Genomic DNA, 72,089 nt, shown 5'->3' with positions numbered 1-72,089 from the left:
AAAACCCTTCTTTTCTGGTGTGGGACAGGGAGAAGACAGGTCAAAAATACTTGCAAGGCCGGAGGGATTGATTGTCTTCTTTTTTGCAGCATGGTTCTTGGGTTTGTTCGTTTGGGGTGGTTTTTTTGCAGTTTTGTTTGTTGCAGAGGTTTTCTGTATACTTTTTTGAGCTAGTGGGTGATGCTGTGTGTTTTTTAACAGGTATTTGATTTGATTGTGTGTGTGTCTGTGTGTTTCCATGGTTTTTTTTTTCTGGGTTTCAGGGGTTTGCAGGAACTCTTTCAGCTTTTTGCATTGATTCTTCTTTTCCCCTCCCTCTTCATCTCCTATTGCTTACTTGTCTGTTGTTTTAAGGGGTGGTGGTGGGCCAGGCCCTTGTTCCTGTTTTTTCTTAATTTATTTAGAGGTTCCTCTGAACCACAGGGCAGCATTCTGAGGTAATTATGGAATACAGCAGGAAAGCTGAGGTGGGAAAGTTCTGTCTCACAAGCAGCACTCCACTGACTGACCTGTATCCCATGCTGATAACATTACCAGAATTTAAGATTAAATTTATATTCTGTGCATTTACTCCGTATAGTTTTGTTCTCTCTTAGGCCGTTTCCGCACGAATGCGGAAGCGGCCGGGTCGACGTTTCCGACGCCGACCCGACGACGCTGGGACCGTCCGCACGGACGGTCCTGGAAAGAGCCAGGCAGCCGGTGCCGCGGAGCGCCGGTGCCCGGCCGACCCGGCATGTCCCCGGGTCTCCGGCGCATTGCCGAGGCCTGGGGACATGCCCCCTGGCCCTGCGTGCCTGCTCCAGCGGCGCAGGGCAGGGGGGCGTGTCCCCAGGCCTCGGCGACGCGCCAGAGGCCCGGAACAAGGTGAGTGCCGGGTGGGGGAGGCGTCTCGAAGCTGCTGCCGTTCGCTCGGCAGCGGCTTCGAGGCGGCGTTTCCACAACAAGAGCGCTTCCGAGCGCTCTGGGGAAACGCCGGCTTCGTGGTGGTCGGGCGGTGCAAGGGTGGCACGGCTGCGATGCAGCTGCACCCCCTGTGCGAATGGCGGCCTGGAGACGGCGTTTTTGCCGTCTCCAGGCCGCCATTAAATGCCCGTGTGGAAACGGCCTTAGATAATTGCAAACAAAAAAAATGAAGGCATCCCTGTCTTCACTATCAGGGGTCACATTTTTCATAAGTTTATCAACTGCTTCCATAGTTGAACTGCAATTCTGTTGGGCCAGAGGTAACAGATTGCTGCATCTTCATTCATCAGGTGTATTATTTACCACCCAAGCCATTATCTAGATTACAACATTATAATGCTCAGTTAAGCAGCTAAGAGCCCAACAGGTATCAATGTGGAATTAATAGCTTTGCCAATTAAATATTTGGCCGTTTCCGTACGAGCAATGAATGGCAACCTGGAGACGGTAAAAACACCGTCTCCAGGCCACCATTCACACGGGGGGCGCAGCTGCAACACAGCCGCGCCGCCCTCGCGCCGCCCTCCCGGCCTGAAGCCGGCGTTTCCCCAGAGCGCTTTCCAGTGCTCTTTTTGGGGAAACGCCGCAGTGAAGCCACTGCCGAGCGAACGGCAGCGGCTTCACGCCGCCTCCCCCACCCGGCACTCACCTTGTCCCCGGGCCTCCGGCGCGTCGCCGAGGCCTGGGGACATGCCCCCCTGCCCTGCACCGCTGGAGCAGAATTTGAGCGGGGCTACTTAGAGTAGAACTAGTGGTCTTGTACAGCAACACTCCCACCTTCACGAAGTAAACTCCACACAGCTTTGTCATTCATAAGAAGGCATTTATCATTCAGTTGCTCTATGTACAAGTAACTATATACAACGAAGAATATTCAGCAGACAATCAAAGTGCTTCGCCTAACACCTGTTTCCCAAAGGAACACTGAACCAGTATCATACAAGTGCTTTTATACAAGACTCAACCAATCATGTTAAAGGTCACTTGGAACAGGTAAGAACCGGTTTGACAGCTCAGTCTCATGCTGACTCATGCTGGATAGGATATGGACACTTTAACTATCATGACAGGCGTGTCCCCAGGCCTCGGCGACGCGCCAGAGGCCCGGGGACATGCCGGGTCGGCCCGGCGCCGGTGCTCCGTGGCGCCAGCTGCCCGGCTTTTCCCAGGACCGTCCATGCGGACGGTCCCAGCGTCATCGGGTCGGCGTCATAACGCCGACCCGGCCGTTTCCGCCTTTGTGCGGAAACGGCCTTTGATAGTTAAACAATTTGGAATCTCTTCGATGCATCTTTTAAGTGACTTCTAAGTATTGTCGAAGGCTTTCACGGCCGGAATCACTTGGGTGCTGTGTGGTCTCCGGGCTGTATGGCCGTGTTCTAGCAGCATGGACCATTCTGAAAGCCACTACGTCAGACTACACAGAGAAGCAATTGAAATCCATAAGCACATGGATAATTTTAACAGGAAGGAAGAAACTATGAAAATGAACAGAACTTGGCTGCCAGTGTTGAAAAATACTAGAGTCAAGACAGTGTCTAACCAGCTCCACACAAACACAGGATGACCATAGACAAAAGAAACAAAGGCCAGGATACTTCTATTCAGATGCTCCCACCAGTGACCTTGCTATCTCCATTGACACTCCCATGCTATAGTCTTCATTGTTACTCATACTTCTATTCAGATGCCCTCAACTATTGACCTGGTTGCCTTCCTTGTTACTCACAGACAATGTTTCTCCACCCACCCTGGACACTCCAACAGATATATATACTCCACTTGCTTTCCCAACATCAGATCCTCTGAAGATGCCAGCCACAGATGCAGGCAAAACGTCAGGAGAGAATGCTGCTAGAACACGGCCATACAGCCCGGAAACCACACAGCACCCAAGACTTCTAAATAACTTTGTATAACCCATAAAAATGGCTTTTCAGGATCTTTGTTTGCAGAGTTGTACATGAAGTATCCTCTTAATGGTGGAATTTGTTTGCTTCATACTGCATTTGTCTCAGACCATACATGCCAAAGAAACTGACCATGGCATTTATGAAAAGACATGTAATTTCATTTTGAAGCAAGTTAATAGCTAACTCCTGTGTAATATATTTCCTGTACAGAACACACAGAACAAAATTCATTTGGGAAGAATAGTCACCATGATATTTCTATGATAAGATATTATATAGAGTTGGAGCGTCGTCCCCAGAGGCCCCATGGAACCACTCCTGGCTGTTGGGCATCAGCATCATCATGCCTCATGCATTGTTGATGGACGGAAGGAAAAGTTACAGCACCCCCTTCCTATTTCACCAGCCCCAGATTATAATCGACAATCTGTAACAAATGTCTCCCACTCCTGCATTCCATATCCACCTTAGCTACACCCCATCCTTGCTGTCTCTTTGCCCTTGCAATAAACTTCACCTGGGGAAAATCCCCATGCCAGACAACCTCACCCCAACCTGCTGGTACATAGCTATGCATGTGCCATAGGCTTCCCTGTGGGGTTGCCTCTCTGAACTAGTTCTTCCAGGCAAGGTAATACCCTGGGATACAGGCCTGGCAGAATTACCCTTTGGGATACTTTCCTGTCCATGGTTGTGGAGCTTTGCCACATAGGATCATATTGCATGCTATATCCATTTTACAGGAAATAGCCATAAGCTGGCATAAGAAGTGACAGGAAACACCATTTTGCATGAAGGAACCATGCGTTGTTGTTAAGGTTACCAGCTCATGGCTGGCAACTCCTGGAAGATTTCAGGGCATGGCCAGGTATCATGCATCACAACAACTTTTCAGCAATATCTCTCAAATGGTGTGGTTTTAACATAGAATTTCTGGGAACTGTAGAGTGTTTCTGAGGCACGTTATGTCACTTCTGGGTTTGAGATGCAAAGTGGCTTCACAGATGCTTTTTCCATAAAATCTCCTACTGCACTAGGTAGCGTCAGGGTACCATAGGCAGTAGACAAGAGGTGTGCTACCTGGTAGAGGTCTCCCTAGTTATGCTAGTTGTGGTACAGCATATCTTTGCATGCATCTTTAATTAAAAAGTGGTGAAGCTGACTTCAGTTTTATATCACTTTAACGTTCAGAGCTTTTGGTCCCCAGGCTTATAAGCTGTAGTTTCATGAATTTCTGAGAATTTACAGATCCCTCCACATGTTATCACAGAACTACAGTTCCCAGAATTCCCTTTTAAAAAAGAGATCACTCTCATACCAAGTTAAACATGGTCAGAATATGCTAAAGCTACCTAGAATCCTTCCACTGGGAATACATAGGAATTTTTAAAAAATCAGTGACTTCAAAGATTGGATTCTTGTATAGGTAGGCGATATTTCAAAAATAAATGACAGACTAGCCCTAAATTGCATTTTGTGTATAGAAAATATTTTGTAAGCAGTATTGAAATATTATACTTTAGCTTTCACCCAAGCCTTTCTTTTCTGAATATTAACCACCTATGTTTCTGAGTGCATAAATGAAGTTTGAGGAGAATGAATCTTTAAATAGGTACTTGGATCCCCCCCTTACTGTTTTTATCCGGAATATAATTGATTAGTGGCATAATACTCCTTAGTCTCTTGTTTATGCTTTTGTTTTCTTCCCTTTTATATAAAAAAAGCAATTCAGGAAGTAATTCTTTTACATCTCATTTCACCTTCAAGTGAATGAGAAGCAAAGTAAGATTGGATATTAGCCTGCTGTGGACACAATGGAAGATTTTTTTCCTCCTTAATGAATAAGTTTTGCATTCAAGCTGAAAGAAGGAAACAGGCTCGGTTACCTTTTCAGATCTTTTATTTATGATGTTGCTTTGGAAGGTGAAAGATTCACCACTCTGGTTACGTGATCTCTAAATATCACATATCTAAATATGTTTAACTTCTTAATCAGGTGTAAGAAAATGCTAGAGATACCTAATGGATTTGACAGTACGTGGAAACTCTACACTTTACTCAGCTAAAGATTTTTATATTTGAATATCTTTCCTTTTTGTCATCTCAGTTTTTACCCCCACCCCTAGCAAAGTACATCACACAATGTGTATCCAGATTCACAGAGGAGTAATCAAAGCAAAGAGAAGCTGACACAATACATACAAAAGTCACAGAGACATTCAATGGGCCCTTTCTAATGTTACCTCAGCAGTGACTCACCTTTCCACTCTGTTGTGGTATGCTGCAGGTCACATGGCAGGACTCTACAACATGACTTTGAGTTATCTTGGCTCTGCAAAGAGGCCAAGCCAGTGTGGGAAACAGATGAGTTGCTGGATCCTCGCATGCTACCTGAAAGCATCAGAAACACATCCTGAAAATGATCCAAATCAGTAAACAGTCTATTGAGGAGCATTTCCCTCTTTTGAGATAATCCCTGAAAATTATATATATATCTCAAATTTTCCATCCCAGTTGTTTTCATCTAAAAACTCTTGTAACAGCTTTCTTTTGTGAATAGAACTCATTAATAATTTTATCCTGTTTCCCTGCTTTAGGAGGAAAGTTAGCCACCCTAAATTGTGTCCAAAGTTCCAACCAGTTTAGTGTAATTATACTGGATTTTGGAATGGGGAGTCTTGACTTCCAATCCCTTTTCAGTTATAACTAGAAATTTATCACTCAGCACCCATGGCCAAATTGCTATTTCTCAGCCTAGGTTGTCTCACAGGATAATTGGAATACTAACCTTTAACCTTTGAAAAAAGATATGCTAAATATGTGATGTTGTTACTTGTGGAATCTTAGAACAATCTTTCTTGGTTCAGCAGGGAAATAAAATTGAGAATATCATTGCACCAACTGTATAGAATCTGGGTTGAATTTGACTCTTTGTGTAGGTACTTAGCCTAGTTTGGGCCAAAAAATGGCTTTAGGCATGGGTTTTTTTACCCTAATCTCTTAGTCCGGGGCTCACAGCCTATGATCTCAGTCATTTTCCCATGAATTATTTGCCTAGGTTCAATGCTGTTAGGAAACAGATTTCCCCTCCTTCTTCTCTAGATCATAGCAATACATTTACGCACCTTCTGGAGTTTCCTTGACTTTTCTCTCATCTTTCTCACCCCTACTTTGTTGCAAACTTTTGTGAAAGATCTCAGTAAAACCTGGATGGCTGCCATGTAGGTGGCAAGGTACAGATCTTCTCACTTACTTAGGAGCTACCTCCTTGGTACCAGGAAGTTTTTTTTAAAAATTAACCAGTAGTTAAATTATTTGAATCCCACCACCGGAACTGATTGTTAAATATTTGAATCCCACCACTGGATGGTTCTCCCCATCTCCATGCCCCCCCCCCATTAGCAAAGCTGGAATCCTGGCTTTGCTTCAGGAAGAGGGGCCAACAAGGTAAGTGTGGAGATGGGGAGGGTTCCCCCCATCTCCACAGACACCTCCCATGCTGTCTCCCCCACCCCTACCTCACTTGCCAAAGCCCCCAGGTTTTGGGAAAGCAGGTGGGTAGGGCAATCTTGCATATGTGATGGAGCTAGCTCTGTGTTGCATGCAGGATTGTGCTGTCTTCCCCCATTCACACTTCCCAAAGCCTGGGAGACTTGGAAAGTAGAGTGGGGAGGAAAGACAACTGATTCACTGTCTTGTGGCTGCTTCTCCTCCCACCACACTTCCCAAGACCTGCAGGACTCAGTAAGGGAGGTGAGGCTCTTGATCCTCTCCCCTCCTCACTTTCCAAGGCATACCAATGGAAGTGGGGGCCAGTTGGAATGTGAAAGACACACTTCCAACCAGTGGGTGCGCAGGACTCACTTAATGAGTCCTGTGCACCCATTGACTGAAGGTTCATTATCGGACACTTCAAACCCTTTGCAAATTATGTATAAGGATACATCACATTGAGACAGAATACTCAAAGGAGTATGTAGGATCAACAGGACCTGAAGCAACCCTGTAAACAGTTTGTGTGGTGATCGTTCACATGAATTGTGTCTAGCATTCACTTCCCTCATTGGCACATGTGGTGACACAGTGGAGGCATGCTTTTGAGCAGAAAAATAAGCCTTTCCTCACTGATCTATTGCCCTTGTCTCTCTGCTATTTCTCTGCTCACAAGGATTAAGAATTTTAAAAGCTGACATTTAGTGTCATGCATTTTTGTGCAACTCACTGTTCTCCCAAGTTAGATTTTAAAAGCAAAGATGAAAAATCAGACAAGCCTATAAATGCACATGCTGCAAAGGCCTACCAGACTCTGGATCTCTTGTCCTTTTGACCACAGGTTCAAAGCTCTGTAATTTGATTCCAGCTCTGCAAAGCAAGATTCTAGCAGCACCGTAGAAACGAACAGAACTTATGCCAGCAAAAGCTTTCATGAGTCAGAGCTAACTTTAGTGGAGGCATGAAGTAGGCTGATGCATTCATATTAACAGAAAGGAGGCTGCAGACATGTTATGATTACTGCCTTCTCTTTGTAACATCTCTTCCCATCTGTGACCCTTTCCATACAAATCTCCTAAAACATTACCACAACGTTTTCAATCCCCCCTTTTGTTCGCACTCACCCACTTGAAACTAGACCTGGCTGCCATTTTCTGTTTTTCCCTGTTTTTGTCCCATTGTGTGGACAAGTCAGTGTTTTGTTCTTCACAGTCTCATGCTGCAATTCCTTGAGTCTTCTGCAAATTAACATTTTGGAGGGGAAACAATGCAGAACTCCTTGGAGGAAAGGTTTTATTTCCTACTGCAAAATATTTTCAAGTGTCTGCATAGAAAGAACCACTATCTTTCTCAGGGGTGACCTGTTTACTGTACAGCCCTAGGCAATCACCTAGAGCACCTTTGGTGAAGGGGAGCTTGCCAGCCAGCCTGCTGCCCTCACACCTAGCTGCTCACTGCATCAGGGTTGGCCACAGGGAGCGTCCCTATGGTGGTAGGCAAGAAGTCGGCTCCCTCATTCCCAATGTCAGAGATGCAGGGTGGGGTAGTCCCTCTTCCTCATTACCTCACCTGAAGGAGGGGTGAGGAGGGCTGGCACCAACAGTGCATCTTACTGCACTGGGGGAGGGCAGGATGGCAGGTGTTGTCTTCCTACCTGTCTCTGGCCAAGAGGGAGGACAAGGAGAATATGGTGATATGTGCCTTTAAGGAGTTTGAATTGATGGGCAGAGTTAAGAGGCCATGGAAAAGCAGTTGTAGCTGAGGCTTGAAGGAATCGACTTAGAGCTTCTGAGTAGCTGTTTATAGTTCTAACTAGTTGTATTGTGAGCTGTAAATAAATCTGCCCATTCTGTCCTCATTCACAACAGAGAGCAGGTGCAATTTTCCTGTCTTCCAGAGGAGCGCGGGGAGGGGGGGGGCGGTGAGCTCCATCTTCCTGATTCCTGATAGTGCAGAGGGATGGGACACATCTTGATTGTCAAAGCTTAGAATGCCCCAAATCCTTAGGAAAGCCCTGATGTTGGTTAATAGAAATCTATCTGCCTAATATATGTACATTTCCTATAACTCATGAAGTGTACTTTGATCTATAAAAGCTTCAACAGGAACAGCTAACTTTGAGTCCAGTAGTAGGACCTTAGAGACTGGCAAGATTTTCAGGGATTGAGCTTTTGAGAGTCAAAGCTCCCTTCACCAGAAAATCCCCCACAAACTTTGCCTTCTGAGGGGGGGAACCACCTGGGTGGATCCTCTCCCAATAACCACACAAGACTCCTTGCTGGGATAAACACTTGGCCATAGCCATTTTATTAACCAAACAAAAAACGGAAGTGTGAGGCATGGCATGGGTCTTGATCTGGCCTGTCTGCTTCCTAGCAAAGCTCCCATGGGCGGATCCCTGTATTGGGCTTCACTCTGCTGAGGGGGCTCTGCCGGGTGGACACTCCTGGCAAGAGGTGTTCCCCATTTGCCGGTTTGACAGGGCGGTTGCCTCTTGCTGCCGTCGGTACTTCCAGATCAATACCTGTGCGCCACTGCCGATGGCTTTGACAGAAAAACATGCAGTATCATAATAAAACCTAGGGAGAGGTGGGTGGGCAAATTGTAGGCCTGCCAGAGCACATGGGCGGCACAAAGAAGGGCTGACCCATTTAAAGGTTCAGTTAGCCCCAGGTGACGTCAGCCCTGGCCCAACATGGCCCGGGCTTTGCTTCCGCCCTTAGCTGGGCAGAAGCAATCACATTGGCTCCACCTACCCCGCCCCCAGAGGCAACCGTAGCCAGTGGGTGATTCACAGCTGTCTTTGTTGGTCTCTAAGGTGCTATCAGATTCACATCTAGCTGCTCTATGGCAGACTAACGCAGCTACACTCTAAAACTAAACGGAAGCACATTTTGCTAATCTGGACTCCTCTGATGCCTCTGTACTGATTCTGCTGCTACGGACTAACTCAGCTCCCTTGCTGAAAACAACCTGCAGTAAAAATAATACTGTGGTTCAAAAGTTAAAAAAAATTTCCACCACGAGTTCTGGATTGGGTACACTTTCCACCCCTTTGGGACCATCAGCTATCTGCCTTCCATATTCCCTGGCTACTGCAGTTCCTAAGCATGCCTGGAAAAGCAGTGTGGAAACTCAGTAAGAGAGATCAGTGAGATAGAAGAGGAAACAAATATGGCTCCTTGTCTATGAAAGGGGCCAGCACTAGGAGGTACACACACTCAGGGTTGCCAATCTCCAAGTGGGTCTTGGCAATCGCCTGGAATTACAACTGATCTCCAGACTACAGAGCTCGGAAAGTAGACTGTACAGCACTACACACCTCTCTGAGGTCTCTCCCCTCCCCAAATGGTGGCATTTCAGTTCTACTCTCAAAACTCCAGGAATTTTCCAAGCCAGAATTAGCTACCCTTCCCTACCACTCTAGACCACAATCTTTGCACCAGCCTTAGTAATATGTTCTTTCCCTTTTCCTGGTAGATGTTTCTCAAGCTGGTATGTCCCCACACAGCACACAGAATCTGGCCATGAGTCAAATAATGTCAGAAATTGTTTAACTATATCTTTTTTATAAACCACAGATATGCATGGATGATCCCGTCCCATGAGCCCACTGTTGGATCTCTGGCAGCCATCGAGAGACATGTTGATAGAAAGAGTTACGTGTTAAGAAAGATGTCTTCTCAGAATATCCAAAATAAAATTACATATAGAGGAGAAATTATTTTCCCTTTTTAAAAAAATGCCCATTTTATCAAAAATCACTGCAGACTTCCCCTTATAGGTTTATATCAAAAGACTTCTCTGTAAACAGAATTGCAGTTTATACTGTATTTTTCTGGATGCTTGGCTGTCTCCTTGGCTATTCAGATCTATGATGGTGTACTAGTTTTACAATGGAGGAGTACTGCCAGCTGGGGCAAGTTTTACTTCCGTTGGTTGAACAAAAATGATAACGCTGGTTATCATTTAATAGCAACATTTTAAAACTTGCTGAGATTTTCTGGAGCCATTAAAAAGTTTTTTTATAAATTTCAAAGTGCTGCCCACCTAGATAGCTTCATAAATGCCCATTTTTCCAGTATTATTCACTACCAGAAATTATTGGAAAGAAACATGTGCTGATAGCAATGCAGAATACAAAATGAAATGATAGAATACTAAATGATAGAACAGCCTTCGAAGTGTCCTGAAGGAGTTCTGTAGGTGTTCCTACACATACCCAACATAACATGCTCAGATGTTATTTTAATAATGCAGCAGAACAACAAGCACACTGTAGGAAACAAACTCTTATTTTGGAGATTTATCCCAAATGGCAAAACATCATAAAACGGAAGTGGAGAGGATCCGGGGCCACTGGAACTAGACTAAATCAATTGGAGCATGTCTTACAGCTTGGCAGGTAAAAATGGGGGTTTTAAATTTTTATGCCTTCCATTACCACAACCATGTTTCTTTCATTTACAAGAAAAAGTGGTAAAAATATCTCTAACAAAACAAAACAGAAAGCTTGAACACTTCCCATGTATTCAGAGGAGAATACATTAAATATAGGTCAGGCAGCCTGATGCAGACTGCTTAAATGGAATCAGTATCTACGCTGGTTTGTAGCAAAATACTTACCTCGTATAAACTCGTGTATAAGTCGACCCGCATATAAATCGAGGCACCTAATTTTACCACAAAAAGCTGCGAAAACTTATTGACTCGCGTATAAGTCGAGGTTGGGAAATGCAGCAGCTGCTGGTAAATTTCAAAAATAAAAATAGATACCAATAAAATTACATCAATTGAGGCATCAGTAGGTTAAATGTTTTTGAATATTTATTTCAAAGAAAAACAGTAAACTGGCTCTGTAAGTGGAAAAGAGGGTCAACAAGAACAATATGGTATCAACAATCACTTTAAAAGTACAAAAACCTTAGCTCAATCAGCAACCAAGCTAAAACACAAGAGTTGAAATCCTTCAAAACTGGATTCCTCATCATCATCTATATGTCCAAATGTAACTCAACTTAGATTTTAAGAGGGATATTATCAGAAATGGAAAATCTACTATTCGCTTCCATTGTAAACAATGGGGGATGGGGCACCCCTTTGGGGATCAATAACTTTGGATCCCCTGACCCAAACTTCACCAAACCTGGCTGGTATCATAAAGAGACTCTCCTGATGAGACCAGCCAGGTTTGGTGAAGTTTGGTTTAGAGGGTCCAAAGTTACGGACCCTCAAAAGGGTAGCTTCATCTACTAATAGCTCCCATTGAAAACAATGGGGAATGGGGCACCTCCTTTGGGGGTCCATAACTTTGGACCCTCTGAACCAAACTTTACCCAACTTGGCTGGTATCATCAGGAGTGTCTTCTGAGGGTACCCTAAAAATTTGGTGTTGCTAGCATAAAAACTGCACCCCCTGCTGGCCGGTAAAGTAAAAACACAAAACAATTTTTTAATGACCCGCATATAAGTCGTGGGGAGCTTTTTCAGCATTAAAAATGTACTGAAAAATTCGACTTATACATGAGTATATACGGTAATACATATTCTACCATACTGATAGTCCTAGATTTCTCATTGTTACTACTTCAGACTAACCTAATGGTTGATTAGGGCTGTAGCTCAATGGTAAATTTTCTATTTTGTACACAGAAGAATTTTGTTCCATCTCTAACCTCTTCCCAACTTATTTTTCCTATCTCCATTTTGTCCTCATGACAATCCTGTGAGGGAAACTAGGTGTAGGTTGTTTGACTGGTGCAAGGTCACCCATCAAGTTTCTATGGAAGACTGGGGATAAGAACCTGGAACTTACAGATCCTCGTCCACCATTTTAAATGTTTTAAAACACAGAAAATTTCTATAACTTTTCTTAATAAGGGCAGATCTTTTTATATGCATCCAGCTGTAGCTGTGGAGTTCCCTTTTATTCTTCTTTCAGGTGCTTTTGCTACTTCCTTGGGCCATGTTTGCAAAGCTACAGTAACACAAATATGTACATCTTGCAGCTTCTCTAGTCATGTCGCTGTAATTTCACAGACAGCCCCCTCAAAACAAAAAAGGAAAAATGACATATGTGAGATTGCTAGGCTAAACAAACTTTACCCATCTCCTTTTTAGAGTTAAATAGCAAATGGATAAGTTGCAAGCAGAGGAAACTTCCATGGGGAATCTCCACAGAGAATCTCCCGCAGCATAGAAAATGTAGGCAAAAGTGCCAAAAAGGAGAGGTTTGGGAGGGAGAAATAAAGTGTTACCTGCCTGCTTGCATTTGTTCAGGACTTAACATTAACCCAGGTTGGGTGGAAAAGATTGCTAGTTCAGCGATTTTTGAGAAACTTGGGTTCAAAGGAATGTAACGGGCTGAACTTGTTTTGGGGAAGAGAGTTTTCCAAATTTCTCCCCCAAAATGATTTTTATAACATCTGAAGACATATTTGTGCTGTGTGGAATCCACCAACGATGACAACGAGAGAGACACTCTGGTATTTGGTGAAGCTGATAGAAGCTGTTTTTACCCCAGGTTAAAAAAAATGGCCTGGGTTTCATTTTAAGTTTGGTAAGACCTTGGCAGGCTGGGTGGCACTGGGGGAGGGGGCAGAGGCATACGGGGCCCAAATTGCGCCCAGAGGCAAAACCTCCTCCGAGCCTGCCCCACCACATGTTGCATGGTGCCCCGCCCCCACCCATTCACCTCCCATGCCCCACTTACCTGAACAGGGGTGGGAGATTCTCTCATGCCGGGGCTGCTGCTTGGCCAGGGAAGAGAAGCCGGCTGTGCGGCAGCCAGCCCTCTTCCCTGCCCAGCAGCACCACGGCGTGAGGGACAGGAAGGGAAGCCAGCCGCTTCTTTTCCCCTCGCCTGTGACTTCTCTGATGTTGCAGGTGCAGGGACGAGAAGAGAAGCCTGTCCCTTCACCTGCGGTGCCAGAGAAGCTGCAGGTGAGGGGAAGAAAAGCCTGCTGGCTTCCCTCTCCATCTCTGCATGCTGGTGCACCTGCGAGAAGCCTGTCCCTGCACCCACAGAGAAGCCACAGGTGAGGGGAATAGAAGCTGGCTGCTGGTGCTGCCAGGCAGGGAAGAGGGGCTGGTCTCCCTCCACCTGTCAGAGGTTACGCTGCTGCCACCAGGCGCCAGTGGAAGAGAGGCCTCCCAAGGTGCATGAGGCCTCTTCCTCACCGGCATGCCTGTCAGGGAGGTAGGGGCTCCTAGTCCTGCCCTCCACAGCTGGGTAAGGCAGGACTGGGAGCATTGGTGGCCAGCTCAGCTTTGTGCCTCTGGCTGTAGGCGAGTAGCTGAGCTGGCCACCAGGGCTGCAGGGGCTCCCAGTCTTTCCCTCCATAGCTGGGGAAGGCAGGACTGGGAGCTCTAGCAGCTGGCTCAGCTTTGCACATCCGGCTGGAGGCGAGGAGCTAAGCAGGGTGCCAGGCATTGCAGTCTCCAACCAGCTCCTAAGATCTGGGAGCCGGCTCAGCTCCTTGCCTCCGGCCAAAGGTGTAAACCGTTCGGTCACATGGGGGGGCATTCAGTGCCCCCATGTGATCAGAAAGTGTGCGCCCATACGCCACTGGGAGGGGCCCAAAACAGGGGCCTGACAACCATAGTTGTGAGTGGTTGCAATGGATGTTATATGATACTTCCCAGGGTGATTGGAACACCTGAAGCTGCAAGCAGCTTACCCAGAAGGACTACAGCTTTTCTATAAAACTATACATTAATAATATAGGGCTGCAAGTCCATTTATTTTCAAGGGACTGGCTAGATAGAAGCCAGAAAAGAACAAGACCCTGGTCTGATTGAGCACAAGCCTGAACTGTTATATGTCAATTATTATTTGCTATTCCATATACTCCATCGAAAGAAAGAAAGAAAGAAAGAAAGAAAGAAAGAAAGAAAGAAAGAAAGAAAGAAAGAAAGAAAGAAAAAAAATTGAAGATTGTTTATTGTTATTTTTATAAATGTAAGTGTCACAAAGTGTGATCACACTGTCAAAGATGGGAACTCCATCAATTTTTTTTAAAAAAATCTTTTATATCTTTCTTTGAATTAAGTAGAAGTTATAAGTACACATGAATAAAATACCACCAATTACACTATACTGTACTGTTTGTATGTACAGCAAGGAGTCTGCTGAACAGGTTCAAGGTGCTTATGAACTGCTCAATGAAAAATCAGTTTGTGAATAAAACTTCAGTCAAACCACAGTGTACCTAGTATCCCTGACTATAGCTGGGAAAACCCAGGTTAAAATCTGCAAAGTTCCCTGAAGCCCTCCATGTGATGCCATGCCAATGAGTCTAACATGCCTCAAGAAGCTGTTTTGAAGGTAGAATGTCAGGTGAATAAAAATGTGACACATACATAGATATCCCCACATTGATGGAGGAAAGGCAAGTCCTTTTCAAAGTCAATCCTTGGCAATAAAAGAGTGTATTAATCCAAAGTCAAACTCCAGTAGAAAGAAATAGCTGGCTAGACTCAAAAGCACTAAACAGCATATCAATGGCTCATTCCGCACATGCAGAATAATGCACTTTCAAACTGCTTTCAGTGCTTTTTGAAGCTGTGTGGAATGGCAAAATCCATTTGCAAACAGTTGTGAAAGTGGTTTGAAAATGCATTATTTTGCGTGTGCGGAAGGGGCCAATTTTACAGCGCTAGTTTATGTAAATAAATGAAAGAACTCTTTCTAAATTATGGTAGACTTGTGAATATTTTAAATAAATACACACATTTAATGCTACTAAGGAGAAAGAAAGGTTATGTGCCAAGAAAATAAAGAACATGGACTACTCACTGTACAAAAGCTATGTGGGATTTGATTCCTGCTCTTTGGCATTCAGACATATGCTGCCTCATAGTAATTTACACCAACTTGTCAAAGGTATCTTCTTTCTGATTCTCCAAGAGAAAGAGCTTTGTTGTTTTACCTCATTAAGGTGTGTTGTAGATGGGCAAAGGAAATTCAAAACATTTTGTTTTAGCTTACAGCACAGAGGGTGTTTGGTTTAGTTAATAGCTGAGTGAGGAGAATTACATATTTTTGAAAAAGAAAATGAATGATACAGCTATGCTTGGACTGGGTCAGATTAGACTGACTGAGGTATTTGGATGCCCCCTCATCAACCTTTCCAGAATATAGAAAATGAGCATGTCAAGAGAAGCCAAGGGACAACCTAGGTGAGCCACAGTTAGATTAATGTACTGTAAAATGGTTTTATCATTTTCCTTATATTTAAAGAGCAGCTGAGGGGAGGGGAAACTAACAGTGTTAACTCACTGGCTGAATCCCCACTGAAAATTAATATACCAGGTTTATAAACCAGATACAACCAGGTTTCAAAAGAAACATCACCCTTTCATCGAGGTTTCACCCTCCCCACAGCAGCCTGTGTGTGATGAGGAGCAGCAATGGCGTAGGAGGTTAAGAGCTCGTGTATCTAATCTGGAGGAACCGGGTTTGATTCCCTGCTCTGCCGCCTGAGCTATGGAGGCTTATCTGGGGAATTCAGATTAGCCTGTACACTCCCACACATGCCAGCTGGGTGACCTTGGGCTAGTCATAGCTTCTTGGAACTCTCTCAGCCCCACCTCTCAGCCCCACCTACCTCACAAGGTGTTTGTTGTGAGGGGGGAAGGGCAAGGAGATTGTAAGCCCCTTTGAGTCTCCTGCAGGAGAGAAAGGGGGGATATAAATTTTAAAAAATCATCTCAATCACGCTTTCAAACAGTGCAGCAATCCCCACTACCATGCGATCGAATTCACAATCTGCTCAGTGGCTCTTCCTTCCTCACCCTGATTGGCTGTCTGTGTTGGGGCAGAAACTTGTTCTTTCTGCGCCAAAAACCATGCTAACATTGAAGCGAGTACGATTTTTTCGTGCACATGTTTAAGCAAGTAATGTTCTCTCGTGCACACATTTAAATGAGTAATGTTCTCTCGTGCACATGTTATGATGATAGACTCAACCAGCGCAAAACAAAAAAAAGGCTGCACGCGCATCGCTCACAGCCTGATGCGCTCTGATTGGCTGGAAGGCATTTGTGGGAAATTTGAAACCACATTATCTCTATGGAGGGGGGGATCTGAAACCACATTAGACCCAAAAACCTCCCCACCGATCTGGATTGGAGACATGTTTTCTTTAAAGGTTCACATTCAATCAAGTTCGGGAAAAACACGGGATGGGGGGAGCACCTGAACCACGATGAATCTGTGTTCGGCAGTTCAACTGTGGGGGGTTCTTTGTGAAACCTGGATATTTCAGGTGAGTATCCTGGGATTAATAGGCAGTGGGGATTCGGCCACTGTTTCCCCTGCACCTTTTTCCTATACTAATTTAACGTAATACAGAAAAACCTATATCTTCAAAAGCCTACAGGAGCTGCTATTTGCTCTGTCAGAGAAAGAGTATGAACAATATACAAATTATCTGTGTGTTTCCTCAAACAGAAAAAAAATATGATTGCCAACCTCCAGGTGGGGGCTGGAGATCTACAATTAAAACTGATCTCCAGACTACATAGATAACTTGTTTATTTATTATTTTTCGACAACATTTATTCTACTCCTCCTGGAGAAAAAAAAGTCTGCTTTGAAAGGAGGACTGTATGCCATTATACCCTACAGAGCTCTTTTCCTTTCCTAAACCCCACCCTCAAATCTGCAGGTATTTTCAAATCCATTCGCTAGGGGGCCTTATTTATATTATATATATTATTTATATTATTCTGTCAGCCTCTCTGAAAGATGAGGGTATTTAATACTGACTTATATTATAAAGTTGTTAGAGGTGAGATCATGTGATGGTGTAGCATCTTTCAGCGTCAGGGGAAAGTCATACATAGGGTCTTGAAAGCACCAGGCCTGTCACAGTTTTCTTACAAGGTTGCTTTGTTTACCAGTCCACACACCTAAAGACACGGTTAACTTTACCCTCCTCAGGGTTATACCACATTACATGGGAGAAGAGCCACAATGCTGTAACTTGCCTTCTTATTTCCCCCCTCTTCTGTTTTTCCTATTCAGCATTCCTTTTTCTGTCTACTTCTGCTCCTGTGTCCTCCCATATCTCCTTCCTTCCTTTTTATAGCTGCAGCTTCACATCTGGTTCTTAAGCAAAGCTCTTCTTTCCCCTTTTCTGTTTCTGGTCCTTAGCCATCTGTTTCTGGTCCTTAGCCATCTGCCTTTGCTATCTTCTATCCCCTGCTATCTTCAGCTATGCCCTGCTTTGAACCACCTTGGCCCACAAATGTGCTTTGGGGGAAAGCAGTAAAAATACTAAGAATTAAATTATTTCCCTGTACTTTTCTCCTTTTAAACAAACAGTTCTTCAAGTACATCAAAAGCAGGAAGCCAGCAAGGGAAGCGGTAGGCCCGTTAGATGACAAAGGAACAAAGGGTGTGCTAAAAGATGGCAGGGAGATTGCAGAGAAGCTGAATGAATTCTTTGCATCTGTCTTCACCCAAGAGGAGGTGAGGAACATTCCTGCACCTGAACCAAGCTTCTTAGGAGGCGAATCCGAGGAACTAGCGAAGATAGTGGTAGACAAGGAAGAAGTTCTGGCAGCCATTGATAAACTAAATGTTACCAAATCCCCTGGCCCAGATTGCATTCACCCAAGAGTTCTTAAAGAGCTCAAGCATGAAATTGCTGATCTTCTCACTTTAATATGCAACTTATCCCTGGAATCAGGCTCCATCCCTGAAGACTGGAAGATGGCCAATGTCACACCAATCTTTAAGAAAGGATCTAGGGGGGACCCGGGAAATTACAGGCCAGTCAGTTTGACATCTGTTCCTGGTAAATTAGTAGAATCTATCATTAAAGATAACATTATAAAACATGTAGAAAAGCAAGACCTGCTGAGAAAGAGTCAGCATGGCTTTTGCAGAGGCAAATCCTGTCTTACAAACTTACTAGAGTTCTTTGAGGGTATAAACAGGCATGTGGACAGGGGTGAACCGGTGGACATTGTCTACTTGGATTTCCAAAAGGCTTTTGACAAAGTTCCTCACCAGAGACTGTTGAGAAAACTGGGCAATGAAGGAATAAGAGGGGAAGTCCTCCTATGGATTAAAAACTGGTTGAGAAACAGGAAACAAAGAGTGGGTGTAAATGGGAAGTTCTCACAATGGAGAGATGTCGGGAGTGGTGTCCCCCAAGGATCCGTTTTGGGACCAGTGCTCTTTAACCTATTCATAAATGACCTGGAAGTAGGTGTGGGTAGCGTGGTGGCTAAGTTTGCAGATGATACCAAATTATGTAGGGTGGTGAGAACCACAAAGGATTGCGAAGAGCTCCAAGCGGACCTTGATAAATTAGGTGAGTGGGCTCAGAAATGGCAAATGCAGTTCAATGTAGCAAAATGTAAAGTGATGCACATAGGGGCAAAAAATCCAAACTTCACATACACGCTACAGGGGTCAGTGCTATCAGTCACAGACCAGGAAAGGGATTTAGGCTGTTGATAGTTCCATGGGAATGTCAACTCAATGCATGGCAGCTGTGAAAAAGGCAAACTCTATGCTGGGGATCATTAGGAAAGGAATTGATAATAAAACTGCAAAGATTGTCATGCCCTTATATAAAGCAGTGGTGCGACCGCACTTGGAATACTGTGTCCAGTTCTGGTCGCCGCATCTCAAAAAGGATATTGAGGAGATAGAAAAAGTGCAGAGAAGGGCAACAAGGATGATTGAGGGACTGGAGCACCTTCCCTATGAGGAGAGGCTGCAGCGTTTGGGACTCTTTAGTTTGGAGAGGAGGCGGCTAAGGGGGGATATGATTGAAATCTATAAAATTATGCATGGGGTAGAAAATGTTGACAGAGAGAAATTTTTCTCTCTTTCTGACAATACTAGAACCAGGGGGCATTCATTGAAAATGCTGGGGGGAAGAATTAGGACTAATAAAAGGAAACACTTCTTCACGCAACGTGTGATTGGTGTTTGGAATATGCTGCCACAGGAGGTGGTGATGGCCACTAACCTGGATAGCTTTAAAAGGGGCTTGGACAGATTTATGGAGGAGAAGTCGATTTATGGCTACCAATCTTGATCCTCTTTGATCTGAGATTGCAAATGCCTTAACAGACCAGGTGATCGGGAGCAACAGCCGCAGAAGGCCATAGCGTTCACATCCTACATGTGAGCTCCCAAAGGCACCTGGTGGGCCACTGCGAGTAGCAGAGAGCTGGACTAGATGGACTTTGGTCTGATCCAGCTGGCTTGTTCTTATGTTCTTATGTTCTTAAACTGTAACAATGGATACCCCCACAGTCTCTTTAGAACGATTTATAATTTATGAAGTTACAATAGAAAGTATTTAATTACTGAGGAGGATTAATATTGAAGACTATAGTGGTGATATTCCATTGATTTATTATTTCTCTTTCACAGAAAATGGACCCAGATTTTAAAAAAAAAACTTGAAGAAGTCAATAGTATTCTGGTGGGGAAAAGTTGTTTTAAAAAAGATCTTAAGTTGCCAATTGCATCCAGATGAGTTCAGCTTTCTTGCCAGTGAGAGATTTTTCAAAGGGTAAAGTAATGACAGCTGAATTTTGGTTTTATGTGGCTGTTAGCACATGGTATAATAACATGCCTCACCCTCTTTCTATTATGAAACTGAGCATGGTTTACCATAGTGGAGTGGGGTTTGCTAAATGAGACCAAGTAACTGTCAGCCATGTTTTCAGCAAATATTGACATACCATTAGAACAAAGTAAATCTGGAATGTGTTTATACAAAAACATTTCTCTCAATGTAACCAGCATGTGAGCTGTTCCTTCAGTATGCTAGGCTGTGCCAGCATGATAGCTGTTCAGGAAAGGAGATTCACTGTTATTTAAGAACGTGGGAGCAATTGAGACACATGACCATCTGGGTAGCTATAGAACACAAATGTAGCCTAGGTAAACATAAAGCAGCATTGTTAGTCATGAAACTGTGGCTCAGTTCACAGAAGTCTCCATAAAATACTGGTGTAGGCAGGAAATCTCTAGCTGTCATTAGCAGCTACTGGCTCTGGCACATGTTACTGTCAACCAGATCCTTGTTTTCTCTACAAGGTCATTTATTTATTTATTTACACCCCACTTTAAGAACATAAGAAAGAGCCTGCTGGATCAGACCAGAGTCCATCTAGTCCAGCACTCTGCTACTCACAGTGGGCCACCAGATGCCTTTGGGAGCTCACATGCAGGATGTGAAAGCAATGGCCTTTTGCTGCTGCTGCTGCTGCTGCTGCTGCTGCTGCTGCTGCTGCTGCTGCTGCTGCTGCTCCTGAGCACCTGGTCTGCTAGACCACTTTTCCTCTTGGCTCGAAGTTGCAGTCACTTGTAATCTCTTGGACATTTTTCTTCCTATACAAGAAACAAGAAAATTACTTGCATCATTAGAAAAATAACCACAGTGCCAAAGGGTGAATAAGGGTGAATAAGGAAGTGGATGAGTAATGGGGCAGGCATTGTTGTTTGGCTTGACTGTGATCCTAACAAATGCAACTTGTCTCATAAGAGTGGATCTTTCCTCTTTCTTAAACAGCCATGGGAAAATCTACATGCTTGTAGTCATAAAAGCCATGTGCACATCTGTGAAGGTACATCTCTTTCATTCATATATAGTTGTAAGTATGATTCCAGTTTGGATTTGAAGATATCTAAGTAGGACCCAAAATAATTCAAAGAATGATTGATTCTTAAATAAAAAATTTAAGTAGAATAGTAGTAGAATATCTTAACCACTTCATGTTGACAGAGGCCCTTTCCGCACAACACAGGCAGAATGGGTTGCAGGCAGGATAAAGTAACTGTTCTCCTGTTTATCCATTTGCATGCCTCTGTGCAGGCAGCGAATGGAGCCCGTGGAACCAATGCGGGTTGCTGTCACGCCTTTGCACAGAGGCATGGGTTTTTTTGTTACCTCCCTCCCTCCATTGCATAGCTACATGGGCAAGCAAGCATGGACCCCCACAGACATGCTGTTGCCTCAGGGCCCCTTCATGACTGCAGAGCAAGGAGGTAGGACCTCTAGAAACACAGGGAAGTGCACCCAATTAAAGCGCTTCCCTGCTAGCCATTCACTTGCGAGTGGCTGCAATGCGAGGTAAAAAGAAAGAATCGCAAATAGTGCAAATCTCCAAAAACCCAGGTTGGCGAGGGAAAACATGGGGTTGGCTCGCATTAGGAGCGGGATCCGTGCGAAGTCCCCCCCAAAAAAACAACGTGTTTTTTTCCCTTCCCCAGCCAAGGTTTATTGGCCCATGCGGAAGTACCAGAGTTGTTCTTCATGCAGAAATAAGAAAGTCCAATAACAAGAACATTTGAACTCCTTCGGATCTTAGGGTGAAAACAGATGAAGAATTTGAAGGTCAATCACCCACTGCAAATTCTTCATTTACCCTTGAGGCTCAGCTGTCTCTTCAACTTATAGGCTTTACTTTACAAACAAAACCAAATACAACTAACACTGAGAGTTGGAATATTAAGGCATGCCAGTGATGACCCTGGTGCTGGTTAAAGAGCTTTTACTACAGTTCTCCAAGTCCAACTTTCTTTCAGATCACACAGAGCCTACTGAAAACATGCAGAACCATTTGTTTTCTCAGCACTTGAGCCACAGAACAATGTATGTTTGTTCTGAGGGCAACAACAGCACTCCCAGACCACCTCATCCATAAAAATCTGTTTCCATTCCTAGCTATATTTCTCTGTGCCTTATACGTAATCTTGAATTAAGATGCCCATAAGAGATGCTGAAAGGAGGAAGTTTTATGTTTAACTTTAAAAATGTTGTTTGTATGGAGAGAAAATAGAACTGCATCACTCTTTGCCTTGTATAAGACTGTTCCAAATAGCAGATAAAGATCTTCATCTCATAAAGATGCAGACATGTTTATGTTCATATCATATTATATACTTCCCTACCATTTCTAGCCAGATTTGTTTTCTTATCAGTATTCCAGTAACCAGCCGTTAACTCCTAAACAGAGTTGGAACTTTCTAAAGTGGATTCCACACAGCATATTTATAATGAGCTGCATTTGTTATAAATGAATTTGTATTCCATTTATAAAAAGAAAAAATGAGTTCATTTATAACTATTGCAACTTGTTATAAATATGCTGTGCGGAATCCACCTAAGTTCCTTAAAGTCTATAGGTGTAGAAGGGTGTTTAGCATTACATTTTATGTCTCATAAGTTAGAGAAGGAACTGCTTTAAGGACTGTAGATCTAAAACAAAACATGGTTGCCAAATATAATGAGCAAGTGGAAAAGGAGTGAACCAACAGTATATCTTGGTGGGTTTTTTTTTAATTCACTAGGTCTTTTCCACAAGGATAGGAGGCAATTTTGTAACAGATTTCTATCCATGCTTCTCCCAAGGGGGATGGCAGTGGTCCCTGATTCCATGTGGTCATCATTTTGGAAATCTCAGTGAACTGCAAAAGGAGCAGGGTGGGGGGCATATTGAATTCTGCTGATGAAACCCATCAACAGTAAAGGAGTTTGGGATTTTATTCATAAGCAAGACAAACAAAACCCAGTGGCATGGATTTTTAAGCTCTCAATTCCCCTGAGGTCCAATATTTGTAATTAAATATGATGCCTAGAAGATATAAAATAATATAGGATTAATAAATACATAAAATAAGTATTTATGGCATAGTTGATTAAAGAGAAATTTGCTTTGTTCAATTTGCTGTTGGTTTCCCAACACCTAACTATCTTTGCAGAGTCTGATTTAGGAACCATTTTTCATCCCTACAGATTCCATCCTGTCCAACTGTGGGATAAACAAGCATAGAATGATCACACAAACCTGGGTGGGTGTTGCATCAAACCTGGGTGGGTGTTGCATTTAGCTTTAAAGGGGGCTTGGACAGATTTATGGAGGAGAAGTCGATTTATGGCTACCAATCTTGATCCTCTTTGATCTGAGATTGCAAATGCCTTAGCAGACCAGGTGCTCGGGAGCAACAGCCGCAGAAGGCCGTTGCTTTCAAATCCTGCCTGTGAGCTCCCAATGGCACCTGGTGGGCCACTGCGAGTAGCAGAGAGCTGGACTAGATGGACTCTGGTCTGATCCAGCTGGCTTGTTCTTATGTTCTTATGAGCTCTCTTCAATCAGTACAAGCCTGAAATCCAGTAAACCAACATGCATGTGGAAGGTTTTAGTCCAGTAGCACCTCAGAGACCACAAGAGTTCCAGAGTATAAGATTTCTAGAGTCACAGATCCCTTCATCACATAATACAAAGAACCAATGATTCATGAGAGCAACCTATTGGTCCTGCTGAGTTTATTGACTGGAAACTAGCTTAAAAATAGTCTGAGGACACTGATATTCTTCCCAAGAAATGACTTCCAGTGAATCATTGCATCATTATCATTAGAAAAATGTTTCAACCCTTTGAAGTACAACCTCTGAAACCCTTTGGAAAAGTCAGTTAATATGATCTTCTTTCTTCTCAGACTTGGTCAAGCTGGAGGAGATAAGTGGAGCACTGGATCAAATGCAATCTGCTCAGTGGCTTCCTAAAGTCTTTGAAGAACAGACTTAAAGGAAAAGGTGAGAAGGGAAAACAAAGACAGTGAGACAAACAAAATGCTTCCCAGATGATTCTAAAGAAATGATTGCAGGCATCAGGTCAATGGTGTTGTGAGAAGGAGCATGAGGACGGTAAAGAAGACTGATAGCTACATGAGACTAAATGAGAAACAGGTTGAGATAAAATAAAATATGCATGTGTAAGTGAAGGAGCTCTCTCTTTAATGTTAAGAGCCAGGACAAGGTTCTCCATTAACATATTTTATGGGTTGAAGGTGAGTGGGAGATAAAAACAGGCAGTGAGACAGAGAATGCTCAGGGTCCAATAACAGATCACATCTCTCTGAGAGAATACCATTCTGACATAAAAAGAAACCCTATTTCTGAAGTGATGAGTGATAACTGAAGCTACTCTTTATATCCTTAGTATAATCAGTAGAGAGAAGTGAAGAATACCGGGAAATGTCTTGTCTATTTGTGTTTTCCAGAGATAATGGATTTTAATTCAGTGCTGATTTGTTTTAACATGGTCACATATGTGTCCTGTGAAACAATTGCTGATGAATTGGCTGATTTCTCTTCAATCATTGTAGCTGATCTGGGGGAGATTTAGAATTCAGATCCCTGTTCTTTCAACACCAAAATTCTTAAGTGTTCTGTGATAGCCTGGATTCTCTGAGTCAAATGTTCCTATTGTTCCCCAAATGCCTGCCAAATGTGTGGCCCAGCATTATGTCTCCTGTTTTGTAATGCTGAATTATAATTCAGTTAAAAACTTCCCTCCCTGTCACCCTTCCCAGGTACCATTTAGTCAGTTCTCTAGTTTTCTCCTGATAAGTTGTTCAATGCTCAAGTATTCCCTTTTACTCTGTACTAATCTTTTGTTTTGTGAAAAGAACCCATTTTGTTCTATGGGCCAAAAACAGTATAACTAGCCTGGATTTTTGACAATTAATTTCAGTCTGACTTGGGCTACAATATGGATTGCAACTCAGGCTCCCAACATACTGGATCCCTCCTTTCATCTGATATATTTGCAGACTAGGACAGGTATAACTTTGCTTTCCATCTTGATCTGTCTCCCTTAAGTATGCCAGCATGGCATAGTAGTTAATAGTGACAGACTCTAATCTGGAGAACTGGTTTTGTATTCCCACTCCTTTACATGAAGCCTGCTGGATAACCTTGAGCTAGTCACAGTTCTCTCAGAAATCTCTTGGTCCCATCTACCTCAAAGGTACCTTTGTGGGGTGGGGGAAGGGAAGGGAAAGTAAACAACTTTGAGATTCTTTAAAGGTAGAGAAAAGGGGGGGTATAAAAACCAATTCTTCACACAGAGAGCTAGCACTTTTCTCCTTTCTGCTATTTAGGCACTCACATTTGGAAGACTGAACACCTCTGCCTGATCTTCCATTTCTCTTTTCTATTTCCCATTTTCCCCACATTTGTACCTTTGGCTTAAAGGTAACTCCTGCTCCAAATCAGAGCAGCTCTAGTCAATTAGTTGTTCTCATATTTTTGGTTTGGATAAGGAATGTGCTGTTTGTTTGTGCCTTGATTTAGTATGTGTTCATATTTGCTTTGGATAAGTCGCCCCCCCCCCCCCAATATTGTACCAAATTCCTCAAAAAAATTCCATATGTACCTTTTTTACAACCCAATTCAGAGGTGGGGTGAATCTCTCTCTGGAGCTGGCGCACCCCTACACTGGCTTGAGTGCCCATTCTACCAGTGCAAGGGGCAAAATGTGCTGCTGGAGGGGCAACTTACCTGGGCAGCGAGGTGCCACACAGCTCTGTGGCACCTGACCCAGAAGAATCTTCAGTTGCCCAAGCCCACTGGAACAAAATGCTGCATCAACATGGCCAGGGGCATTTGGACGGGGGGGGGGGGAACCTTAGTCGGCCTCCAGAACCCAGTCAACACCCTTGCACTGGCAAAGCCACCAGCAGAAATATGCCACAATTTTCATGATGCATCTTTATTCTTCCCTATGGGGAATGTTAAAGTGAGTTTTTAAAAACGTTTTTGGCCTTCTCACACCATGGGAAAGCAGTGTGGCACTGGAGTGGCACTGGTGGCACTGGAGTGACTCTGTCCCAGCCCGCCAATCCTGTCTGGATTGTAAATCTTTAAATCAGGTCTCTGTCATACTTTTCCTATTCAGATAGTACTCTTAGCCACCTCTTCAGATACAAGATCCCAGTTTTTTCCCCCTGTGCAAATAAACAAGCTAATTTGTCATTGCAGTCTGAACACATGTTCACATATTTGTAGGGGTGTGGTAACAAGTAAAAGGCAGCTTCATGTGTTTATTTATCTGTGCAGTCATGAAAGTCCTTGCATAACTTTTAGTACCCATTATTTCTCATTGTAGCCAACTTCATAGGCTTGTTGTGAAGATAAAATAGAGAGGAGGAGAACCCCATATCTTGCCCTTTACTCCCAGGAGGACCAATGCAATCTTCAACTAATACAACAAACTGGCAGTGAATCTTCTTATAGACCTAAGGGATCTTGCTTGAAGTTTGAGGTCACCAAGAGATTTCAGCTAAGTCATGATAATTTAGCCTGTCCAATAAATGGCAACAATGCCAAAAAAGGAAAGTGCTTTCTACAGTAATGTAATTACTCAGCATTTTATAGCCTTTTTAATGTGAAAGTGCTTTTCAAAAGCCCAGAGAGCAAAGAAAGTGCGCACGCACACACACACACACAACAACAACAACAACTGGCAATTATCCATGGAATTATGAATAATCAGAACCAGGTAAAAGAACTACAAGACTTCATTTCTCCCTTTCCCCCTCTTCCCCAATATAAATCTGGAAGTTGTTATGCAAAGGACTGTGGCAACTCTTATCAATCATTACCTGAACAATAGCAGTGAAATTACAGTCATAGCAGTCAGCTGAACTTGTTGTTAACTGATTGTTGCAACTGATGATTTATGCTCTTTAATCTAGCACACTATTTTAAACAAACCTGAACTTCATCAAGAGGGCTTGATTTGCAAAAGACTTGGCTGCCGAGAATAAGAGTGGCACAGATTTAGCTTCTTAGCTAACACATCAAACTTTCTGGATTTTGTTATTTCCAATTACTAAAAGCACCAGCTTGAAGATAAGTGTTGCACAGGCAGCTGCTGGATTACTACATCTGTTCCATGCTTTTCTCTACACATATTCCTGAGATGGTAAGTTTGAGCAAATAATTTTCTGACTTTGCTAAAAGAAATAATGAAGAGATGACATTTTAGAGTTATATAAGGGCAGCACAAACTTTAAGGCATGATCTTAGGAGCTGAGGCACCTGCAAAAGAATATCTGTGATAATGGATTCTTCACCAACATCATGGCATAGCCTGTCTAAGCATTCTGGGAATTGTGTTCCACTGCAGCAGCCTGGGTTGTCGTTAGTGCTTTTCTCAGACCCCATTGCCAGATGTGATAATTCTTATCAGGTTATTATGCCACATATAATTGGCCAAAAAGGGGTGCACAGCATAGCAACTGTGTAACACTGTACAAGTATTTTGACCACTCACCCATTGGGATACATGGAAGATCACATGATCTAGAACAGGTGAAACCAAGAACAGAGCAAACAAGAACTACCCTTCAGGGTCCATATCTTCTCATGAAAGCAGCACAGAAAGACAGCACCTCCTCTCTCCAAATTGTGTTGTAGAACAGAATCAGAGCCTTTGTAGGTGAATCCCTGTGAAGAGAATAACCATTTTGATTGTATATTGCTATGTCTAAAGAGACTCCATTTTTATTGCTGGAAAAAATTACTAAAATCTTGTTTTCTGTCTCTCTTGTTTTTCACATAGCTTAGAAGCATGTGTTAGGAGTTAACAGATAGGTCATACCATCCACCAAGGTCAAATTTCTCATTAGGGTTATGGAATCATCCTTGTAATGTTCACCTGGATCCAACTGGTCAGCAAAAGCCCTAACTGAAAGCTTCAAAGGAGTGGGGTAAGTTGTTCACCTCCCAGAGAGTTCTCACTAACTTGATACCTGATTGGTTCATTGGTAGTTATTCCATGTAGCCAGCTTATGCCATAAATTAATCTCATCAGAATTAGCAGCCATCTTTCCTTTGACTTTATTGTTTTATTGTGTCTCTGAAAATGCACCTTATGATTTTGTATTCACTGCAGGTTTTTTAAAGCTTTTTATTTTACAATCTTTCTTTTTAATAAAATTATAAAAAATTCTGCTTTGTGTTTTGAGTACTGGTTCAAAATGCAGGGCTGGGCATTATTACCACCCCAAAGGCCTGGACAGGTCTTTGACAGTCCTCCATCAGGTGTGTGCAAGTTGGGTTGGAGAGCTCCAGACGCAACTCATATCACCAGTCCTGTGAAGTTAGGCCCTCACTGTTCTCCATAAATGGTACTTCCCAGGCAGGAACCTAAAATTGTTTTGAAATTTTGTTTTTAGGTCAAACCAAGTACCTGGGGAAAGTCCAGAGGGTGATGCTTTATTCTGGCAGTGGGCACCGGCAAAAGCTAAAGCTCTCCCCCAGGTAGTCCCCCCTCCCAGCAAAGGCATCCTGACACCCCCTCTCCAATAGCTCTAACATCATGACACTGGATATTTCAAGAGGGAACAGGAGCAGTGCACCATTGCCTAGGTGTCACTCCCATTCTCAGACATCATGGGGAAATATTACACATGCCCAAAAAACATAAAGAGCAACTGAAAATTAATGTAGAATGTTCAGTCAGAAATAGACTTTTTAAACAGAATTTTTAAGTGATGATTATCACTCAAGAGGTTGTAAAGAAGCTGGAGTGCCAGAAAACATCATTAAGACAGAGTCATCATAAAGAAGAGAAAACACCTCCTGTAAATGTCACCATATATCTTGCAGTAAATAATTGTGTGTCAAAGTGTACTTGTGTACCACTATACTATATGCTACATTTTTGTTACTAGAAGTACCAAAATTAATACACTTTCCAGCAACGGGATCTGCCTTTCCCTGACATGTTATTTACTGTGATTATAATGTTATAATGCTACTCATATTGCCCTTTTAGAGCCCTCGAAAAGCCCCCTGTTGATGCAGCAAGGAAAATAGTAGCCATGTAAGAGAAAGTGGTGTTGATGTGAGTGGGATCTTTAAGGACAAGAACCTCTCACCTAGTTGGCTTGCTATTGCACTTGGACTGTGTTCTGTCCAAAAATATAATGGCAAACCAGCTTGTAGAAAGGCCATATTAAATATGGGGAAACCTCAGCAGTGGATGATGATTTGAGGATGATTCCGAATCCCAATGCAGGACACCAACCTGGAAGCCAAGGCACAGAAAAACATCCATGTGGAAACAGACATTGTCACGGCAAACCAGGAGTAAAAGTAAGAAATTTGGAGAGGGAAAGAAGAGCCCCTGTTCATATTTGACAGTGAATAGGCATGCATCTGTTTGTAAGAAAAAGTCAATGCCCATTCACTTTACAAATGAATTCAGGGACCAGTAGCTGAATAAATGTATAGTTTAAATTGTGCATTCAGCTGTACGTGAACTGAATGTAACATGAGAATTACTCTCAGATATGTATAATTTGGGTTAATTGGGCAGATGTGATATTCAGTTTTTGTTATTGTGCCTAATACCTGAATTAAACAGAAAACCTAATATGTGGTTAAATGTTTGCAGTAAACAAGACATTTTCTAGGACATGATCCCATTCACTTGTGAACCATGATCATTCAGTTTCCACTGAGAATAAAGAAAAGGTTATTACCTTAATTTATGCTTCTAATTGACTGTTCCTATTATTTCTTTCACAGTAATAAGAATTACATTTGAAATGTGAAAGTTCTCTGATACGCTATTGCATTAGTGAAAGAACTAAAGTGACTAAGATTCATAGCGACATTTTTTACAGGTTTAGATTTTTTTTCAAGTCACATTTTGTCTGAAATGTCTCAAATGCTTGGTGGAAACGTTCAGCATTCCATAACCATTACAATTATTACCATGTGTCAGTTATTGGAATGGAAATAGAAATCATATTTTTATTTGAAACTGAAAAAAGGTTCCAAAATGTAGTAGAATTTTAGTCAGGCAAATGATGCAGCCACTGATAGGAAAGAGGAAAATGCTTTTTTCCCAGGGATACTCACCTGTCTAGCCTCTTCTACTGAACAAACCATTTAAAAAGGATTCGCTAGTTTCTACAGAGATAACATAATTTCTTCTGAAATATAATTTCATTATTCAGCCTAGCAAAGACCACCTTGCAATACTGTAAACGCTCAAATGTAAGAGCATATGTGCAAGAAATATAGAATGATAAAGCACAAATTACAAGTGGTATCATCTATTGATTTACAAATATTTTAGAAATACTATATGGTGCTTGATGGTTTTGAAATTATCATTAGAGATTCTTACAGCATCAGCATTCACAGAATTTTCAAGCTATGAACACGCATCGGTTCGGCTGTGCACAGGTCGTGAACAAGGCGCTGACTGTCTCACAGCCAATTTGCTCTTTATGAACAGATTGAGTCTGTTCATCAGGTTACTTTTCAAATACTGAAACAGAACAAGCAGTTGGTGTTTCATGCATGTGCATTCTCATAGAACCTGATGGCAGTCCTACCTTCCCCTTTTTAGCAGAAAACTAAAAACACTTAGAAATAAAATACAGGTCAACATCCAATACTGTCTCATCCACAATCACTCTGTAATGCATCAACCCCCAACAATTGTAGCAGAAACTTCTTAAAAACTTGTGAAACATATATAAACTTCTGTGGTAAACTGAAATGGACTATTTTGACCTTTCAAAAGATGCCTTCAGGATGTGATAATAGACAGCAACTATTATATGGAACTGCTCCTGGCAAAGATGTACACAAATGGAAAAACGGAGCAGTCACGAAGTATGTTACAAAAATATTGAATGAAAGATTTTGGAGGACATGATTTCAGACTTGCCATTTGAAAAATGGTAATCTTTCAATTGTTTGGGAGATATTAGATAGTCATGCCAAAGGCACAGTTCCTTTGCTTCAGAAAAGGTGCTTGTTTACCTTGGATTGATGACACAGTTGTATAGTTATTATGGAAAACTACCAAGAAAATACCAATAGAAGCTATTTATTTAAACAACTTTCCTTCTTAATAGAGGCTCAAGGTGTTATACTTAAAATGTACAATGAAATATTAAAGAATATAAAATACTGAAAAACATTTTTTTTAAAAAAACCCTTTGTCAGTTAATTTTAGGAAAAGAAACACTGTTGCTCTAATCCAGATAGGTCACCTTGTGAAAGACAAACATCTTTTCCCCTTTTCAGAAGATTTGGAGGGATACCACCAATATCACTTCCATATGGATGGTCATTTATTACAATAGACTGTGTTTACAAAATGGAGGCTTTAGATGTATCCACCAGCTAATGGTACCCTAGCCTTATGACCAGTAATAGCCCAACCTATGGACTGTGATATGTAAACAAACACTGAATGAGGAGAGCTGTTGTTAGCTCTAGAGAAATAAAAAAGAGAATATAAAATATACTTTGCCTGCCCAATGACAAGAAAAGAGGGTCATGTGGTGTTAAGTTTCTCACAGATCTTGGAAGACTGTAAGGTGGCCACCTTACAGCATTCAGAGGCCACCCTTTAGATAGGGCCTGGAGATCTTTCAGAATGGCAACTCTTCTCCAGACTACAGGAATCAGTTTCCTTGGAAAAATGGCTGCTTTGAAAACTGCACTCTATGACATTATGGTGTTGTGAGGTTCTTTCATCTCCTAAACTCCATATGGCAGACTCCGTCCCAAATCTTTAGGAATTTTCCAAAGTGGAGTTGGCAAACCTACGAGAGCAAGATGGTCCTTGAGGAAAATAGAAAGAGAATCTGGTGTGGTGAAGTGGTTAGAGTGTTGGACTATGATCTGGGGTCCCGAGTTTGAAACCTCACTCAACCATGGAAATTTTCACGCAACGTGTGATGTGATTGGTGTTTGGAATATGCTGCCACAGGAGGTGGTGATGGCCACTAACCTGGATAGCTTTTAAAGGGGCTTGGACAGATTTATGGAGAAGTCGATTTATGGCTACCAATCTTGATCCTCCTTGATCTGAGATTGCAAATGCCTTAACAGACCAGGTGATCGGGAGCAACAGCCGCAGAGTGCCCAAATCTCAGTTGCTATACAAGAGGGCTCTTATTATTGGTTGTGTGGACTGTTGAGGTTTGAATTGAATCTTACATTTGTTTTTGGTAGAGCTACCAGGGGCTGCTATGAAGGCTAGGGATGGGGAAACTTGACTGAGTGAAGCAGACAAAGGGCTAGCTAGTTGGTGTGGGATTGACATTATTAACATCCTGTTCCTCTGGGCGATTCAGGATACTTTAGGGATGGTAATTTCCAGGTGCAAACTGGGGTTCTACTCATTTCTAGACTATAGAGATCAATTCTTCTGAAGAAAATAACTGCTTTGCAGGATGTACTCTGTGATACTATATCCCACTGAGGTCCCTGTCCTCCCCAGGATTTATCTCCCAAACTCCAAGCGTATCTCAACCTGAATCTGGCAACCCTGTCCCGATCACCCATCAGTGACCAGGGGGGACAAGGCAACCCTATGATAACTGCTTTCATTTCTTATCCATAGGAGGGGAGTTCAGCATTTAGAGTCAGAAGCCTGGTGATGTTAAAATAATTATTAGGCATCCAAGCAATCTCCTGACAATGGTTCCTTGAGGATCTCTTGTGCTTGGTTGAGATATTTCCCCCCTCCCCCCTCCTAGTTTTGGTACATGTGGCTAATCTTGTACTTCTTTTAATCCAAATGGGGGGAGAGGCCATTTCCCCTTATCTAGTACATTAGAGATACAGGAGTCCAAAAATAGTGTCTTCCTGGGTCATGAATTCCAACAATAGGGTGTCACATAGCAACCATTTAAGCTTTACTGCTCAGCAGTTTTGGGAAACATCAGAGAAAAAACTGGGGAGGTCCCATGATGCTGTGGAGAAGCGGGGCCGGGGAATGGGTACTTCTTCCCAACAGTACTGAACCTGGGGCAAATAACCCATATGGAAATGACCTTAACTGGGTGCTTCCTGCAAGATCTCCAGGTCTCCTGCTTTAGCAGGAAATTTCCAGCCACCCACTGCCTGGTCCAACCCCACTGAGCTGGGCAGCAGGAGACAAATGAATGAAGATGCAGCCATCAGTGGCACTGGGAACATGATGACATGTTCCAGTCTCCAGCACACAAACCTGGGTGAGCGCCCCACTGACTTTCTGTCTCATCTGTCTCATGCAGGCAATCCTAGCTGTGAAACTGCTTCATAACTGTCCTAGCATATGTTGGAAAATGCTGAAAAATATATTGACACACAACATGGGCATAATTTTTTCCTCTGGGAACTTGGAAGACAAGAAATGCAGTAAATATAACAGGAATAAATGTACGTCCTCTTTGAAACTAATCTGGAAGGTGTTTTCTGAGTGGAAAAGTCCCATAAGCAAGATATATACAGATTTAAATTTATACAAGGGGAAAGGGAGAGAATCCATTATTGTGTCAAATGCAGACTTAGCCTTTAAGGAATTACTTCATAAACTTAATTAAACACATTAATCCTTTAAATGGCAAATTAATGTTCCAAGTGATTGGTGCGACCAGGAGATTTAAAACATAAATTTTGCTAAGCAGGTGTATTCTATCTTATCTGTTTTGATTCCCTTTTGTGGGCAATCAAACAACCATTACAGAAGCAGAAACCAAAACTATCAAGGAAGATCAAACATAGACCATAAAATAATACAAGGATCTAACATCATGTCTACAAAGACAATGAAAGAAGTGAGGAAAATTAACTCTCTTCCTTATTAGAGAGATCAGGATCATGTGAAGGCTGATATCAGAGAAGTCCTCTACAAAAAATCTAGTGTGGAACAATATACAACCAATCCACATTCTTTTTTTGTGTTCCGTAGTTTTCTTGACAGGGAAAAGGTAGATTGTTATGTTAGTTTTGAAACTACCAATGTACAAGGAAAAGGTAGATGGTCATGTTTGTTTTGGAACTACCAATGTACAATGTCAGGAGTTAGAATGTAATAACCTTTACTTTTTTTACATCAGGAAAGGGTTAAAGGCCAAAAGTCCTCTTTATATTTTAGGTCCATATGTCATTCATATAGGCAGAAGAGTATGGAAACAAAGTTTCTACATGTAGAAGTCTGTGTGTGAATCAGGACTAATGTATGTAATGTAACCCTACCCTTCATACCCTACCTTATGGAAATATGGATTTTATATGATTTTTCATACAATATATATATTTGATAAATGCTAACAGCCATATATGTGTGGAGCAGAGGTTCAAGCTAAAAATAGGCCAACTCTGCAAAAGGAGATCTGCCAGCACACCAATGAAAGGGTGAATTCACTTAGCATCTCTAAAGGCCTCATGAACTGTATCTTGAATACCACACCTTGCCATGGCTGCAGCTATGCAAATAATACAGGAACACCCTGCCCTGAGATGGTGGTATCTCTTTGCCTCTAGCAACCATCAACATTTACAATCTTTCCCTCCCTGATCCACTCAAAGCCTCAGCCAAATTCAAATAGCAAATCTGGACAGAGACTCCTAAAAGAAAATCTGCCCAAGCCATTCAAGGCAAACCCTGATCTAATCAAGAGACAATTGGCTCTACTGTCCCAACATTTAGAAGACAATAGATGAACTATTAATTAGCTCAACCCAGCAATTCCAGCATGGAAATCCAGTAGTTTCAGGAAGAGAGCTCCTAGCTCTAGCCCCTACCTATGCTATGGGGTATAAAAGTACAGTGCACCCCAGTTCCATGCTGCTGAGGCTGGCAGTCTTGCTTGCTTGCTGGCAGGTTGGCTGGCTGGCAGGCTTGCAAGCTCACAGGCTTGCTGGAGCTTGTTCGCACTCTGAATCCTTGTCTTCTCCAAGAACTTCTCAGCTGAACCTAGGTAACGTATAAGTCCCCGCTACCTTCCTAATCTTTCATCCAAACCTATTTTTCCACCCTTTTTATATCTCTTAGGAACTGTGTGTAAGCTTCTCCACTTCTCACTGTGTGAATGTTTTTGCCAAAAACTTATAAAATATTTAAAATTCAATTTGGTCTCATTTGTATTCTCTATGGAACGTTTCAAGCCATTTTCTGGTATAGTTGTTCTAAAGATTCCACCGCTAGCCTACCTCTTGCTGCCAAGCCGAGTTATTTCCCCATCGCCATTTTAAAAATGTTTCTTACTGTTGAACTAGGTAACAGTAAACATTGTTATGACTGCCTCTCTATTACAGCTAGCTAGCTTACAATTAGAGTTGCTCCTGATGAAAGTCATTGTAGTGCAATGGTTAGCTTTTGGGACTGAGAGTGTCAAGACTTCGGTTGAAATCTCCACTTACTGAAGTTACAGACTTATCACTTTCTTTCAGCCTCATGTGCTGGTCACATTTTGAAGGTGTTTTCAATCCCATCATTTACTCAGAGGCAGAGCTATAAGAAGGCGGGGTGGAGACAAATGCCCTGGGAGGGCCCGGTTGGGTTACGTAGGGTGGAAAAAAACCCACGCTCCTCCTTCCCCGCTTAGCCTGGTCTGATCCCGCCAAATTGCTTGAGACTGCCACCACACCGTAAAGTTAAGTGGGACACAAGGGGGTGGGGGCATAACCCGAGCCCATGGGGGCCTGGCAGAGGCCTTCCCTCCCTTCCACATGGAGGTCCAGAAGAGGCCTTCCCTCCTGGGCCCTTAGGAGTCTCGCAGAGGCCTTCCCTCCCCCCATGCCATCCTAAAAGGCCTCTCCTGAGCCCACAGGGACCCGGCAGAGGCCTTACCAACTCCCACCACCAAAAAAAGGTCAGAGGCCTTCCCTCCCTCTGCCACCTCAAAAGGCCAGAGGCCTTCCCGCCACCACTTGCCACCCTCCCCCCACCCCTTGCCAGGGGTTTGGGCTATGATTTGATGCTGATAGGGGGGGACTTAGTGTAAAAATCATAGGGATCCATGAGGATCCATGTTTTCCAAACAGGTTTTTGGACCACTGTGGTGCCACGGAGCATGGGATACGTGATTATTGTATGCAGACATGCGGCCATGGGCTTGGGTTATGATTTGATGCTAATTTGGGGAGGGGGGGAATTAGTGCAAATATCATAAGGATCCGGGAGTATTCATGTTTTCCAAACAGGTTTTTGAAACACGGAGCAGGGGATGTGTGATTGTTGTGTTTAGACATGTGCCTAGGGGCTTCAGCTGTGATGTGCTGGTGATTTTGGGGTGACTTAGTGGGAAAATCATGAGGATTCATGAGGATCTGTGTTTTTCAAGCAGGTTTTCTGTGGCAACATAGAGCATGGGATGCATGATTGTTTTGGTGCTGCCTGTAGACTAAGAAATGTTCTATAATTTCATGGTGGTTTCATTTCATTCCAATGCAAAAATCATGTGAATTCATGAGGATCTATTTAAAATCATCTGGATCCAAGTTTTACCCAGATTTGTGAGTTGGGGCATATTCTATAATGGGATGGTGACTTTGAGATGACCTGGTGCAAAAAAAACTTTTTTGGTCATGGTGGGAGAGGGCGATTGTCCATGCGGGAGCAGAGGTGTGTGTCAGATTTTGCCCCAGGCTCCATTTTCCCTAGTTACTCCATTTTCCCTAGCATTTACCTTAATGTTTTTCTGCACTCTCCTCCTCGAAACGTTGTTTTCTGGCCACTGTAATCCCCCAGTCGCATAGCTACCATGGGGTGGAGGGGGGCCCTTCCCCGGGCACAGGTCATTGGCATCTTATGGGGGTTGAAAAATTGCCCCCTTCCCCACAGGCCTGGCAGAAACCAGAAGCAGCTTGGCAGGCCCAGCCAGGCAGCTTTTTTCACAGGCAGCTGCTCTTTGCTGAACTAAGGTAAGTGGGGGGGGGCATGGGGGTGGGACCTGTACACCATTTTGCCCCAGGTGCCATTTTCCCCCCACCCCACCATTGCAATCCCCCCACTTTTTCCATGAGTACATTGCAATGATGTGATATAGGTTTAATGATTTGATGGTATGTAAAACATGGTGGGGGGACTAAAATGCATGAAAATAGGGAAATTGAGGGGAGACTGGTGAGGTTGTGTGAAAAATGGTTTTCCTTTTGGTGGGGATGAAAAAAATGTTTCAATAGGATCACACTGTGAGGGAAGCCATCTTGGAAACATTTCAGCCAGAAACATCACAGTCAAAGTGTTGTTACCTAGCTTAAAAGGGGGAAGGATTTCTTGTGGGGTTAGCAATGGGGAAGAATAGCTCGGTTCAGCAAATACATTGGGGAAAGAGCGTAGCTTGGCAGAGCACTGAGGAGAGCAACTTAGCTTGGCAGAGCTTTTGGGGAAGATAACTCACTTGGCAATGCGTTTGTGGAGAGCAACTCGGCAGAGCTTTCGGGAAAGCAACTCACTTAGTAATGCATTTGGGGAGAAACAACTTAGCTTGGTAATGCGAGAGGAGGCTAGGCTGGAATCTTTGAGACTATGTATACGGGAAATATGGCAAGGAGTGTTCCACAGAGTAACACAAGGAGTCCAAATCAAGTTTAAAATGTTTATATAAATTTGGTTTCAAACACACATACAGGAAGATATGGAGGCACGTACACACAAGTTCCTAGAGATATAAAAAGGTGAGAAAAATAGGTTTGGATGATAGAAAGGGAATTGGGGAGGCAGCAGGGTGATACGTTACCTAATGGTTCCAATGCAGCAGATGAAGGAGAAGGCAGGAACTCTATGCCAGCACAGAGATCCTGTAGAAGGACGATATCGTGTCTCATACCAACTTGACCAAGGGAGGTTCAGGTTAGAAATGAGCAATGAGCTTAAGGTGAGCAGGGCCTTTATAGGGTGGATCGCTAGTTTGGCAGGAAAAGAGACCCTTTGCATTAGGCTTTGTTTCATGCAGCTGGGCTGGGTTGCGGGCTGAGATAATCAGCGGATCTATCTATTGTCCTAAACCCAGGGGATTGGTAGCCAATTGTTTCCTTGATTAAATTAGCAACACCTTGAATAGGTGGTCGGAAGAGCGAGACTCTGGCTATTGTAATTTAGCTGAGGCAGCGAGATTACATCAAGGATGGGAGCACTTGGGAGTTTTTAGGAACAGCTGAAGGGAAGGAAGGGTGCAGCATCTCAATTCAAGGGATAGTTCACATTTACAACTCTATTGACTGTAGCTCTGGCTTGGGTGTGGACATCAAGGAGCAAATGAGTAGATTTATTTTCTACTGACTGTTTGCTATTTCTTAGGCTTGCTGTTAGCCCATTTTATCCTACGCCCCACCATATATATCTGTTAGCCTTAATATAACTCAGAAATATATCTGACATACATATTGTATTTATAAATCTCCCGGCTTGGATGCGTGATCTGAGATGTGGGATGGAAGGGGTACATAACAGTGTTCTCAGAAACAATGGAGAAAAAGATGGTTGGAAACATTTCTGTAACCAAGCAGGGGTAAAACAGTGAAGAATCACAGAGGAAACGTTTCATTTGTGGGCTGCGAACAATGTAAATGCCTGGGTAGAAAAGGCTATGGTTGTTTCAAAGAAAGATACTGTTTAAAAAAAGGAGATGGGGAGGAAGAGCGTCACCTAGACCTCCTTAGAAGAAAGCAGGATGTCAATGAGGGGTAAATGATCTCTCTTGAGAACAGCTTAAAGCATTGCTGAGATGGAAAAGCAGTGCAGCTAAATTAAATATTGTTCCAAATGCAAATTATCTTCCCATCAATAGCTCATTGTTTCTTTGCATTGGTGCTTGCCATTAAAGTAGAAATGTAACTAACCCTTATCTCCACAGCTCCATCAGCAAACATACTAGTACATTTTTGTCCTTACATCTTCATAATTGCCAGGCCAAACTAACAACCTGTTAATGTTTCAAATTATGAATTGGAGGCAAACTGGCAGAGTGAGACCTTCAAGTAGATTGAGTTGTCTCCCATCATGTTATTCACTCAAAGAAAGGGACTATTTATTCAACCCCCAACCCCCCCCCCCTCCCGCCGCCCCCACATATAGACTGGAAGGCTGCTTTGCAACGAGGTAAAAGAGACTCGGTATTAAATGTAGGACCTTGGCATTGTGTTTTGCTTTTCGGATTTAATGCTAAATGTTACAAGGAACTGGAGATTGATTTTGTTCAGGGAGTAAAGCCAGATAAAACAACAGAGAAGCAAGTGGTCCTGTTTATAGAAAGGAGCAGTGTTATCATAGGAAAGCAGAAAGGCTCCTGAACAACATTGATTTGGGAGGTGGGGGGCTTATAGGTCTACTGAGGGGATTTTGGATGTATATATAAATCAGCAGTTCACCTCGCCTCACTTTTCTCTTCTCTATTTCCATAAATAAAAGCCAGCGCCCAACATTGCCTGAATTAGAGATGCCAACTCTGGGTTGGGAAATTCCTGAAAACTTGGGAGTGGAGCCTGGGGAGGACAGAGTTTGGGGAGGGGCCACAGTAGGGTATAGTGTCATAAGGACTACTCTCCAAAGTTGACATTACCTCAAGGAGAACTGACCTCTGTAGTCTGGAGATCAATTGCAATTCTGGGAGATGTTCAGGTCCATCAGGAGATTGGTAACCCTACATGATGTTCTAGTATAACCAAGAAATAAAATGATGGCTCAGTCTATTGAGGACTGAAGCAGCAGGGGTGTACTGCCCCAGGGATGTGGGCACGCCCATGTCCTCGGGTGCATGCCTTTCGGTCACATGGGGATGCGCCCCCCCACATGACCAAACAGCATGCGCCCCAGCTGCGCACCACTAAGCCCTGCAGGGTGTTGGGGGTGGGGCTCAGCGGCAGGCAGCCATGGCGCCCATCTGGGCTGCCCACCACTGCCAAGCCCCACCCCCAAACTCCATGCAGGCTGTCTTTTCAAAAGTTTTCAAAAGCTGGCTTTCAAAAGCTGACTGCATAGAGGCTGGGGTGGGCTCGAGGATGTGGCTTCACCTCCGTCTGCACCCGGGGGCAGGCCCCCACCCTCAAGCCCTCCTGGCCTTCTTGCTGGCTGCCTTTTGAAAGCTGGCCTGCACGGAAGCTGGGGGCAACGTTCAGGGGTGGGGCCACACCCCAGAGTCACCCCCCAGACATGGGGGTGGTGTGTGTACCCAGAGAAGGAGTTGTCTCCAGGCATTATTTCCCCCGATACACCTCTGAGAAGCAGGCTTGCTTGTCACAGGTTCTCATCAAGCTGCATGGTACAGTCATTTGGGAAACAGCCGCAGGGAGAGACTCTTCCCTGCCACAGACCCTAAGGTGGTTCAAGAATAAAGCCAAATCATGTTTTAAAGTGGTGTGTGTGATGAGGCATGCCCTTAAGAGTTTGAGTTGATGGGCAGAGTTAAGCTAGAACCGGGAAAAGCAGTTAGAGTCTGGAACTGAGGTAGTCCAGGTGGGTGTGCAGGGGAAAGCAGCAGAAAGCAAACAGGTGGTTAGCAGGCATGCAAACACATGTGGGGGGTGGGAGAAGCAGTGGGGAGCAGGTGGGGAGCTGGCAAATGTGCAAGTAGTGTGTGGGAATGCGGGAAGCAGGAGAAGAAAGCAGGCAGCCAATTGGTGTGCAAGTGGTGTGGTGGGTTGGGCTTGGGGAAGCAGCAGAGACTAAGCAGGTATGCAGTGGGCATGCAAGTGGCACAAGGGGAGTGAGGTAAGTGGTAGAGAGCAGGCAGGTGTGTGGCATGGGGGGAGGAAGAAACAGTGTGTGGCTGGCAAGTGAGTGGCTGGCTGGCAGGTGAGCTGCTGCTTATTGCTAGGGTGGAAGGCGGGAGGAATGGTCCAGTGTGCCCCATTGTGCCTAGGCATGGGGCACCTGGGTCATGAGACCCCTCCCTCCCCACCAAGATATGCCTCTGTTCCCAAATTCACTTCCATTTGCACAACCACAATTTGATGCTCTGTCTAAAATGATAAACTACATATATATATATATTTATTGTCGAAGACCTTCACGGCCAGAATCACTAGGGTGTTCTGGGAACAATTTTTCCCCATAGAGATGTTCAGTGTATTGTCGAAGCTAGTTTTCAGTCCATATTACGCTTGGCAATTTGGTAAACCCAAATCAGAGAACCCCCTCCCTCCCCCCAAAAAAGTATCTGCTTTTTTTCAGGTTTTTCTTTAACTGACATAAAGCCCAGGTATATTCAAAAAGTTGAATACACCTGGGGCTGAACAAACAGAATAGCATTTGGCTTTGTCAACTTTTTTTCTCCCTCCCCTTGGAAACCAGCAGGGGGGGGGGAGATAGATAGATAGATAGATAGATAGATAGATAGATAGATAGATAGATAGATAGATAGATAGATAGATAGATAGATAGATAGATAGATAGATAGATAGATAGATAGATAGATAGATAGATAGATAGATAGATAGATAGATCCTGCATGTTGGGCTGAACTAATTCAGCCTGACATGCAAGATCCATGCCTCTCCCATGCCCTTCCAGCCACACTCAAAAACCCCACTTGGAAGATCCACCCCCTCTGCTTCCCAAGCCCTTTGGGACAGCAGCCCTAACCTTGCATAGAAGTTCCCCCTCCCTCCCCCTGGGCTTTGGATAGCAGAGGCTGGGAGAGCATTCTCCTTCTCCAGGAAGATTCCCCCCGCCACTATCCAAGCCCTTTGGCCTTGGATACCAGAGGTACAGGGAGAGCAGCTCCCATTTTCCATGTGGGGATCAGAAACTTTGCATAGAAGATACCCACTTTGGATATCAGAGGCTGAGGGAGCATTCTCCCCCTCCGGGCATTTCTCAACCCCTGCTGATGTTCAGAAGTGCCGGAGGAAGCAGTTTTCTCTCATTATGGGTTTGGTTTTTTAACCCGAATATTTTCATTAAGAGCCAAATAGAGCCAATGGATATTGACTTTTTTTTTTTTGGCTTAACTGAGTTGAAAACACCTGAATTCAAAATTTACTGATATTTTCTGTTGGTGCTCAAGACTAATCCTCATGTTAAAAGGAAACACAAACTACTTTGCCAGTTCAGTGGGTTTAGAGTAACTTCTATAATAGCCATATGCAAGACAAGCTTTTTCTAAGGTAAGCCATTCAAAAAGGGGAGAAAAAAAAGATTGCCTTAAATTCACATATGAATTAACAATTATGTCAAATGATATCTTTAAAAATATATATACCACTGGGGTGGGGGTGGGAGTCACTTTCTTCGTAAGTACAGCAGTAGAAAAAGAGAAAGCAGATGAACAGGTCTTGTTTACTAAGTACCAAAGCAGGTTTGTGACTGGTTTCGTTCAGGGGAATTATACAAAACCATGGCTTACGTTATTATTAATGTGATCATCTGAATTTGGGCTACTCCATTAAATCTGGTTAGTTAGGGTCCATTGAGCCACTGTGGTATAGTGGTTAAGAAGAGCACCAGACTCTAATCTGGTGAACCACGTATGTTTCCCTACTCCTACACATGAAGCTTGCTGGGTTACCTTCTGCCAGTCACAGTTCTCTCAGAACTTTCTCAGCCTCATCTACCTCACAAGGTGTCTGTTGTGGGAGGGGAAGAAAGGTGATTGTAAGTTGCTTTGAGACGCCTTAAAGGCAGAGAAAAAATGGGGTATAAAAACCAACTCTTTTTCTTCTTTAAACCATGATATCATGGTTTTGTTTAGTTGATTAACCACATACAGTCTTAATTACGGCATCAAATTGCATGCAACCTTTAGCCAGCCTGGTTTAATTCTTCCTTGTTATCTAGCTGATCCTTGCAACAAAGATGTCTGGCCAGAGCAAAGTGTGTAATCCCAGCAGTTTGGTCCTTTGTGAAATGATTCACAACCCAACCTTGGTTAAAATAAGAAACAGTTTCGCACTGTGTCTCAAGGTAATTTGTGTTAGCAAAAGCAAATATACTTCCCAACTATCTTTCTTGAAGATAAGTCACTGGCACTTGGTCCCAAATGCAACATTCAAAGAGAATGGGTGAAAACCTACCTATTCCACTCTCCACTCAAATCCTAATGATGGTTATTTCTCTAGTGGTTAGATATTGGGAAGTCCACAGCATGAGAATGTAGAACCTCTTTCATTAAAAGTAAATGGGCGACAGTCATTCTGAACAAGGAAAATGGTAAATGAAAAGGAGAAGTAATTAATAAGCTAATGTCTTTAGCTTCCTTCTTGGACGTCCTTTCCTTGTTTCATAACCTGATGAGGTGGAGAGATAGCACAGTCCAATTTCTTTGGATCTATCACCTCTTGGCTCCTGCTTAGGGCTGCTCCCTTGTTTCCTTCTCTGGCAGATCAAGCGACTAGCATCAACCATGGCTGACAAATTAGGTAATAATGTGGCTAATAAATGCAACAGTCACTTCCCTACTTAAGGGCAATTTACATGTCAACCTTAAAGAGACTTTCTGCCCATTTTCCTGGACTCAGACGCACACCAAGTGGCATTTGCTAATAGCACCTTGGCTGAGACGACACCAACGGTGACAAATTGATAGGCAAAATCATTTTCTCTACGCCCCCAGCTGGCTGTTTTTCAAAAAGTCAGAGCTCGTAATATTGAGACCTGAACTCCTGAATTGGCTGGGGGGTGGGGGAGAGAAGCTGGAACTTTCCCATGGCACTCCCCCGTCACATAACAGACACAGCTAACATAAGTTAGTCTGCCTCGGGCACAGTTTGACACTAGAAAGTGACTGACCTTCTGTGATTTGTGCAACTGAGGCCTAGAAGCTAGGTAAAGGAAGGCTGTATAAGAGGGAAAAGACAAGAAAAAAATGTGTGTGTCTGTCTAAGAATCTTCTCTGAGTGAATATATTTAGTGAAATGACCATACTCTTGACACTTTGGTGGAGAGTAAAAGGAGACAGAGGAAGGTCATATTCACTGGGGAAGCCTTTGTAAAACATCTCCGTGAATACCATGTAAAATATGTCACTACAAACTAAGATGATCAGTGTCAGAGGAAAGGCACCAATTCTGTCCTTCCCAACTATGAAAGTTGGTACCACTGTCATCTTTACTTGAACAGCAGCTCTGCTTGAGCACGGAAACAGAGAGAAGGAGGCTAGTAGAGGATTCAGACAAGAAGCTTTGAGAAGCTGATCCCAGTAACCAAGTGACATCTCTCTCAGCGGTTCTATCATACATACACATCTGTATTGCCAAAGACAGCACTGATTAACATGGGTCTTCCTTGAGCTTGTTTGGAGAAAAAAGCAGATTAGAAATACTGTGAACAAATAAAATGGGGATATGGGAGAATTGTTGTTGGTCTTTTCCATCAGGCAGTCATCCAGAAACTGCTACGGATATAGCCAAAGGTATATTTGCTATTTTTTTAAAAATGAAAAAGATATTTTTCATTTCTGCTACAGAACTGAAAACAGGAAGTGCTTTCTGGTCCCAACTCTAGGTCTCCAGAACAGCCCACCAGCCATGTTTGCAGTGCCCCGATATATTCTGCATCAACCTGCCTATATCTGATTACCTTTGAAGATCTCTCTCACAAAACAGGACATTGACACCTTTTGCTCCCCTCCTTGTGCAGGTGATCCCCCCTAGTAATAATTTCTCCTCCTCTCCACTCTGGCACGTTTAATTATATACATAGGAGAGGTGTTGTAATGGTTCCTGTTAAGTTTCAACTCACCCAATTTAAATTTGAAAATATTGCTCTGTGTGTGCATGTGCGCGCACACGCACGCCATCAAGTCACAGCTGATTTACAGCAACCCTGTAAGGTTTTTGAGGCAAGAGACATTCAGAGGTGGTTTGCCATTGGCTTCCTCCATGTAGGCTCAGAGAATTCTGAGTGAATTGTGACTGACCCAAGGTCACCCAGCAAGTTTCATGTGGAGGAGTGGGGAATCAAACCCACTTCTCCAAATTAGAGTCCACCCCTCTTAACCACTATATTATGCTGAGTGCTGACTCTCTAATTTTGGTCTCAAGCTAATTACCAATTTGAAAACTCTAGTTTCAGCCAGTTTCAAATTTCCATTGGCTTACACTGCTTTGGTCATGACTTTTAGTGTAAAGTAAAAACAAACCTACCTTCCAGAAACCTTTATTATACAAAAATGATTATGTTTTAAGTGACAAACAGCTATTGCACTGAAGTGTTATAGCAGACATTGTAAATGTCCCTGTATATAAATTTCATAGACACCTTCGATGTTAAACTAGCACAGGGTCAAATGGAGCACTGGCTAAAGCACAGTTTGAAGCTAGTGTGATCCATCCATTTAAATGATCCAGTATGTAAGCCTCTACAGGAACATTATGTTTAACTGTTTTTAGAGGTTGCATTTTACTGTTGTTGAAGGTTGTTTCCTGACTGTTGGAGTTGTACTTTTTGAAGTCTGCTACTTTGCCAAAGTGTGTGAGGGGAGAATTTCACAGAGCACCCATAAACAATGGTCCATGTCAGGCTTAATTGGAAGATAACTGCTCTATGCTGGGAACAGGCTGAAGTTGATTATTTATTTATTTACTTCATTTATGGCCCATCCTTAGCTTACATTACTCTCCTGTCCTCCTTTTTATCCCCACAACTGTGAGATAGGTTAGACTGAGAGTGTGCAACTATCCCAAGATTACCCATCAACTTTCCATGACTGACTGGGGATTTGAACCTGGGTCTCCCAGATCCTAGCCCAACACTCTAACCACTACACCACAATGGCTCACTAATTGTCACCTTCTGCTTATTCACATTACATACTACCAGATCCTTTAACTAAGGATACCAGGGATTGAATTTGGAAGTGTCTGCATACAAAGCCACAACCCCATTCCCAAATAGATTTGATCCATTATAAAATGCTACCAAGATGGTGGAAGCAATCTCTGTTTATGAACTGTTGTTTTTTGAGCTATGAATGTGAAATTCTATTGCAAAAATATATCTTGTACAAGGTCCAGCCTACCTGTTATGTTCACATTGGGTGGGTTTTCCTGCCACCATCACCTCCAGTCATCAATGAACAGGTGATGCAACAGGCTTCCTACTGGGACAGGGACACTGGAGAACTACTGCTATTCAGAATAGATAATAGTGTCACCTATGATAATAGTGTTCACCTGACTCACTGTAAGACAGGTCTCCATCTCCTCCATAACATTCAGTAAAACTTACTTGGATTCTAACATAATAGCACTTTGCATAGACCAGGGGTAGGGAACCTGCGGCTCTCCAGATGTTCAGGAACTACAATTCCCATCAGCCTCTGTCAGCATGGCCAATTGGCCATGCTGGTAGGGGCTGATGGGAATTGTAGTTCCTGAACATCTGGAGAGCCGCAGGTTCCCTACCCCTGGCATAGACCCTTTCCCGTCTCCTCCCTGATAATTGGATTGTTATTGGAAAAAAGCTGGAAAATGCAAAATGTCACAATGATAGGGCATAGCTATGTTTTTCTAGACTTTTGGGGAATGAGGAGGGAACTACATTTGTGGCTGTCATTTTTTTTTAGCCTTTAAGATGTTGTAAGGGGGTGAATGAATGAGCATAGCACAGCAGTGATGTAGGTATAGAATTTTTATGAGGTGGGTTCGGGGGCAGGGCCACGCCCCCACCCACCCCTTGGGGCATGGCCATACCTCCCCCCAGCCCCGCCCCCAGCCTCAGTGCTTATAAAAGCAGCTCTGCAAGGCCAGGGACAGCAGACTTCCCTGCATAGCCCCCCCCCCACCGCCCTGCCCACCACATGGGCTCCCAGCCGGCAGTCCCTTCTGCCTTCCCCTCCAGGGTAGCTAGGGAAAATGTAGCCCAGTACAAAATCTGAGTTTTGTGCCCCCCCCATGGGTGGCCGCTGTGATGCTGGAATCCACCCCCAAACAGCATTTGCTGCTACTGTTCCTTTCCCATTTCACCACAATAAGCCATAGCAACGCGTGGCCGGGCCCCACTAGTTCTGTATAATATTTTATGTAATTATGTTATATGACTACGCTGTGAGCTGCTCTGATCTTACTTCAGTAGGAAAGAGTGAGATATTAAATTGATGATACTACTACTACTACTACTACTACTACTACTACTACTACTACTACTACTACTACTACTACTACTGCTATGATAATTAATTCAATTATCCCCAATCAATACTCACAAACAGTCCAGTTGGCAATCAAGTAGCTTTTATTGTCACGTCTATAGATGTGGAGGATAACCGCACCCTTGGGCGTTGGCTATCCTAAAGATCTGTGTCGCAGCAACAGCTCAATTTAAGGCCCCCCTGCTCTGTCACTCTGGCCAATCAGGAGTCACCACATGAACATCCAGCCGGACCCAGAGGCTCCCATTCTCCTAACAAGGCAGAAGCATGCATTGTTCACGTGTTCTAGCACCCACCCCATAAGCTATGCCATGCTTTCTTCACATGGCATCCCACCCTCAAAACTCCCCAAAAGTTCTATAATGTGCACTTCCCTTTTTTCATTCTGCCAGCTTAGCAGTTTGGTTAAGCAATATAGCTGAATCACACTGTTCCCGTATGCTGAACACGAGTTTACTGAAGCAACTGTTCTTTTCATATCTTACACCCCCACAGGTTTTCGTTCACTTCCTCTTTTCCTTGCCCCGTTACTATGCTGGCCATGCTGGCCCCCTCCCTCCTTATTGCTTAAGCACAGCCTCAGCATTTTCCTATGATATACCCCTGAACCAAAGTTGCAGGCCTGTGGCCTAGCAGCAAAAGCACATTTTTCATAGCCATATAATGCATTCTGCATACCTCACCACTTTCTGGATGCTGATCCATAACACTACTACTACTACTACTACTACTACTACTACTACTACTACTACTACTACTACTACTACTACTACTACTACTACTATATTGAAGAGCAAGATCCCTGAGGTTGATGGGAAAGAAATGCCCTATGGCCAACTAATAAAGTATAACCAAAAAAAGGCCTGTAAATACCTGGGCATTTTGCAGCTGGATAACTTCAAGCACGAGCAAGCTAAGACTGTGGTCAGCAGAGAATACAGCCAGAGGGTCAGAAAAATTTTGAAATCCAAATTAAATGATGGGAATACAATCAAGGCCATCAACACCTAGGCCATACCCATCATCAGGTACACCACCAGAATCATAAACTGGACAGAGGCTGATTTGGATGCACTGGATAGAAAAACTCAGAAGCTTATGACAGAAGCTGATGACATTATGCCTTATACCCACATAGTGATACTGATAGCCTATACCTGTCCCAGAAATCTGGTGGCAGAGGGTTACTGCAGGTAAAACAAAGAGTGGAGGAGGAGAAACATTCACTGGCCAAATATGTGGGGGGAAAATCAAGAACAGGCATTGACTGAAGTTAAGAACAGGAATTTACTGAAAGCCCAGATAACTAAACAGGAGTACAGGGGGGGAAAGTCATTAAAATGAGGCCTGAAAGCTGGCACAGCAAAGCATTACATGACCAATTTCTTGAGAAAATCAAGGACAAGGTGAACAATGAAAAGGCCTGGCTGTGGTTAACAACTGGAACTCTGAAAAAGAAAACTGAATCACTGATCATAGTCACTCAAGAGCAGGTCATTAGGACAAATATAATCAAAAAATCCTCAGAAATTGCAAAGTGCAGATTGTACGGCGAAGCCAACAAAACTGTAGATCATGTACTCAGCTGTGGCAATTGATCACCCAGAATGAGTACAGAGGCACAACTCAGTGGCCAAGATGATCCACTGGAATGTATGCAAGAATTACAATATCAGGACAGCTAAGAACTGGTGAGAACATCAGAGAATGCCTCAGAAAATGAGAAGGCTAACATCTGTGGGAACATCAGAGAAAGTCACAGAGAAAGTCACACAAAATGAAAAGGTCAAGATCTGGTGGGACTTTCGAATCCAAATGGGCAAAGGGTTGGCACATAATATACTGAACATCACAGCGATGGAGAACAATATCCTTAAGGATATCAGAATATGGAGACAGAGTAAGTCTAAACTTAAGTTTGTCACCTCTATAAATTAATGGAAAGAATTTATAAGTTTCTTGGGGGAAGTCTTCTAGATGAGGTTACTTTTATTATATTTTTCTTTGTCTTTTTATTTTGTAATAGGTTTAGAACAAATCGGTATTTAGTTTATTTGTGTAGGAATATTGTCGAGTTATTTCATGCAGGTTTGTTTACCATGAACGGTACTATGTGTTTTTTTTTCTTTGTTCAGTCCTTAGAGTTATTAGATATTATGTGTAGCAAAGTAATTGTGGTTAATAGGACAGGTTAGTAAGTATTGTTGTTGAAATGTAGTAATATTGTCTGAAGTAATAATCAATAAATATACATTTTTAAAAAAACATAGCAATACCTTGTGACAGCAGGGTCCATGAAAAAGAACATGAGACAGTCACTAAATAGTAATACCATGATTTGAAAATTGAGATTCAGCGACTACAGCACAAACCAGCTGAGGTCATCTCAGTGGTAATTGGCACCCTGGACACCATTCCAAAAACACTCGGGTGGCACTTGAAACATTTCACATCGACAAAATCAACATTTGTCAGATTCAAAAAGCAGCCCTGCTGGGGATTCACACAAATACTATGCCAATACATTACAACTTCCTCGGCCTCTGGATGAGGCTCGAATTGTAATGAAAGGTCAACAAGCAACTACAGAACTGGCAACTGTGATATTAAACAAAATTAAATAATATTTTTCAACAGATAGTATGTAGAATCTGTTCTTACAGTATTTATCCAATTTATCTCTGTCTCTGCGGTTTTTAACCTGTGAGGTTTCATATGTATAGCAGAACATATTTCACAAAGTTTTGGCAAAATTTTTGCTTTGGTTCTGTTCCATTAGCTTTTTATAAGTATGTTTAAGTATGCATTTATGCCTGAAATCCTCGCGGAGATTTGCTGAGGCTATAATTCTCTGGATATTTGCAGTAGAGTAATCTTATTTAAACCAATATTGTTGCTTAGAAATAAACAGTTAAGGAATCTAGTTTTCTTCATTAAATCCAATTAGTTTCATAAGATAAAAAATCAGCGTGGATAAGCATGAAAGGCCGTTGGCAAATCCTAGACTTTCATTTTATTTATTTATTTATTTTAAAATTAAAAACAGAATCTTTAATCTATGGTGATCACTGGGTAAAAATAATTCTTACTATCATATTGATGGTATCTGTTTATTTCTTCTTGTCAGGGTAGTGAGAAGCCCAGATTGTGAGAACATTGTCTAACATTGTGAGAACATTGTCTAGTATTGTGGCTCATGAGATAAGCAGGTGAAGACCCCCCCCCCCCACACACACACACATGAAATGGACTGTAGCTTCAAATTTGAAGGATACATGAAGATCTAGGGATGGGGATACCATACGGCTGATAAATCCAGTCTAAAATTACTTAACTGTGCCACTGTTCAAGCCCTAGAGTCATTTGATATTATTTTACAGAACAGTCTCCTCTTGATGTATCTGCTTATGTATTCTTAACTACTAAAGAGGCATATGCACAAACATGAGAAGGTCTTCACATGACTATCCACATGTATGTAGTTTTTCACTCTGATTGAGTACCTTGGACTGCATTTGAGCCCTTTGGGGGAGGACGGTCTAAAAATCTAAAATAAATATATAAATAAATAAGCTGCAGTGATCACCAGTTCAAAGACAGAGCATTGTGTATCTAGACAAAACAGATGATTGAGTTTTGTATTTCCATTTAGATTGGATAATAATATGCCACACATGTTATCTGCCCTGCATTCAAGGCTGCTGAGAAACATTTTTGTTTGTTGGTTTTTGTTGCTGTTGTTTTGTACTGCTTCCCCACAGCATCGTGGTGCATTTGTGAACCTCCTAGTGTTTCCCTGACTTTTCTCCAATCTTTCTCAAAACTGGTTCGCTCTGTTGATTTGGGAAAAAATATAGTAAAACCTGGGTGGTTGCTGTGTGGGATTTTCCAACCCATGAGGAAGACATTTTTATGATTCTATCCCAGCAAGAGTCATTTCTTCTTCCTGCCTCAAGGGGGGGGGGGCTTTTAATTTTGTTTTTAAATCATCACTAAAAATGTTGTTACATTGACATATGATTTTATTTCCATATTTAATTTTAAAAATTTTAAAGTCGTCCTTGCAGATATAAAAGAAAAGGCATATCTTCACAATATAAGAAGTTACTGACTTGCTCTTTCTTTAAAAAATGAAAGCTGAAAATTCAGAGAACCTGTTATACCTATTGTTATAACATTATGTCAATATAACAATATTCTAGTGATTATTTTTTTAAGAAAAATATTGTCAATGTGCTTAAGGGCCAGGGGAAGGGGAACTGGGATAGTAAAGCTCTCAAGAAATCTGTCTATAGAAATCCTGTTGCCTTGCACATTATCAGCAGTCTCGCCAGCAACCAATCCTCTATCCTCTGTGCCACCCCCTTGTCTTTCCTTCCTCCTCTCTCCCTTACTTGCTTGCTTGCTTGCTTACTTACTTGCTTACTTACTTACTTACTTACTTACTTATATCCTGTCTTTCCTGGATAAAGGTGGGGCTCAGGGCAGCTGACAACATAGAAGTACAATTAGAACGTAAGTGTAGAAATAATTAAGCCTCATCCTCACTACATTTAACTATCCACTCACCCCATCTTTGGCATTCTGCCCTCCTGTCACCCACACATTAAGGAAAGGATGGGACAGCTTCTTTGTCTTCCACAGCAGCCCGGTTTGTCCTATTTGCAGCAGGGCCAGTAGGGTGGCTAAGAATTGTGACTGGCTGGGGGGCAGCAGCAGCAATACTGGGAACTGTGCTGGCAGCAGTAGCAATGTTAAAAGCAATACTGGGCCCATGAATCCTGTCAGAGACATTGGGAATAGTGCTGGAGCCAGAGGCCACAGCAGTGATGGAGAGAGCAGTGCCAGACTTGGGTTGTTTTTTTTTGTCAAAGTCAGATAAGCTAGTGGTGGCCTTGTTGCATACATTCAGCGTCTCCCCATCACATGTGCAGGTAACACTCTTCTGTCTGGAGGAATTTACACCCCTCTCCATTTCTCCCTGATTTTTATATTTTTTTTCTGAATCCCGGAAATTTCTAAGTTTCCTAGTACGTAAATGGGTCTGATCTGCAGATTTAAGTATCCCCAAAGCACTCTCTTTCACTATTATATATAAAATATATCCAGGAATCACAACAGATCTCCCAACTACAGAGTTATTTTTTCCTTAGAGTGGTCAGATTTAGACTGGAAAATTCTTGGATATTTAGAGATAGAGCCTTGGGAGAATGAGGTTCAGGGAGGGTCATGACTCCAGCTTTTGCCAGATTGATCTATGGTGGGCTAAGGGAACCCTGTTTGGAGAACAGTGGTGTCTCTACGCATCTCAGCCACCCCTTGAGATGCTTAGCAATGCAGTGCAGTGGTGTAGCACCCATAGGGGGTCGCGATGCCCTGGGCGGAGCAGTGACATAGGCGTGGCTGGGCCGTCAAGGGTGTGTGGCAGGGGTGTGGCATTCGGGGGGCATTCGGGGGCATTTGGGGTGAAGCAAGGGCACAGGGCACACGCGTGCCCCAGGCACAGCTTCCCCTCACTCCGCCTCTGATGCAGTGCCCATTCTCAGTATACCCAGAAAGAACAATAATTTTGGACTTGTCCCCCTCCAGATCAGCCTTGTATAACACCTCTCTCACACCCTTCCTGACACGGTTAAGTGAACACAATGCCTCTGACTTAGAAAGTGTTCCCATCTCTAGCCCTGGACCATAGATCCCTGTGAAGATATGGGATGTGTTGATGTGCTTGCCTGCCCAGTGTTGTATTAATCCAATGCTTCTTCCTCTGACTGATACTTTCAATTACCACTTCATTTGCATTGCCATTGTTCTATAGCTGTAATTTCATCTGCTACCTTCCCCCTTGCAGGTACTCCCAATCTTGGAACATTAAGCTGTTGCCTCAACCCATTTGATCAGCGACCCCACCATTAAAGTTGATGTCTGTCTCTTGTCTTCCCCAGAAAGGTGTCAGAATGATATTCTTCTGTCATTTGGGGAAGGGGAGCTGAGCCATTGATGCCTGTTCTCATCCCGGTGTCAGCTACTTCCCTCCCCCCAAATCTGGCCAGTTGGCCTCGGGTCCTGGTTTGACTCTCATCCTCTTAGGTGTGAAGTGTTTCCTGTCCTTTGTACTTTCCTCTTTAATGCTGTGGGAATAGGGGGTTTGTTTCTTGTGCTCAGTGGGGTGTGGTGGGCATCAGGGATTTAAGCTATCGCCCGATGTGTACCTCTCAGAATCGTCTATCCGTTATTGTGCTTTGGTTACCGAATAACACCTACAGTTTGCAACTACAGTTTATTTTGGATTGAAGTCTGACAAAAGGCAGGACTCTTCTTTGTGCTGGAAGATTAAGGATCACTCTGTACAAACCGGAGGGTCTGTTTTTCCCTATAAGAAGCCTCCTCACCCAGCATCCAGTGTTCAATATCTCTGGACACCTCTCTGTCTGTGATATTGTTCCACGATTCAATTTTCTTCCAAAGCTAAGAATAGATCACTCAGCATTGCTCATCAGACCATTTTACTCCAAGATCAGATTACTATAACCCTTACTTCCCCAATTCCCTCATTTATTGTAGTTCTATCCCCTCACAACTGCTTATATTGTAGGACTATGTGTATGCTTTGCTTCATTGATTATTGTGTGCTTGTGTACCCCCATTATCCCTAAATAAAATTGTTAAACTTTATTCAATTTCTTGCAAAAACGGACTTCTCTATAAATAGATAATCAAGATCTTGAGCTTGCCTGGCCTTTTATTATTATTATTATTATTATTATTTATTCCACTTTTATACCGCCCTCCCCCAGAGGGCTCAGGGCGGTTCACATCATAATACAACAAGTGGGTAACAAATAAAATACTAAAAATTCATCAGTTAAAAACAGCGCTCCTAATTCAGAAACAATTAAAACAGATGGCGTTCAGCTATTAGCTCCCCAACTCCCCTAAGAGGGGGACAGCGGATCTTAGTTGTTAATGTTAATGGGCACCTATCAGCAGCCGGCCTCCCCAAAAGCCCGGCGGAATAACTCAGTCTTACAGGCCCTGCGGAACTCTTGTAGGTCCCAAGAGGGGTCGGACAGCTGGAGGGAGAGCATTCCACCAGGCAGGGGCCAGGGCCGTAAAAGCCCTGGCCCTAGTGGAGGCCAGCCGCATCATGGAGGGGGCGGGGATCTCCAGCAAATTGGCCTCTGCCGAGCGCAGAGACCGACGTGGGACATATGGGGCCAGACGGTCCCTAAGGTAAGGCCTTAAAGGCTAACACCAATACCTTGGAGACGATTCTGAATTCAACTGGGAGCCAGTGCAGACGGTGCAGCACGGGCGTGGATGTGATCTCTAGAGGCACCACCCGTGAGCAGACGAGCCTCCGATGCTGGACCAGTTTCACTCTCCGGATCAGTCTCAAGGGTAGGCCCGCCAGAGAGCGAAGGTTGCAATAGTCTAACCTGGAGGTGACCCTCTGCATGAATCACTGTGGCCAGATCCGCCTGGGAGAGGAAGGGGGCCAGCCGCCGGGCCTGGCGAAGATGGAAAAACGCAACCCGGGTTACATGGGCCACCTGGGTCTCCATAGAAAGAGACGAATCCAGGTGGACCCCCAGGCTGCGAACTGAGGGGGCCGGTGCCAATGAGACCCCCTCCCACACCGGCGGCTGGAAACCCTCCGCCCCCCCCCTGCGACCTAGCCAAAGGACTTCCGTCTTCGCTGGATTCAGTTTTAACCTGCTCTGCATCAACCAACCAGCAACCGCCTCCAAACAATGAGCCAAGAGTCTGTTCTTGCTAATTCCCCACTCTAAAAGGGAGAGACTCCCACCACTACACGTAACACAGCAGAGTCTGGTGCTATAGAGTCTGCCCTCAAAAGCAGCCATTTTCACTAGAGGCACTGATTTTTTTCAGGTTTGTAGAAAGATTTATTTTGCCTGTTCCCAACACCGATCTCTGGATTTAAATATCCTCAGATTTGGCTGATTTTTCTATTAATATATACACAAGCAAGAACCTGCAAGAACTTGTGGGAGGCAACTCATGTTCCCCTCTTCCACTATTTCTTTTTTCCCTTTCCTGAAATTCCCTATACCCTTTCCCCTTTCCCTGCTTCCTTCTCTCTTTCCCACCCATCAGCCAAATTACCTCTTCAGCTTTCCTCACTACCCCTCCACATGGCAGCCTCTCCTTGGAAGCACTCTCTCTGCAGCTGGCTGCTGGGTCAAGCCCAAGTGTGCAAAAGGGAACTTAGAAGAACTTGCAGGGGACACCTCACTTTCCACTCTACTCCCCACTCCATACTAATTTCCTCCTAACACCCCCCATATCTTCCCATTTTCTTGCTTCCTTTTGCCCTTCCCACCACCAAGCAGTCAACTTTTTATCTTTCCCCATCCTCAGCTATATTTATTATTTATTTACTTTATACGTTAGTAAGTGGTAAGTGTTCACGGATGGGGCCATATGTACATCACTATTATACTCATTCGCTCCCTTCATAACATTTAATAGTATTTTAAATACTGCATGATAAGAGCCCCCCCCTTCCCCCGCATTTTAATATGCATGGGGTGAACAGGATGCCCTTCTTCTGAACTGGGAGAAAACCTTCCACTGATGGAAAAAAGAGAGAAATACTTCATCTAATGAAAGCTGATTTTTTCCTCCTTGCAGAAAATATTTCTCCATTGTAAGAAGACTTTCTGAAAGTGAGTCAGTGGATCCGCATTATCAAAATGGGGTTGACCCTAACTTTGCAAGGAGGTGGTTCCAAGATGATGACCCTTGCTTTGAAGTCAGATTCATTTTAACTTGTCTCAGGAGAGCCTTTTCAGGCAAGCATAAATATTGGAGATATGGAACCCTATGTTTACAGGGAGCTATGTGTGTTCCCTGTGGTGTCTGTGGATGTCTGTGCACTGTTGTGTCTGTGGATGTCTGTGCACTATTGTGATGTCTGTGGATGTCTGTGCACCCAGCCATGTGCCTTGGACAGAAACAAGTAATACTTTTCTATGGAATGAGAACATTGAAAAACAATACATACTAAGTATTGAAATGGCAGAAATTAAGCAATATTTTTTTACTTGTAATAATAGATGCTTGATTCAAGTGATGTTGCTGTGGTTTGTCTGATTTCTAAAAGATAGTTCAAACAATCTTACTGTTACATAAAAACATTTTCAGCTGTGATCCAATGTTTTTTTCTCGATGTAAGAACTCTTGGTTTGAATGGCATTCATGTACAGGAAAGTATGCTTGAAATCTTTGTGTGTCTTCCCCATTCCTTATTGCTGATAAAATACTAGTGGTGTGTGCCCTCCCCCTGAAAATATTCATAAGTAAATCAGTTCTCTGTTTATGTTCACCAGGGTTGGAAAGATGGCTTTTGGAATATTCCCAATAAGAATCCTCAAAACAAGGCTGGGAGCCAACATTCATAGTCCCCTTTACTTAGAAGTAAGCCCCACTGATTTTAATTGAATATACTCCAACCAGGCATGTATAGGGTTGCATCCTCAGCTTAGTCTCCACCATTCTTGCCTGATAAACCCCCCTGTTCTTGAAATGAAAGTGCTTTGATGGATGATTAATATGAAAACAGGCTGAGATCTTGAGAGGGAAAAAAGGGGAAAGCCACAACAGCAAGAGCTAAAAGTTCATGCTCTTTCAGAATTCCAAGTTCCTGTTTCTTATTACCTTTGTATTATTATAATTTTTGCTTGATTGCGGCTGGACCTCTTGTAACCTCCTCACTCCGAGTGCCGAAGGATAGAGGCTCACTGCAGTCAGACAGGAAACCCTTTTACCATTGCCCCCTCCCCCTTGAAGTCCAACAATGCTTTATAAAATATCAGATCACAGATTAAAACCGACTGACTAGAAAGTTCAGAAAGTACAGGCAATGTCTGCTATTCAAAATATAACCTATTTAAGACAGAAAATCAAGGGGGCATGCTAAAAGAATATAATAGCCATTCTCAGGTTATTGTTCTCTTTCTGTTCGATCTGAAGTAGAAAATTGGCTTTTAAGTGTTTACTGAAGACAATTGAACCAGGCTTAATAGACAGCTGTAATTACCCATATGATGAACAATGACTTCTGTTTATACTATGTTAACATGTAGTATAGTGGGTAAGATACTGACAGGCCAATCTTATGTAGAGGTTGCTTCTCAAAGCCCATGAAGTCAACTGTGGATAACTGTGCAACTATATGTAATATATGAAGCTGCCATAAACTGGCAGATCATTGGTATATCAAGTTCAGTATTGTCCACATTAACTGGAAGCAGCTCACCAAAATTTCAGGAAGAGGTTTTTCACATCACCTACTACCCGATCCTTTCAACTTAAGATGATGGGAATTGAACCTCAGATCATATAAATGCACTACCACTGATTCACATTTTGCTGAGCCACACATGCTGCATTGTGTGCTACTTTCATAAAGTTCCTGTTTCAGTTCTTTATTCTGCCACAAATGAATTATTAAAAGATTTGAACACTCAAAGGTACTATGGTATAATATATAGTATAACTAGCAGTAAAGCCCATTGTAAGGGAAAATGCAATGGGCCTTAGAAAAGGGAAGCAGACAAGCATTCTTCACCACAATGTGCTTTAGTGGCATTTTACTTGTTCCCTCCTCCCCCCACCCACCGCCAGGCTGCTTATTACCTACCTGATGATGATCCTGTGGTCCAAGGAGTCAGGTAAGTGTGGAAGGCTGGTGGGAAGGGAGGAACAGGGGTTGTTTGATGTGGTGGTGGTGAGGTGACCAGAAGGCTTGAGCAGAGCAGTGAGCAGCAAAATGTTGCTGCCCTGCCAGGTTGGCTTTTTTGGGGTGTGACCGGAAGACTGGCAGTGGCCTGGTGGAGCAGGAGGTGGCAAGGTGCCACTGCCCTGACAGTCCAGCTTGGTTTTTGAGTGCAAAGACAAATTTCCAACTAACGGGAGCGCAGGAAAGTCTGCACACCCATTGGCTGGGAGTTCATCATTGTGTCATTAGTGAATTGTATAAGTAAAGATATTGGTTATGTTGAGCTTTATGGAGGGTCTGTTCTTTATTTTATTTGGTGTGTACATTTCTAGGTAAGAACTAAAGTTTTCAAGTCCTTTAGAAATAATAAATCATGAGTGGAGCACCGTGTGACAGACTATCGGTCTGGGAGTCTATGGCCATCTTGCAAGACTTAGTAGGACACAAAGCAAAGGCACAAGGGAACTGGAACAAATAACCTTCTTTCTTTGCATGCATTTGTTCATGTAAAAGATTTCTATTCATCGTTCCACAAATCTGACCAAGGCAGCTTGCAAAAATCAATAACAATAAAAATCAGTCAATACATTATTCAGCTGTTAGAACCTTCACTGTGAGTTAAGCTAGAGGAATCATAAAATAGCAAAATATAATAATGAACCTGGCCACCTGCTGAAGTCTTCTTTGAAGGCATTTCTCTATAAATTTCCACTTTTGAAAGTTACATATATTGCTACAGGAGGAAGGGTCTTTCCAGTTGTGGCTCCAAACTATGAAATGTTCTCTCTAAGCCATTCACCAGGAACCAAGTTGTTTGACCTTTTTTATACCGGGGCCAAAAATAACTTGCTTTCCCAGGCATTTTATGTACATCTTTACTGGATTTATTTCCTGGATTTATTTTCAAAGCCCCCAGCACAGCTCACAATATTAATCAAATGGGATGTTCTGGTTTTTTTAAAATAAAGTAAAACATGCAATAAATTGAGCTGCATAATAAAATGGGGAGGGGAGAGAAAGGAGCAGATTGAAAAGCAGAAGTTTAAAATACTGAACTCAAAAATAAAACAAAACAAACCCAGAACATACAAACAAAAAAGCCAGCTGTCTCCCAACTGAGATAATATAGAAAAGAGATGAAGTAGAAGAGTCATCTGAGCATCTCTAGCAATAAGTAACTGATGGCATCTCCACCTGCCTCTTGACTTTGTTACAGGATGTTTGGCTCATGTGGTCTTTATGGTGGGGAAGTGGTCATGTTTAAAAAGTTGTTGTACCTGTGAATGTTCTCTGAAGAAGGGGAGACAAGGGAAGAAAGAAGCACTTTTTCTGTGTTTATGAGTCCACCCCTGTCAACCAGGTGCATGAGTAAGTTATGAGGATCATTGGAGTCATTCTGTAGAGGAGTGTCATCTGAGGATTTGCCACACTAATGCTTTCTTTTGTATTGCAGACCAAGATTATGAGTGGGAATACTAATAGTATGAGTTTAGGGAATAAACGATTTGGCAGCATTTCTAATTAAGACGCAAAGCATTTTTTTTGAAAATCACTGCCTATCATTAAAGGTGATTTGATAACGAAAATATTCCATATGAGGATGAAGCTTCCTCGCTGCCCCCCCCCCCCCAACATTAGCTGCTGATAAAAGTTGGGCCCAGAGCAGCTCTTTGGGATGACGTCAGTGGATGAGCATAAGCAATGTAAAAATAATTGGTCAGGTTGTATTACTGAGTTCAGGAAAAGCCTTGCTTATTGTATGCAAATTTATTTCTGCAAAACTGTGTAAAGAGCCCTTGTCCCCAATGCCTTTGGTTCCTTTTCATCTTGCAAAGGAAAATTGCATTCTTTGTAAGCAGTTCTTAGTAGTAACCAAGTCAACATCCCTAGAGAAATCAATTAAAATCATCCAGATTATATGCATGAAGTCAACACTATTCTCCAAGCATCCATTCCACAAACACTTTTGCTTAATATAGTGGGTAGATGACTAATCCTGTACTTCAGGGTCTCAGAATAACAAAATAGATTGAAAGAAATTAATTCAGAGCTTCAATCAATTTGGAATTTCCAATGTTTCTTCCAGAGAAAGTCTTTAGATTTGCTTCCTCCTCCACCTCTTATCCCTGAACACCATTATAACACCCTTTGTTCACATTATTTTTATAGTCTTGCAAGCAGATGCCTCTCAGCAGCTGCCAACCCTACTTGTAGGTGGAACAAGACTGGAGTGATAAAGTCCCTATGATCCACTTCAAGTAATGCTCTGCCCACACCACTGTGCACCAATTGGAGCTTCCAGACAGTGCTGACATTGCTATATGGGACCAACTCTGACATTCGGTAGGTCAGCGGGATGATGAGAAATGAAGCAAAAATCTCCCTTGCTCTAATTAACTGATGTAACTGCTCCACGCCCACCCCCCATACACAAATCAGACCAGCACAAATTCCTGTAAATCAAGTGGGAAACCAGTGTTCATCTGTACATGTTCATCCTGTAAACCAGTGTTCATCTGCACATGTCATGCCAGTCAAAATGGAGTGAGTCAGCAGGGAATAAAACAAGGCAGATTCAAGGCTTGATTGGTCTTCTGCTCAACCATGGCCATGGGCAAATGTAATGGCAGAACGCATAGTTGAAAAAGAGTTGGTTTTACATCCCACTTTTCTCAACCTTTAAGAAGTCTGAGAGAGGCTTACAATCAGCTCCCCTTTCCCTCCCCTCCCCATAACAGACATCTCGTGAGGTAAGTGAGGCTGAGAGAGTTCTGAGAGAACTGTGACTAGCCCAAGGTCACTGAGCAGGCTTCATGTGAAGGAGTGGGGCTACAAATCCAGTTCTCCAGATTAGAATCCGCCACTCTTAACCACTACACCTCACTGAGTTTATGATCTCATTGACAGATATATTGGTTTGTCAAAATGGGAACACTTGTTTGTCAAAATAGTGTACTATGAACTATGGTAAAGCAGTTCCTGGTGCGGTTGCAGGTATGAATTCTACATGTCAGGAGCAACCAAAAAAAATTCAATTAACTCAGTCAGATTCCAGCCGTGAAAGCCTTCAACAATATATTCAGTCAGAATGCATGAACCTTTTCACAGTCATGCAAATAGCACCCCCCCCCCAAGTCATTCTAGATCAGGGAAATGGGTTAAATGGGTTAAATATCTTCAAACTGATGTGTTGATCCAAGTCAGAAGAGTCAGGACAGAGTCTTATCAGGTAATGCTATTTACCTCCTTGCCATGGACAAGTTCCTGTGCCCATTTCCACACATTAAAACACAATTAATTGATTCCCCATCCCAGGCTCCTGGCAATCCCACCAGAACACCTGCCAAGAGACTTACATGCACGCACGCATGCATGCACGCGCGCACACACAGCTCCTAACTCAGAACTTCCAACACATCATTTAATTTGTTTGTGTTTACATAAGGGACAGCATCAGTTACTCCCACATCTTCACTTTATGGTCTGCTTCTGTTATTGCTGGAGTATTATACCTGGCATCAAATGGATGGATCTCACGGGTGACAAACTTTAAGAAAAGCCATCTGTACAGGGAAGAGTGGCAGTGATAGTGTTCCCTGCAGCAGTAATACTGGTTGTTCTGTGATGGTTTCAGTATTATGAAAAAAAATCACAAATAATTTGGTGATGCAGCCAGGCACCCTTTTCAGCAAGCAATAGAAGAATGAGAACAGACAAGCAAAAGTATTCATGCAAGCTAGCATGGGTTGGGAGGGGGGGCGGGATCTTACTAGGCTTCAAATGAGGCCTAAACATTGCCTGCATGATGGTGTCACTTCTGGATGTGATGTCATCAAGGGAAATGCACTGGCATTTGAGCAAAAACTGTATGGTAGAAGCTGTTTTTACCTTAGGGTTTTGCCCAAATACCAGAGTGTTTCCTTATCATTTTCTGTGTAATGATGTCACTTAAACCTAGGCCTCATTTTAAGGCTGGTAAGACACCTGCTAGCCAGCTGGATGGTGCTGCAGAGGGAAGGAAACCAAACAGCAGGATCTCCTGTCCCTGGCAGGGGTCTAGGAACCCCAATGAAAGCTGAGCCTCAATAAATGAGTTAACCCCTTAAGGTACTTAGTGGACTGATAACCCCACCCACAATACAATGCACTCAACCACACCTTTGCATAGCAAATTCCACCCAAACACTTACTGATTGGTTCCCCACCCTGGGACATGGACAATATACCCCACTAAAATTTCCCTTCTCACCAGACACAGTGTGAAACAGACTTTTCTCTGTGATACACCTCTAAAGATGCCAGCCACGGATGCAGGCGAAACGTTAGGAACAAGACCTACCAGACCATGGCCACACATCCCGGAAAACCCACCACAACCATAAGAGGATGTTTAAAATAATGCTTACTTGGTATCTTAATAGTCTCTGAGCTGTTGTTATTCATAGATGCCAACTAGCTGTCCCCTAAATGCCAACAAAAAGTTCATAGAGATCAAAATCTTCCCATTTTGTTGTCTTTCAGAACACAGGTGTTCAGAAGTTCACGTTAGTATCATGGCTAACAGTCATTGATGGATTTTTCCTCCATAAATTTGTTGACTCTCCTTTTAAAGCCATGGAGTTTCCACCTATTGTGGTGTCCTAGTTAGAGTGTTGGATTAGGATCTAGGAAACTTTGGTTCTGAATCCCCACCCTACCATGAAACTTACTGGGTGACCTTGGGCAAGTAACATTGCAATTAATTGCCTCTCTCTTATTATTTATTTTATTTATTTTATTATATTTATATGCTGCCTTTTCCCTTGTGGGCTCGGGGTGGCTTACAACATTTGAAATATAATCAAACATAAAACCATAAATAACAACAATTAAAAACTTCCGAAAATACTTTACAAAGTTGTCATGAGAATGAAAGCAACAATAGCGTAGGCTACATGTAGTGCCCTGAAGGAAGGGAGAGATAAAAACATATCCAATGGTTTGCATTCTGTGAATGCAGCCATCTGTTTTGCCTGCCCTAAATCTACTGCACATAGAAGTAAAAAGAAAGAAGAACACTTTCAACAATTTTGGCAAAGGAAGAGGTAAAGCCCTGGGATGTGCATACCCCCTACCCAATATTTTTTTTACAGTTTCATCAGATATTTTGGCTGCAGATAAATGCTGTGCCAATTTTGAATTTTGCCTTATGTAAAATATAACAAAAATATAATGACACACTGCATAAAGGAGGCTCCTCACAAAGCAAAATTAAAAGCTGTGAAGAAGCTGTGAAAAAGTAATCCTTACTATAAGCTCAACCCTACCAAAGGAAATTACATTTCCATCCTGAACCGAGGCTGTCTAACGTAAGTAGAACAATTTGATGGAAAGTAGTAGCTGTTTTGATTTCCCGTAATGTTCTCCATCTTCTTTAGCATGATACAGCAGATTGCATCTTTTGCTTCCATTTTATTCAGTTTCATCCATTTTCCTGGAATAACTAGAATCAAAGGTTGTGATGCTGAACTTTCTCTCCATCTGTCCCAAGAGAATGCCAGATGTACTTACTACACTAGGCAAAGGGACATTTGCCCTTAATGTATTTGAGAACTTGCTTATTTATCTTGGTAAAGAACAAACCCCTTTAAGAGTCTCAGGGCTTGACCCCAGACAGTCTTGTGAAAGAGGTCAGCCATGATCTTCACCTTGTTGCATGGGATGACAGTGGCTGAAGAATCAAGAAGCATTCTGTCATTTATTCCTTGCAGCCCTTCAGTAAAGCCACTTTACCCAATTAAATAACACCAGGCATATACTTGACTGTACTGTAGGTATGCAGGATATTCACAGGATTCTTCTTGGACTGAATCCAGTGCCTGGTTAATTTATTTGGTGGGACTGCGAACAAACAAACTAAAAGGCAAGCAAGGTACTTTTTTCCCCCACTGACTTTCGCTCCTTCTCCTTCTCCTCCTTCTCCCTTCCCTCACTAAACCTTAAAAAACAAACAGAAAAAATAGGTGTTTTGGAGGTAAATAATGATTATCCTGACCAAGCAAACCTCAGGCTACTTTGAGCATTTAAAACAAAAACAAACTATCCTTTATATGAAACGATTTATCAAAATAGACAAATCAGCAAGTGTGGGAATTCTGGAGCAGCATTTCATGTTGATGCTGCAGAAGAAGGGAATAAGGGCTTCATAATGCTAAACTGAGGTTACTTTTTCAGATTTCAGTTCCAAAGGGGTAGATTTTTACTGGAGATTCTCAACAAGATTTAGAGGCCTGTTCCAAGAAACGTAACAACTCAATCTTCAATTATGAAAACTGCAATGTGTTGTAAAGCAGTTGTAGATCTATCACAATAGAGATGGCAGTATTCTAAACACAAGCTAAATCAGCATCTGTGAATCAAATGGATTTGGTGCTATTGGCATGATTTATGCCAGGACCAAAGCAGGACCATAGCACACTCCTCTCTAGGAATCACCAGAAAATCTATGGTAAAGTTAAAGAGTTTTTGGAGATTCCTAGATAGGATTGGTGTAATGATTTCACATTACTGATGTTGCTCTGCCACTCAGAATGTTTTCCCCCCTCTTGCCTGCCATTGAAGTGCTAGGAGGCAATGCCCACTGGGAGTGGCAGATTTTTTTACCTCCAGTAGGCATATGGCAATCCTAACTGGACCAGTAGTCCCACATCACCAATGGACATAACCTACAGGGGTTCTGAGAACCACTTGGGAAGGAAAGAAACCAGATGCATTCTGGAATGACTCTGTCTGGAAAATGATGTATCTGCCTGAATTAACTCCAGTTTGAGTTTGACACTGAAATTTGCAAAATACCTTGGAGATGAAGCACTTAAGATGCAGGCAATCTTTAGCTATTATGAAATTATTTGGGTTTGTTAAATAAAGTTCTCAGACATTCCATACATGAGAGCCACATGGTATAGTTCTTAGAGTGCTGAACTAGGGAAATCTGGGATGAATTCCCACAAAACCTGCTTGGTGACTTGGGTCCTATTATTTTCTCACAACTCAGCCTACCTCACAGGAATTGCATGTAATTCTTTTATCCTGTCTCCTAAGAATATATGAGTCTGTTAAAGTTGCTAACTCCAGATTGGTACATTTTTGAAGGTTTGAAGGCGGAGCCTTGGGATGGTGGAGTTTGGGAAGCAGCTCAACAGAAATGTAATGACATTGGATTCACTATCAGAAGCTGCCATTCCAAGAGAACCAATCTTAGTAGTCTGGTCATCAGTTGTAATTATGGATGTTTGGCAGCTATTAGCTAAGTACACTCATAGGGATTTTTTCACAGACAGCTATTTGTAAATTGTGTATTCCAGTTGTGTATAAATTGTAAAGATATATAATAAACTAGCAGGGCCCGGTCACGCATTGCTGTGGCTTATTGTGGTGAAATGGGAAAGGAACAGTAGAAGCAAATCAACTGCAGAGGCCAGCAGTACGTGCTCATGCAAACACGCAGCCTGATACTGTGCAATTGATTGTGTCATTGATGTGTGTGCCCGCATTCCTTGGGGGGGGGAATGGAAAGGCACCCCTCCCACCCATCTAGGCTGGCTGGTTATGATCCTTTACCTGGGAGTAAGTTTGGTCGGAGGCAATGGGTGTCGCTTCTGAGGAAACCCTCTGAGGGGCGCGATGCAGCCATTCAAAGTATGTCACGGTTGCTGTACTGAGCTTACTCCTGAGTAATGCGTGCCTGGTTTTCTTAACTGAAACCGCAGTATTCAGGGAATCTAGGGTGCCTGGCCCCTTCCTCCTGTCCCTTGCATGTCGCCCCTTACTCTCTTCCCTCCCTCACTTCTCTTCCCTTGCATGCCACCCCTCCCCCTTCTTCCCTTCCCTTTTCCTCGCTAGGGTGGGTGGGTCATATAAAGATGCTGGGCCCCCTGCCCCCTCCCTTGCATGCCACCCCTCACTGTCTTTCCTCTCTCACTTCTCTTCCCTTGCATGCCCCCTCCCCCTCCTTCCCTTTTCCTCTGCTAGGGTGGGTGGGTCATATCAAGATGCTGGGCCCCCTACCTCTCCTCCCTTGCATGCCACCCCTCACTGTCTCCCCTCTCTCACTTCTCTTCCCTCGCATGCCTCCCACTCGGTCCCTTTCCTCTCCCTCCCTCTCTTCCCTTGCATGCCACCCCTCCCTCCCTCCCTCTCGCTCCCTTCCCTCTCCCTCGTGTGTATGTGTGTGTATGTGTTCCACTTCCACTCGAGTTACTGCCTATGTACTGTTTCCACTGCTCATATCTGGCCATCTGAGCGAACATTCTAAGCAGCATGAACATTCTAAAAGTGACAGTTACACACAGGCAGCTGCATGTCCTTCACGATGGAGTGCCAGGAAAAAGGCATTTTACCTGGCCCAGGTGTGAACTTTCAGGTACACTCTCGCCTGGCTGACTATAGTGGCTGGGAATTTTCAGAGGAATTGGCCCAGCAGTTACTGAGTTATACTATCATCAACAAAAACACTGTTAGCTTTTTATATGTATATAGATGGTCTGGGCCTCATAGGAGTCCCATGGCACAAAATAGAAAGCTGTATTACTTCAGTCAAAGTTCTGACCATGACCTGAATTCAATCCCAGAGATCAGTAAAATGAATATCCAGATTGCTGGGGGTAAAGAATAGATGGCTGTAGAAGACAATGCCAAATCACCCTATAAACATAGTCTGCCTAGTAAATGTCATGAAGTGATGTCATCCCATGCGTCAGTAATGATTTGGTGTTTGCTCAGGGGACTATTTGCTCATTTTAGAGTTTTCACTACCTTGATATACATAGGTAATTACCCCCTCTTGCTCCTTGTTTTCACCTAATACCCCTCAACAAAATGGAGACTGCTAACTTAGGGTAACAGTCCCACTCCAGTGACAGACATCCTTCCATCAGAGGAGGTTATCAATGGGAGCAAAATCTTGCCTGGTTGAACTGTATAGACAGGATTGTGATTTTCAGGGGTACAGCTGTAGAACTGGGGAGGGGAAATGGGTGAGTGGTATAGTCCCTGCATTGCATGTAAGAGGTCCTTGTATGTCAATCCCTTGAATTTCCAGTTAAAGGATCGGAAAGTCGATGATGTGAAAGATCTCTGTCTGAGATCCCAGACAGTTGCTGCCAATCAAAGTGGATAATAATGTCCTTGATGGACCAATAATCTGATTCATTTTAAAACAACCAACTTCATGTGCTCAAGGTTCAGTACCTGGTACAAATAATTCCCTTAGTGACTGAGAACTTAGAGAGCCACTTTTACTCTAAATATGAAGCAAAGTGGACTAATGACCTGATGTGCCCATTCAGGATGTACCAGCAAGCCACAAAAGGGAAAGAGATGCTAAGTGACAGCTTTATTATTATAAAGAGCCTGTGTACAGAACAATTGCTGTGGAAAGGTTGACAACAAAGTGAATTCTCTGATCCCTCAACAAAGCTGTTATGATGAAAAGCATAGAGGCTTTGTATAATAATAAAGCTGTCACCTAGTATCTCTTTTCCTTTTTTTGGCTTGAGGGCACATTGTTTGGCATAGCTCTGTTTTTCCTTTTCCTTTGGATACTTCAGTGATGGCCATTTTTTTCCAAACAACTGGCTGAGGAATCTTGTCCACAGTGATGTTTAGAGTTGCCAGTTCTGGATTGGGAAATTCCTGAAGATTCAGAGGAGAGGGTGGAACCTGAGGGATGTAAGACTTGGGTGGAGGAGGGACCACAGCAAAATATAATACCACAAAATCCATTTTATTTTCTCCAGGGAAACTGATCTGGATCATCGGGAGATCAATTGTAATAACAGGAGATCTTCAGGTGCCACCTGGAGGTTGTCAACTCTAGATATACTAGTTTTTAAAGCATATATCATTCTTGCTTTTAAAACATGTTAATTTAATTTTGAGGCAATTTTTATTTATTGATTTGGTTCAGAAGAGCAGGCATCAGAACAGCAATTACATGCCAACTGATGTGCCATCTCCACTCTGATATTGTCAAATTGTTACCACTTGCCCAGCAGCTGTACTATTTCATTAACTCATGAATTTTCACTAAGGATTTCAGCATCATGAAACAACAACAAACAAACAATTTCAAGACAAAGGTTGATTGGTATGAAATAAAAGCAACATCTGCAACATTTAGTGCGAGATGTTTGCCAGCCATTGCAAGCCACATCCTTTTGTAAGCATCTGACACAATTGCATACACCCAGTGATTGCCTACTGTTTAGCAACAATAGGGAAATATGATGATTACTTGTATTTTCCATGAGAAAGTCTTACACTTAAGTTGCTTTGAATAAGAAGATAGAAGCCCATCAGGGTATACATTTGGATTCAAAGGCTATTATCATAGATTTTTTTTCCAGGTGCATTAGGAAACTGATTTCCCTCCCTTCCAGCTCAGAAAAGTCTTCTTTCCTTCAGTTCTGTGGGGTTTCAATTGTATTTTCTTAGCAAATTTAATAAAGATTTTTTAAAAGTCTCAGAATGAGTACAAATGGATGTAGACTTCAATTTAGAGCAAGCTTTTCAGTTTGTTATTGAAGCAGAAAAATAGTTCATCCTAAGAGTTAGTCATGCCTTCAACTGGATCTACTGTCAAGCAATTAGACGTTAAATTCAATGTAGGGATTTAAGACATGTTAAAGGCACAGCAAGTAAGTGTGAATTTATTGCTCCACCATGTGTGAGTCAGGACTAGATACATGGATAAATAAAGGCTTGGTGTGCTAGTCCCCCTCATCCCCATCAAGCAGGGAAAAAAGATACAATTCTGATTTGAAAGAATATTTGTAATTGAAGGAGTACCTTCCTCACTTTATGCAGCATTCAATGTCTCTTTTAAAAAGATGCAAATGTATGAAGTGCTCCTCTATTTCCTGACAATCATAAATTACTAATCTTCTGGATCAAGAAGAGTGAGGCCTAGAAGTTCCCAGGGCTCTGGCAGCCTCCAAGGTGTCATGATCTGCCCACTTCTGTCTCAATCCTGCCATGTGTCTTAGGTGGGATATGGAATCTGCTCTTCTTTCCCCCTTCCTCCTGCCTGCTAATAGCTTTAATTTCATTTTTTTCAGTCAAAGCCTCATCTGCTCATTAGACACCTGCTAGCTGTTGCTCTGCACAACACTGAAGATTGTGCGTTGTTTTGACCTAAGTGAAGATCATGCTGTCTCTGGACCGTAAGACTAGAGGGATGCCAACTCACCTTGGGAACTAATGTTAAGCGGATGATGCTTAAAGAGGCGTGGCATGGAGTATAATGAAAGGTGTTTTGGCGCTTAACCTTTAGTTCTGGTAACAGAGGTCTAATTGCCTTTTCCTGATGCTGTTTCATAATAAAGAAACCATCTGAATACAGAGACTCGTTACTGAACAGCCTTGGGGCTCAACACAGGGAGAGCATTAGCCATAGAGGAAGTTTGATCAAAACATTAAAATTCTAAAAAATGGAAAGAAACCTATTTTGTCATAGGGAGGGGTGAGATGACAACTTTTAAAATACCCATAGTCCCAAAGTCTAAAGTCATTCTGTTATTGTTTTTATAGATTAGGGAACCATGGTTAAAATATTTAAATGTAACAGGGATGAATGAAGACTGGGAAAATTAATCACAATGGATGCTGGGTTCATAAGTATAAGAAAAATAGATATTGGATTTTGGGGAAGAGATGAGTGGAATGAAGCATTTGAAAGAAAAAAAACCCTAGTCCCAATAACTTCTTTGCCTAATTTGTATTTTTTTCTACAGCATTTTTATGAAAAAAAATTCTAGGAAGGCAGGGCAGAACAGAGGACAGGACAACTAGGAGGCTGTAAAAATTGTAACTCAACAAATGCATTTATATTAGGGATATGACCATTTTTTCAGGTTTTTTTGGGGGGAGGGGAGGGTTTGATGGACCTGGAAATGTTTAAGAAAATTAAAAAGCCAATCCCTATACCATTATGGGTTTTTTTTCCAGCTTTTTCCCCCTTAAAAGGGGGGAAAAGGGCCTTGGCCCTGCATATCTAAGAGACCGTCTCTCCCTATATCGCCCTTCTAGGCCCCTCCGTTCATAGGAGGCGGACCTACTGGTGATCCCTGGCCCCAAGGCGATCCGGCTGGCCTCTACAAGGGAGCTTTCAGGGCTTTTACTTGCTCTGGGCCCCACCTGGTGGAACAATAGCTTCCCAGGTGAGATCAGGGCCCATGCTTGGGATTCCTACAAAAGTTTCCCCATGCAGGGCCTGTAAAAGCAGAGACTCTGTTCTCAGGCATTCTGCGGTAGGGCTGTAGCTTTGGGGATGATAATTACCAATCTGCAAACAAAAAAGTAAACATCCTGGCCTCCTGCGTGGGTTCCATAAAAGGGGGGGAATAGAATACAGCTAAACTCATCTTTAGTCTTGTCGGGTTTCTACGGGCCGATAGGTTAAGGGTTCTAGTTTTCCAGCACAGATGGCTAAAATTGTGATCCTACGCGCCAAGTAGATGCATGCAGTTGTGAGAGAATAAGCAGAACACGGCCATACAGCCCGGAAACCACACAGCACCCATCTTTAGTCTAATTTTATGTATTTTAATTAATTTTTATATATGATGTTTTAACTTTTTATTTTGTTGGAAACCGCCCTGAGCCTTCGGGGAGGGCGGTATACAAATACAATAAATAAATAAATAAAATAAATAAAAAATGTTTTTTTCAGGTCTGTTAAACCTTAGCTCAAAAAAAAAATTCCAAGCCAGGTTTAAAGTCCACTTCTGTCGCAGATGTAACAGGCAGTGCAGTTGCTCTGCCCAGAACTCAACATTGAATACTGGCTGGGCTGGCCCAGCATTCAGCTCTGCACTGCCCTTTCCAAGAGCCAAGTGGATTTCAGAGGTGGCAGCAGTGGTGCTGGGCTAGGCCAGTCAGCAGGTAAGTGAGGAGGAGACAAATGGGGGGAAGAGGGGAGGAGTCCTCCATTTTTTAAAATGGCTGTGTGGACAAAGCAGCCCAAAAAAGTGCTACATTTTTGGCATTATTTGGGATCTACTTTTTGCCTGTCTTAAATCACCACCATGGAGGTGGGGGACCAAAAATACCTGATCAGTTGACTTTGCTGAAAGCTCACCCCTAATTTCTATCCAGTGGCTACCATCTATTGCTTCTGGCAGTTTAGACGATCAGGAATAAGAGGGCAAGTGCAAAGACATGTTAATATACTGGCAAGCTGGTAGTCTCAAAACTTGTTTGATCAAATCTCAGAATGGGACAGAAAAGGAATATTCATACTTGCAGTTACAACAGTTACAATCACTTTACCTTCAACACTTAAAAAAACTATTATTTGTTCAACATCACAATGCTGATTTAAAGATGGTTGTTTCCTGCAATTCCCACCCCCCATGTCCCATGTCAATGTAACCTTATGCCAATATTTGTTTTTTTTTCTATGTATTCTTTCCACAACATTCAGATAAAGAAAGCTGTATCTTCTTAGACTGTTGGATCATGAAACTTTATCAACAGAGTAATTTAAAAGGTTTCTTTTTCTGTTGCTATAAAATGCCATATCAGTTGTTTTCATCTGATACTAAAAATAGAAAACCTGGGAATTTCCCAGTATGAAAGGTGATTCTCTCGAACTTTTTAGAAGTGTGTCAAAGTCTCATTGGAAATGATTCAAGTGGGTATGTTTCCATCACCTTCCTTGGAAACATAATTCCAAAGAGACATCAGCTGCATCTATCTAGCACTTTGCAGGCACTAAAAGAGACTAACAAATTGTGAGATATTGAAAAAAGTTATGTATTCATTATCAAATAAGCAGGAGACTTGTCAAAGTTTGGCAGCGTAGAAACATGCAAGGCCAAATGTTGTAATCCTTTTGGCTGTCACATCTACCCCCCTTTTAACTTTTCCTTGTTCACTTGGCATTCATTTCTTCTTCCTTCTACAAGTTTAGCCCAAATATTCTCTCCACCAATGAGTGTATTTGGAGAAATGAATCAATGTAAGGTTCCAGGATCATTTAGCCTGTTGCTGTGATGACTATGTTCTAGTTGAAAAATTCTGTGATCATCCAGGAAGATATTGTAATGGTCTTTTTAATAAATATAGAAGTTGTATGAAAGAGCAACAAATAAAGGAACAGGTCTGCCAGAGTCCTTCATGGCAGTTCCTCTAGCCAGTTTATCCAGAGCTCTGAGCAAAAACCTGGATTAGGGCCACTCCAGATTCTAGTATTCTGGAACTAATATTACACTAGACTCTTTCCTGATGCCCTTTTTTCTTACCTTATTACCCTCGCCTACTTTTTCACCCC

The sequence above is a fragment of the Sphaerodactylus townsendi genome, linkage group LG02 (genome assembly GCF_021028975.2).
Source record: "Sphaerodactylus townsendi isolate TG3544 linkage group LG02, MPM_Stown_v2.3, whole genome shotgun sequence".
Classification (NCBI taxonomy): Eukaryota; Metazoa; Chordata; class Lepidosauria; order Squamata; family Sphaerodactylidae; genus Sphaerodactylus; species Sphaerodactylus townsendi.
The sequence above is the reverse complement of the archived record's forward strand: the minus strand, read 5'-3'. Positions refer to the sequence as shown.